Source organism: Armigeres subalbatus, chromosome 2, assembly GCF_024139115.2.
Source record: "Armigeres subalbatus isolate Guangzhou_Male chromosome 2, GZ_Asu_2, whole genome shotgun sequence".
In the NCBI taxonomy this organism is placed as follows: Eukaryota; Metazoa; Arthropoda; class Insecta; order Diptera; family Culicidae; genus Armigeres; species Armigeres subalbatus.
The window spans coordinates 393,693,563-393,765,651 of record NC_085140.1 but is presented as its reverse complement, the minus strand read 5'-3'; the positions used below and the strand labels follow the sequence as shown (position 1 = coordinate 393,765,651).

At 39.6% G+C, this 72,089-nt stretch overlaps 4 protein-coding genes across 4 annotated transcripts; all 4 read left to right on the top strand.

Moving 5' to 3' along the window:
- The first annotated feature begins 25,297 nt into the window (after window positions 1–25,297).
- LOC134217412 (uncharacterized) lies at window positions 25,298–32,287 on the top strand. Its single transcript, XM_062696153.1, has 4 exons — window positions 25,298–25,532; window positions 30,347–30,431; window positions 31,067–31,336; window positions 31,561–32,287. Exons 1-4 carry the CDS (start codon window positions 25,519–25,521, stop codon window positions 31,561–31,563), a joined length of 372 nt encoding a protein of 123 aa, XP_062552137.1. The 5' UTR covers window positions 25,298–25,518; the 3' UTR covers window positions 31,564–32,287.
- A 19,592-nt stretch (window positions 32,288–51,879) lies between these two features.
- Window positions 51,880–56,332, top strand: LOC134217413 (uncharacterized). The gene is made up of 5 exons (XM_062696154.1): window positions 51,880–52,005; window positions 52,275–52,399; window positions 52,767–52,922; window positions 54,930–55,031; window positions 55,568–56,332. The coding sequence occupies exons 1-5, from the start codon at window positions 51,912–51,914 to the stop codon at window positions 55,679–55,681; spliced, it is 591 nt and encodes a 196-aa protein (XP_062552138.1). The 5' UTR covers window positions 51,880–51,911; the 3' UTR covers window positions 55,682–56,332.
- Window positions 55,940–68,797, top strand: LOC134210214 (uncharacterized). The gene is made up of 6 exons (XM_062686256.1): window positions 55,940–56,641; window positions 57,254–57,727; window positions 66,780–67,115; window positions 68,238–68,391; window positions 68,458–68,712; window positions 68,784–68,797. The coding sequence occupies exons 1-6, from the start codon at window positions 55,940–55,942 to the stop codon at window positions 68,795–68,797; spliced, it is 1,935 nt and encodes a 644-aa protein (XP_062542240.1).
- Window positions 68,740–70,673, top strand: LOC134217411 (uncharacterized). Its single transcript, XM_062696152.1, has 2 exons — window positions 68,740–69,172; window positions 69,713–70,673. Exons 1-2 carry the CDS (start codon window positions 68,897–68,899, stop codon window positions 70,310–70,312), a joined length of 876 nt encoding a protein of 291 aa, XP_062552136.1. The 5' UTR covers window positions 68,740–68,896; the 3' UTR covers window positions 70,313–70,673.
- The last annotated feature ends 1,416 nt before the right edge of the window (window positions 70,674–72,089 follow it).

Here is a 72,089-nt window from a genome sequence, read left to right as displayed (position 1 = left end):
TGAATATGCTTCCTGAAGCATCTCCAAGAAAAATCTTGAAGTTTGATACCCATATTGATAGGGTTCAGAACGTTTTTCAAATTGGCCACTTCCCCCGGGGCACCTGGAACCTTCCACAGAGTGGTCAGGGCAACTGATCGTCCTGCATATGCTTCCTGAAGCATCTCCATGAAAAATCTTGAAGTTTGATATCAATATTGATATGGTACCGGATAATATATACGTGATTGGAAGGATATACATAATTGACCATAGTATCCGGAACCAGGTTCACTGAAATGGCCATATCTCGGATATTTTTCAACGGATCTTAGCGCAACAGCCCGCATTCAATTTTCAATAAGATCTAGTTTCTAGGAAAATAGTGTTTATCGATGTAACTTTAAACCACACAAAAATACGAGCGGCAAAAAAATGTGTTTTTGACATGGCCTCCGAAAATCCGGAACATCTCCGGTGTCCGGTGGCCAGTATTCGTGACCGCACATGTTCCTAAATCTTGACTAAATTTGCCGTCGAATGCTTCCGGTTTTGTCCAATTTCATCAATTTTTCAAAAAGTTATAAGGATTTGAATTTGGGCCAAATTTTGCCTATCTCAATCATTTTGCCTAACCCCTGTATTACCAGACTAAGGCCGGAGGGGCCTGTGCAATACATAAAAGTCTTCTCCATTCGTTTTCGTTTTCGTGCATTAGCTGCCATAGCTGGTCCCGATCGATTGTATCATATGCGGCTTTGAAGTCGATAAATAGATGATGTGTGGGCACGTTGTATTCGCGGCATTTCTGCAATACCTGACGTATGGCGAACACCTGGTCTGCACCCATAAATCCCGCCTGGTACTGCCCCACGAACTCCCTTGCAATTGGTGTTAGTCGGCGGCATGAAATTTGGGAGAGTACCTTGTATGCGGCGTTCAGCAATGTGATTGCGCGGTAGTTGCCACAATCCAGCTTAGCGCCCTTTCTGTAGATGGGACACACGACACCATCCACTCCTGCGGCAGAGCCTCATCCTCCCAAACCTTGGTAATCACCCAGTGCAGCGCTCTAGCCAGTGCTTCACCACCGTGTTTAAACAGCTCTCCTGGTAGTTGGTCAACTCCAGGGGTTTTGTTGTTTTTCAGCCGGCCGATAGCTTCCTGGATTTCCAGGAGATTCGGAGCCGGAAGTCGCATGTCCTATGCGCGTGCTCCTAGGTTCATTACCATACCGCCACCGTTGTCTGCAATATCGCCATTCAGGTGCTCTTCGTAGTGCTGCCGCCACCTTTGGATTACCTCACGCTCGTTTGTAAGAAGATTCCCGTTTATGTCCTCACACATATCGGGCAGTGGCACTTGGCCCTTACGTGAACGGTTCAACTTCTCATAGAACTTTCGTGCGTTTTTAGCGCGGTAAGCTGCTTTGAAATCAATGAAGTTGTACTCCTGGAATTTATCAAGGATCATCCGGAGGCTAAACATCTGATCGTCGTTGATCAACCCTCACGAACCTCACCGACAAAGGACTCCTCAAGCGGTCTCAGTCCTTCCAATCAGCTTTACTGTTTTTCAGCTCGTTTAGAGCCTTCTTTATCTCCTCCAGCGTTGGTGGTTCCACAGCTTGGCCGTCGCCGATTATGTCCATCCTGCTCCTTAATACATCTTCATTTTTACCGTTCAACAAATCTTCGAAGTGCTCCTTCCAGCTGGCTGCCACCATAGTCTTGTCTCTCAGCAAATTCCCATCTCGGTCATTGCATTTGGCACTGGCGCAGTCTTATGCCGCGTGGCATTGATAGTTGCCTATTGTAATCCGAGTCAATGTTCGGACCTATGAAAGACCTTACATTCATCACATCCTAAAAATGTTCCTTCGATCAGCACGTGGTCTATCTGTGAGCAAGTGTCTCCACTCGGATGTTGCCAGGTGTGTTTGCGGATATTCTCACGTGCGAAGTAGGTACTGCTGGTTGCCATCCCTCTAGCAGCAGCAAAGATTACAAGTCGCAGACCATTATCGTTGGTAGCGGAATAAGGCTTTCTGTACCAATGACAGGGCGAAAGAAACTTTCTCTTCCGTTCTGCGCATTTGCATCCCGATGACAATCTTTACATCGTGTGTTGGGCACTCTCACTAGGCCGAGGTGCTACTGCTCCTCCGATTTGGATTTGTTCCTACTTGTAAAGAGGATCAAAATGAAGACACAAAGACACAAAAATGGGAGAAAGCCTTTGACTCTAGTGCTGTCCTTTACCCAGTTTCTCCTGCTGTGGAAGATATTTTTTTTCGTGAAGTGAACACGGTGGTATGATCTGCAGAAGTCAAGACGAGGAGCCAAGCATGAGAATGTCTCGACGTTCGTTTACTCCAAGTCTATATTCATGGCATTTGTCACTTCTGGGACATTCCAGTACAGATGTCGGGATATTAGATGCAACTGGACTTTTTAAATTTTTTGCAACGATTTGGTAACTTGTTACCCTGGTAGGGCTCCCATACAAGGATCGGGTTCTGTGAGACTCCAAAGACTCCGGAAGATAAACTTAGGCACATGTCGTGTTCGGAGGAAACGGCTTCATCCGAATCAGCCGTCTCCAGCTGCTGCTCGATCCGCAGCAGCTCGGAAGCATTACTTCTTCCCGCGAAATACATCACAAAACTGAAGGTTAACTCATTATTTTGTTCTACTATTTAACTCAAGTTGCTGTTTTCCGCGAAATACATCACAAAACTGAAGGTTAACTCCGCTCATCTGTTACTCACACATCTGTCACTCATGTCCAATGTATAGGCCCTCTTATTCAGTTTATATTTATTTTATCATACCCGTCTCAATCGAGAAAGTGAAAATTTGTTTCTTGTCCAGTCGTGTTTCTCCAGTAAGCAGAGCTTCGGCCGGTCGTCGAAATTTAATTTTGCTTTGTGCGGAAAGCAAAACGATCGGCCGATCACCGAGATTTTGTTCTGCATTGTGCGGGTGAGTAAATTATTTGGAAAGTGAAAATTTAGTTCGCATCCAGTTGTGTTTTTGTTTCGATTGTTTTTGTTTCAAATCAAACTACACGCTATACACGGCAGACCGTTTACCAAAACGAACCCTGCCACACTTCCTGCCCTATATATCCAACATCCCAGTGATTTCTCGTGGAAGTGCAGATGACTCGTCGGCTTCTATCAAAGCGAGTATCACGTCAACAATTCCCTATCTATTTCTCAATTGACCTGCATTCGGACAAGTCCGGCGCTAGTATTGCTTATAGATAACGGAGTAGCAACCGTGAGCGGTCAATCATGCTCATGCTCATTCTGATGCTCATTTTATCATACCCGTCTCAATCCCTACAGCACCCAACAAGGAAAGTTATCTTCCATCCTTGGTAAACGAATCTTAGCTACATACCTTTCCTTCCTCGTGCATGCTTATCAATCAATGTGCCATAACATTTTCCGAACAGACGCATCGGGAGCTTTCCGTCCTTATCTAATTATTGTAATGTATGAATAGATATATATTAGAAAGATTATTTTGCTGTGCTTGTAATATTCAAACTATCTTGAAGATTCTGTTGGTCCGCCTGTGCTTTGAATATTTGATCTGTTATATGTCTATCCGAAACAACTGAAAACTGACCGTAGAATAGTAACTCCATAAGCTAATCGATAGGCTTTTCGGGAGATTTTATGTTCGCTAGTAACAAATATCCTCACTGGGCAACAAACTTGTAAAGCCTGCAGGGAGAGGATGATAACCGGATTTTTCTTGTTAGTTAAAGAGACCCAGAATACTCACGGGCTGATTTAAAGAGCGACATGACGTTTATCATTTAGTTTTGCATATTTATGGAAGCTACGTTGCGCTTCTACGTGTTGATATATAAGCAATGATGCGCCTCCACGCGTTGCTGTGAATAGATAGTTCGACCGCCATCCGTTGGAGCGCTTTCGTCGGGTTCGCCTGTTTTAAGCTAGAGTGAACTATATCGTTAATATATAATCTGCCGTAATCTGAAAAAGAGACGTATGCGCCATTTTACAACATACATATTTGCTATTTTTCTGTTAAAGAGTACGATGAGTACTACTCGTTAACTCCAATTTTGGAAAATGTCGTATACGTCGCTTTGTCAGATTACGGCAGGCGGAGACGAGCCAGCCTCGGGCTGAAAGTCTCCTTAATAAAGACACAAAAAAAAAAAAAGATTACGGCAGTAATATTTGCTTACATGCTCTCTAAATTTGTTCTCAACCTGAAAATTCAAATATCTGATGCATGCAAACAATATTCGCGACACATGAAAATTATCATTGGTGTAACTAGCCCCGATGCCTAGAGGTGGAGGTGGTTATAGCCCCTCCAATTATTTTCTCTATTTTGAGCTTCTTTTCAAAACTTCTCGAACATCTTTACACACTTATTTTAACGAATAAATCAATTTGAAGTTCAAGCCAAGTAGATATTTTATGTTGCATTTTTGTTCACCAGGCTCATGTGCTATAATGAATAACGGAACTAAATTTCTTTATTTTTCCCGCTTTCGTTTTGATAAACGCCTATTGTTCGTCGGGTTGATGAAAACCGCTTCTGTAGTTGAGCTCGATGCTGATGCTTTATCTTTTACAATAAATATTCGCTAAATCGTTTCCTAAAGACGTTTTATTAATTGAATTAAAACCCAGTAGTTGGTTTGAGGCCGTGCTTCAATTACCGAACGATCGTTGTACTTCATCGTCAGCGTTATTATGATCTGCTTCAGCAACTTGGCATGGCGTAGATTGATTGAAAATAGTACCGTCAACTGGGGAGAAGATGATCATTTTTAAGACAAAACATGCAACAACAATGTGTGTTTACATTTTAAATCGAAACAAATATTTTCAAAACATGTACTGCTATACGTTGCAATAATCAACAACTTTAGTTTGCTGAAATGCGTTCGCATTTATTAAAATAAATTAAATTATCACACATTTTTTGAGTAATCTGGTTTGGGGTCAGAGATGCCAGATTTGAAGACATGTCTTCAATTTGAAGACATTTGAATCTCCGTGAAGACATATATTTAGTGAAGACATTTTGAAGACTTTTCAAAATATTTGAAGACTTTTCAAAATATTTGAAGACTTGTATACTTATTTGAAGATACTTGAAGACAATCAATAAGCCAGCGAATAGAAAATACAATTTTATTACTTATAAATTCTGCTACCTCTATATGTAAACTTAATAAGTTATAATAGTCTTTGTCTCGGGCTTAGAATCTCAAATATAAAAATACATTCACATTAGCCGAGTGATAACTGTAACGCATTTTAGACCTCATGGCGGCGGCGTCGTTTTTGGCGTGTCTGTGAAAAGGTATTTCGATCATTAAGTACAACGGAACGCAATGGCCGCTCTAATATACGGCAAACATAGACAGAATTCTCCTATGACTAGATTTAATGTATTCAACCGTTGAGCTAGAACCAGATTTTTTTTTTCTAAATTCCTTCTGAATTCATCTGATCCTTCTGGAGTTTCCATTCCATCATTCCACATTCCTCTAAATATCCGTTGGGAAACTCTTTGAATTTCCCGTGGATTTTTAAAAGAATTTTCAGTGAAAATTTAATAGAATTTTTTACACAAAAAATAAGAAGAATTTCCGATGAGCTCCCACAAAAAAATCCTTTTTAATTTCCACAAGAATTTTGTCTCAATTAATTTCCATAGAAAATTCTAACGAATGTCGACAAGAAATTGAAATTGTTTTGGTGTTAAAAAGATATTTCTCAGAACTTCCATGGTAAATTACTACAGGAAAATGTTCTTAAAACAAATCCCGAGGAAACTTGATACACGCTTTCGCAAAATTCTTCCTTGAATTCCTTTGGTAATTCTTCTATAAATATCTTTGGTCATTCTTCCATTATTTTCTCTGAGAAAAATCGTTCTGGTATTCTTTCTGAATTTTTTCCTAAATTTCCTCCACGAATTTGTCCGGAAGTTTCAGGGATTTCTCCAAAAAAATCTCCAGGAATTCCTTTGGAATTTCCTCTAAGAGCTCCTCCGTAAGATCGTCCAAGATATCATTCGGAAGATCCTCCAGAATTCCTCCGGTAGTTCCTTCATGAACTCCTCCAGCAGTTTTTTTTAGGAATTCCTCGGGAAGTTCTTCCAGAAATTCTTTCGAAAGTTCCCCCATAAATTCCCGCGGAAGCTTCTTTAGGGATCTCTCCGGAAGTTTCTCCAGGAATTATTCTGGAAGATTCTCCAAGAATGTTTCCGAAAGATTCTCCAAGAATGCCTCCGGAAGTATACTTTGTAATTCCTCTGGTACTTCCTCCAGAATTTCTTTCGGAAATTTCTGCAGCAATATCTCAGATCCTCTAAGAATTCATTCAGAGGTTTGTTTAGAAATTTCTAAACAAGAAGGAACTTCAGGGTAGATTCCAGAGGAATTTTCTGGTGAAATTCCTGAAGGATTTTCTTGATGAATATCTGAAGGATATTCTTAGGAATTGCTGAAGGAATTTCCGGTGGAATTCCTGAACACCGGGAAATTCTTCAGTAATTCCTAAGGAATATCCTTCAGAAATTCATCAGGAGAATCCTTCAGGAATTTCTCCAGCAAATCCTTCCGAAATTTATTCTGAAGTTCCTACAAGAATTCCGTCTTAAGTTTCTTCAAGAATTCCTCCTGAAAATCCTCCAGCAATTCCTCCGGAAGTTCCTTCAAGAAATCCTTTGGATGTTCCAACAGGAAATCTTCGGGAAATTTCGTCAGGAGTTTTAGAAGTAATTAGAAGCTCCATCCAGAAGAAATTAGTATAAGTAATAAGAAGCTCCATCAAGGATTTATCCGGAAGTTGCTCCAGAAATTTATTCGGAAGTTCCTACAAAAAATCTCATGGTAAACTTTGAATCCGTACAGGACATTCTTAAAAAATAATTTGGAAGAGTTCCACGTAGAAGTTCAGTAAAAATAGCCAGTGGAATTTTAACCAGACTAAATAAAAAAATCCAGCGAAACTCGTTATACACTATCTCGTGAAAATTTTAAATTAAATATAAATATTCAAAAAATATTTAAACTATATTTAAAAACTCAGATTAATCCACCTAGCGGTGATGATGCCTTTCTCGCTCTTTATAAAATGTGTCGAGAAAAATTCTTTAGAGAGGACAAATAGAACAAATATAAAGCAATTAATGGTTTTGACTCGTGGAGAAACCATATCAAAACCGTCATAAAATCGGTTGTAGACGAAATCAGGGGCAGAAAAATTTTAACATGCTAAAAATCGAGTCATCGCTGTATCTTGTACATATTCATTCATGTGATGATGCTATGGCAGTTTCATTGCAAAGAAGAAAATAGTAGTTTGTGCAACTAGTTGCAAAAAGATAATTTTTTCAGCACGAGTATGATAAATCTGTACCAAAATGGTACAATCTTATTTACTTCACATGATCAATCTCGCCAAAAAATCATGTTGCTGCAGAAAACAAATAGATTCCATGTAATCGTGCCACATTAGGTGCTCGACAGACCATAGAGCGATAAATAAACTGCCTTTGGAGAATTTGATGTCATGCTCACCAAATTATTTTATTTATTACGTGACACAGAGAATACACTGTTTGAACACCCACCCAAGCCAATTGAGCCAAATGTGGCCATGTAACTATTGTTCTAATGCTGGTTTTCCATTATAGCACCCAAATGAGTGCTATTTGGAAAACCAGCATTTGCTATAATGGAAAATAATGGATTTTATGCAACCCATTTGAGTTGCATAATGTTCATTAAAGCACCCATACATGTCATTGGTATAGAAAAGTAGACCGTTTCATCACTCAAATGTTAACTGTAAACCAGGTATTATGATCAGAAATTGCAAAATATTTTTTATGAAGTTAAATTGTAAACAAATAATCAATCAAAAGCCTGAATGCGTCCATTTTTGAAAGAATTAAAACCAAAAATAGAGAACTATTCAAATCACACATATTGAGAATGTAGCTAAAACCATTTTGAGAGCCTATTCCGACTACATGCTTTACCAGGATAAAGCAATAAAGAGGCTCTTGATGTCAAAGTTGTCGTGTAACATCTCGTAATCTACACAAACTATAAGCGTCACCTTTTAGAAAACCAAGAATGTTCAAACGTATGTAGCAAGGATTTTTGACAAACTACATCCTATTTACATTATTATTAGGACGTACCTTATCATTATCGGATAATAGTAAAAGAGTAAAAAATTGATTACCTGATAACTTTCCCTCAAAACCACAAACGCTCATTAATAATGAAATTTATTTGTTTAACGATAATTCAAACTACGGACAAAATTAGCTCAAATCCTATTCTCGGTTGCGCATGAAATGCTTGTGGTAGATAGAAGTGGGTTACGCCGGAAACTAACTGGAAGACTTGATACTTTGAATTTCCCTGATTAAAGCAGAATTCGCCATCTCCTAACTCACAAACCAATTGAGCAGCTTACTCCGATATATGTGTAATTAGTCCTACAAAGGGTTTCAAAATTCCATCAACCGAGCTAGCGATTTTTGGATTTCAAGTTCTTAATTATATCCACGGAAATCAAATAGAACATGAGTTATGAGTATTAATCGAATGATTTAAGATAAACGCAATGAATCGCCTGCTTTGAGTGTGTTTACAGCGGCACACTAAGAGTTAACTATCTGAAATCAGTATGGCGAAAGGCATCTAAGGTTCGATTTCTCAAAATCAGGCACCTTCATCGAAAAAATATTTGGTAAGCGTAGTAGCGGGCACCATCATTCATAACCGGTACTAAATTGTTTTTCATGAAAAGTTTCTAACTTTGAGAAAAGCCGCGTTAGATGTCTTTCGCCATACAAATTTCAGGCGGTTAACTCTTGCTGGCTATTTGGGCATATACGATAGCGCCTGGATGTGGAAGCGGCGGGTAGAAAATCAGCCACTGCCAAAAATTCATTGAAAAACGCTCATTTCTATGAACATTGAAGTTACTCCCCCTCTCTTTATGGAATATTTCTGTTCCAAAAAAAGCGTGACTTGAGACAATTTTTAATCTGTATTTGTCGATGCCAATTCAATAGCTACGAAGTCACATACATTTTTTAATGTTCATATAAAACAAACCTGACAGCAGAATAGAACTGCTATCGACTACGCGGCTTTTTCTACTCAGATCTCTCTTTGAACGTGCTCGAAACGAAAAGTAAGTTAGTTCTTAATACCTAATATTCTGGCTAAATTTTTTATGGTCAACTTAATACAAAACAATGGGCAGAAAATAAATGAAAACATGAAACAGGATTCGCCGTCCTATACAACTTGTGAGTAAACAAATTAACACCAAGTGTCCCAAAACTAAGTGAATTTTTTAAATGCATTTTACGAATAAAAAATTAGTTCTTGGGCTTCTTCTAAAAAAAGATTTTTTTTTGGAAAAAAATATAGGGGAAAATACCTATTCTTGGCAGTCTAAGACATTCGCCAAATAGAATGATAAAAATAATGAATAAATACACTAAAACACAGGTATAGTTCAACTGGTATACATTTGTATGCTCTTTCTTTGATGATTGGTGTTCACTAAATATAACAGCTTTTACCACAAACTCAGTAAATTTAATATAAAGTAACAGGTCAACTTTTCTTCTATTGGCATAGCAATTTCTATTATCAGCAATGAGTTTGCTCTCTTTAGCAACTAGACATGGAAGTAGAAAACTGGTAATGTATTGGTGCCAAATGCTGGTTGTTTATATCCTCCAGTAGTAAAATTCATTCATAACTATCGACCGCACGCTCATCTCGCTTTACTCAATTTTGGAACAAACTTTATTGTTTATCAAATTGGCTTAAAACAAAACATGGATTTTTAGCCTTGGCATCAATTTTATGTGATGTAGACATAAAGGCAAAAGCATTTAAACACATTGTAAAACAAATTTAACCCTTATGCGGCCAACAAAAAATAGACGTGAATGGCAGATAGGGTACCCGTGTACCCAGATATTGATATTATCATAACTTTTACCATTTTCGACCTATTTGAATAATGTTGGCCATTTTGGAGAAGGGAACTTAAATGCTTTTTGTCCGCTGCCAAGATTTACATCTTTTGTCTTTTGTAATGCGAAAGTAAAGTCGTAAGCAAAAGTCTATCAACCAGTTTCAAGTATACAACTTGCTCTTTGCGGTCCTTACATGATATGTTTGTTTCATAAAAAAAAATCATGGTGGTTGTGTACAAGACGTAAACTACGTAAAACCAAATCTATACACATAAGAATGAATTTTTGTCTGTCTGCCCTTATAGACTAGAAAACGGCATGAACATTTGTATGTAGAGGTTTTTGGGAACGATGAAGGTTCTTATGATGGTATTACACCCCTCCTCTTCTGGAAGGGGGGCTCCCATACAAATGAAATGCAAATTTCTGCTTTAATCGAAAATTTATCCAAAAAATGGAATCAAAATTTGCAAATTTCGAATACTTAATCGTTTTTTAAATAATGTAAAAAATATATAATTAATCAATGTTAGGTGAAACGAAGCTCGTCGGTTCTGGTTGTATAGTATTGGCGAACAAACGTTGCATGAAGAAGAAGAAGCATAAAGATGATATTCGAAAAATATTGCACGGGGAAGCATACGAAGAAAAATTTGAAACTCTTTTTTAAAATTCTATAAGCAATTCAATTAAAAACGGCTAGCAGTGCGGGGTCGGAAATTTCTTTTCTGCTTCTTCTTCTTCATGCAACATTAGACTGCCAATATTAACAATATATTTCATCTCTTGAGTCTTCATATATGAATAATGGGCAGCACTGTCCTATCCAGCCGCTGGAGCCACCCCATTCTTACACTACGTTTCACAGTTGGATAATAGATAAAACCCTAAAAGTAGGCAATTATTTATGGTTGAAATGCGCTATGTAGGAACGGGAATGGTTAAGATTGTTTTTAAGAGCTTGGAAAGTATTGAAGTTGCAAATGGAAAACGGTTCTGTCAGCCACATAAGGGTTAAAATACTGTGGTGTGGCTATCACTTTTGATATAATTCATGGTCTGCGTACAAATCTGAAGAAGCATTTGTATTTTAACATTTTTTTTTAAATAAATGCCATCGCCGGATATTTTGTTCGTATTTTTGCTTAAATAAAATCACATAGAATTGTGCGTGGTATCTTTTTGGCGTGTGTTTGATATGCTCACAAACACATTCTCTCGCTCTATTCCGAAGTGTGCTGCTGTCAAAGAAAACGAACAGTCCCGATTTTATTTAGTGAAACATAGAGCAAATATTGCATAAATTTGCTCTTTGTGGTGATAATCAAGTGTTGATAAAGTGTAAAAAGTAGTTTACGTACTTAATTTGTCGTGTCATACGCAATAAAGAGGAGTAACAGGCGATCCAAAAAAGTAAGTAACAGTTTGCTTTTCGTGCGCTGCTTTCTTTGGCAATGCAATAATAGCAAGGATTTCGTACGTGCAAATTTGTTTCGGTGATTAACACATCAGATCTTGCTACTTTTACACAAACAACTTAGTCAAATGAAAGCTTAGACATGAAATTGTGTGATTGAATCATAATTATGTTCATAAATAGTGTATGTTTGCTGGAAAACGCAAATATTGTTGAGGGTGCCAACAACCGTCGCACCCTGCCAATGCCGTATTCTACCCTATTTTAATTTTTTTTTTTTTTTTTACTTTGTATACGAGAAAGGCAAAAAATATATTGGCTAAAAGGTGAGCTAGATTTTTTCACTCGTCTTCGTCAAAAGATAAAGTATTTTGACCTTAACTTCTGAGCCCATAGTCCGACCCGGACAATTTTCAATAGGAAACAATGGGACAGGATTCTGCGTCGAATGCAACTTGTTGCGAGTAAATCGGTTAAGAGTAAGTGCCTGAAAAATGGACTAGACTTTTCCACTCGTTGTTGTCTAAAAAAAGTATTTTGACCATAACTTCTGAGCCCATAGTCCGATCCAGCCAATTTTCAATAGGAAACAATGGGACAGGATTCTGCGTCGAATGCATTTCGTTGCGAGCAAATCGGTCAAGGGTAAGTGCCTAAAAAATGGGCTAGACTTTTCCATTCGTTGTTGTCTAAAAAAAAATATTTTGACCATAACTTCTGAGCCCATAATCCGATCCGGCCAATTTTCAATAGGAAACAATGGGATAGGATTCTGCGTCGAATGAAACTTGTTGCGAGCAAATCGGTTAAGGGTAAGTGCCCGAAAAGTGGGCTAGATTTCATGCGCACATACACACACATACACACACACACACATACACACGCACACACATACACACACACAGACATCACCTCGATTCGTCAAGCTGAGTCGATTGGTATATAACACTATGGGTCTCCGAGCCTTATATAAAAAGTTTGTTTTTGGAGCGAACATATAGCCTTTACGTATACTTTGTATACGAGAAAGGCAAAAATATTCTCTTAAATTCTTACAATTCAAGTATTAAAAAAATAAACATTATTCCACATCATTATTGTCGGCGTAGCACCAACTTAGAATTCGGTTTTATCTGTCAAACTAATTGATGCGTTGTTTAGCGCATCTTTAGGCGAATCCAGCGCACTACTTCCGAAGTTGGAAAAGTTGCCTGTTGTTGCCTGTATCTGGAGAAAAATTCAACTTCGGTACAAAAAGCGTTCTAACTTTGTTCCGGATAGACAATAAAATAAGGACTTGATTGAATTTACAGACCTATTGGATTTTGAAATTTCTCGCTGATATTCATAATATTAATATTAATAAGACATTTTTAAACGACTGTGAAGACATTTGAAAATATCATCTGGCATCCCTGTTTGGGGTGAAGTTGATCAAGACAGCTCTACTAGAATCATTATGACCTAGTAGTCAAAATACACTAGGTTATTTGTATGAATGTTGAATTTACTACGTAAAGAAGTCTACAAAGTCAATATTTGAAACGAAAATAGCGTCATTTATGACTATCTCTATCTTTCTTCCACAAAATACATTTTCATGATTATAATCGAAAAACTCGGATTTCTACCTACCGGTAACATTACTTGAACTGAGAGTATTGTTGACTACCGCTTCATAAAAAAATTTGGCACTTTTGACTAACACATCAAATGATCATCTTCCCCCCATTTGACGGCACCTCTTTTTTACCGAAAGCCCTAACGTAATGAGTCTGTGGCCCTTATCACTGGTTCCAGAGCCTGTGCTGGTATTAGTCCTCGTAGGAAATACCTATTGGCAGCTTACTGAGTTGTGCAGCGTTGCTGATTGTAGTTTGTGTCACCAGTATTGTCCTCCTCTCTGTGTAGAGTCTGTGCAACAAATATTGCTCTATTAGCTCCGAAAAAATCCCTCTATTAGTTGCACTTACCTAGTTTATAAGGAGTAAAACCAAAGAACAGAATTTTTGCACAGAGTGTAGGACACTGTCACACCTAAAACATGTTCGAAAAATTGAGTATTTTTTTTATTGACCCTTAGTTTGGTTCAGCGGTATTCCGACCACTTCAGCCTTTTTATGCACGACAAAAAATCTATAAGTATAATTGTGTATTGCGCTCAAAATACCATGATAAATGCACAAACAACAAATGGTATTCCCATGGGTCTGTTGTAAATTATCACTTATATCTCCGTATTGTGAGCTGAGCCGTACCTCCATGCGAAGATCCTTCATATCCTAATGGTTTCTGTATAACCGAATTATTCGGTAGGATGTAGATTTACGTACTTTGCAGCAAACAATACACCAGAGTCCGCGTAAGCTCCAGTGTCGTAAATCATTGCTCTCGTTGAACCTGGGTTCCGCAACTGCGACGACAGATGACCGTGTTTACAGATTACTGGGTTCGGATTTCACCAGAGCTTCCAACAGTCATGCAGAAGGCGCAACGGCGTCGCTTCGCTGTTGCTACTGGCGATGATGAGTATGGCAGCGTAAAGCCATATCACAAACAATAAATGGCACCGTTGTCGTTGTTGTTATTGTTGTTGATGCGCCCTGCTGCATATGCAATCCAATATGCAGCAGCAACACCAATGCACCAATTTGGGATTTTGTCCAACAATCAATACCCCAGCGATAGACGACGCCTTTTTGTTGTTTTTTCTACTACTCTGCCTTTGCAACAATCGCCCCATAATAAAATACGAAAATACGAACTAATAAATGGAGCAATAATATATCGACGAAAATATGTATCAATTATTACTGATCAGTCTGTGGTGCAAAAATATGATTTTCAAACATTCCTGTGGTAAACTTTTAGACCTTGAGGTATAAAACAAATCCATATTTTCAAATAAAAGAATTTAATCTAGCCCCAAACATATCAGTTTTTCTTTTTAAATATTTTAGAGGCACATGTGTTTTAGTTCATTTTGCGCCAAAAACAAGAGGGAACGAATCGCGGCAAGGCTCCAATTTTCGTCCCGAAAAGCGAAACGATAATCAGTAAACATCGTAAATATGATTATTTTCATACCCGAGACGAGCATGTCGACATTTCGAGGCCAGGATACGCGGTTTGTGTAGCGAACGGGGTTCGATGGATGGGAAATTTATGGTTCGCATGGGGCAGCTGAGTCAATCGGAGAAAAAACATGTTCCAGCGCTCAAAGGAGATATATTGGCAAAGTGGAATAGTAGTGAGTTATTTATTGCCCAGGGCTCAAGGTTCAGTTGATTGCTGTTTCTGTTGACTGGCAGCGTACGAGAAAAGTTTATTCAATATGCTGCTTTCATTGCTATGATCGATGCATGTATGAGACTATGGTAATGCAGAAAATAATTATGTGATTTGTTAATTAGATTTGATTTTCAAGTAGCGAAGCTGTAAACAAGGAATATAAACGGGCTCCATAATATTTAGTCTTATAAACTCATGAAAAACACCTCCTTGAAGTTGTCGGCACACTTTCGAATATAGTTTTCGCAAATCTATCTTTTCTGGGCTCTTGATACAGCTCGTCGTGATCCACATGTATGTGTCACAGACAGTTGGCAAGTTTTCGAGCTTTCATTCAAATGTGGAAAATCTCAGTGTTCTATCTATGTTTTGATACTCTTTTCATCCGACTTACATAATTGAAAACCTCAACTCAACCACGAAAAATACGTAAGCATTCAAGAGATTTTTCTCAACATTTGGAAAATGTTAACAACATTTACACTGGATTCTGTTTTTACACGATTTACATTTTCTCAATTTTCCACTCATCCTAAATGTTTAACGCATTTTAATTACCATGTGATTTTTCTTTGAATTATTTAGGATTTTTTGAAACATGTTGCAAAGACTTTGGTGGCAAATTGAAGTCAAACGATCAAAATTACGAGCGCAAAAAAATCGAGTAAAAACAGAATCCTGTGTATGAGGTTTAACGACACATTTCTATACAATGTTATATAAACATGTCTAGGCTGACAAATGTATCACGGTTTTGAGAATAATAAAATGAAGCAGCAAAACCTCCTATTTAAAATGAATGAAAATACACCCGATTCTGTTTTTACACGGATTTTTTGTACACGTCCGTGCAGAAAATATCAGCAAAGTCGCTCCAATTCGCATGTTTCGTAAAATTGACATGTAAAAATGCCGTCACCCTCTCACACTGCATTTCCATTGAATTTGAAATGTGCGAATGCCAAGAAGTAGCGAATATTCCACTGAAGATGTCATACTTTGTTCTTTTCGGGTTCAATCATAATGTCATAAGGCACTTCGGAGCAGCAAAAGCTGCATTTTGTCGTCATTGTCTGTCTCTTTTTTTGATGAACCTCCGCACTGTTGTCTGCCAGCAGTAGGACACCATCGCCTGCCTGCTTGAACACATCTCATCTATGTATTTGGGTGATTACCGTAGTTCGAGGCTTAGAATCGTCCTTGTTCGAAATAAAAACTCAGGTTAATGCGAATATCATCAAAAACGTTTTCATAAAATCAGTAAGCAGCCGATGTAAATAAATCTGCATATTGTAATTAATAATCAATAATACATTACTCAAAAAAATCTGGCTAATCTTCTTCAAATTGTTTGTAAGAATAAGTGACTTACCATAGGTATATACTGCCGCTAACCGCAAGTCGAGCACATCCCAGCCAACACAAAGTCGCATATGCCAGCGAATAAGTATACATGGTGTAGGCGATATAGGCGCATTTGACTGCATGCAAAATGTGCCTATATGGCCTCCACCCTGTACACTTATTCGATATGATATACGATCTTGTGTTTGCTGGGATCTGTATATGGACGCCCATATACAGATGTGCTCGACTTGCGGTTAGCGGCAGTATACTGAATGATTAAAATTTTGATATAGTTACAGTTACAGCGCTTTAAACAACAAACTGTTAGACAGAGTTGTGCAAAAATCATCGCGTTTGCAATTTAAAACTTGGCTTTTGAAATAAGTTATTGACAAACTACTAAATGATCGAACCCTAATTACTAATTGGTCAAAACCATCACTGAATGTAGGACTACTAATATTCATACAACTTGATACTGGAATGATCAGTTTCCCCACATTACGGTATCTCAAATGTACGCAAGGAATGCCCCACAGATAGCACCTACAATGGAAAATGGAGCAGAATCGTTCGAATGACTTAGTCTTTTTATTTTGTCGACTCCATTCACCGAGCAGTGGATTCCTCCTACGATACACATCAGTCGATGATGTGTGACACTTGGTTTGAAATTTCTGTTCTCCAGCATTTCATCTTCCGGCGACGTGTTCGAACGAACAAACGCATATTCCCGGTGATATGAGCAATTTCGGGGGGAGACAAGTAATGTGTGGAGGCGGGCGTATCTCGGATATAAAGCCAATCATATATCAAAAAGTCGTCGGAAATGCATCATCCTCTAGGAGTATGTGTAGGAAGGTAGATTCCAATCTACCAGTTCTAAAAGCGAGCATGTTAGAGCTCAAGTGATTTTTTGTGTGTGTTGTTCTCCATTCTTCCGGAGCTCGTTCTAGGGGGATTCGAAGAGATCAATCATCTCAATCTATCATCTATTGCCGAACCGATGAGTACAATCATTGGGCCAACACAAAATGGAACGGAAATGTTCAGGCAAATTGAGTGTTTTGTATTCCCTAGAGAAGCGACAAGGGATGAGAATTTTAGTGAGTTCATAGCATACGATGCGATATTATATACAAACATACCTGATTCTGCTGGTAGGACTAGAGAAGGTTTTTTATGGTATGCAAAATTTTCAACATTACAGTACAACATTATAGTAAGGTCACAGAGAAACAGACGTTACGTTTACAACAAAAGTGTAATTGAAATCATCGTCACAAGCGGCTACTATACGGCAGTACTCAGTAGTGCATAATCTACAGAGGTGTAACCGGTTCCTTATCGATCCACCATTAAAAGGTGAGTGATGAAACATAATATCAAATTACCAAATATGTAAAAATATATGTTCTTTCATTTTGCAACACCCAAACGGTTATATGATGATTCAGTGAGTGCAACTAATCCAGTTTCGATATTCCAAATGTCAGTTCAACCTGTAAAAAATTAAAACACCACGAGTCAGAGACATATGGATCAGCATAATTTGTAGAACTCTGTCGGCGAGCTCATTTGATATACTGGTGTTACATCGCTTCGCGGAAACACTCCTTGGCCTATGCCGGGTCCGATCTTTTCGATTTTATGACGCTGCTTGTCCATTGCCGGACTGTCTAAGGCTGCTTCAATAACTTCACAACCCAGGATGTCGTTAAAGGGTGCACTACCAGCTATTTACTGATGCATCTATAGATTGGTTTTGCTTTTTGGTAGAATGTGCCGACCTACAGAAAAGATGCATTTTATTCTTAATGTTGCCAACACTGTAACAAGTACCTTTTGTATGTAACCGGTAGTTTCGTCATTCTCACACAGTTCGTTCTAGAGTTAAGATCAGAGAATAAAGTTACTGTTTTAACATGCGTATCCTGTTTTATTTCGATGTATACAACATGGTGTTAGAAGTTGTCGTGGACTTCTAAATATGGTTTTTCGTTGTCAATCTTCTGGAGAAACAATCGACGAGTATGCCACTCGTTTGAAAATACTGGCCAAAAATGCTAAATTGAGAACGTTGGAAGCGGAGTTAGTTACATTTAAAATTGTAACTGCCAACAAGTGGCCGCACCTGCGTAGAAAGATGCTTACTATCACTGACATAGATCTGACAAAAGCAGTTGATATGCATCAAGCGGAGGAAATTGCTGCGAAACGATTTGTAGAACTGTCGATTGCTGCAGGATCCGATATTAAGAAGGTTATCAAGATGAATCATCATGAGTTTTCAAAGGGTCCAGCACTCGGAAATCGATGCCACCGTTGCAAGGGAAAGAATCATTTTGAAAAGGTTTGCAAACAAGGCCGCAAACAGTTTTCATGAAAGCTACTACGGCGAGCAAAAGAAATCAAAGATAAAAGTGATTCCGAAGAATCATCATCACACAACGATGCATCGTCCGAAGAAAGTGAAAGCGAATACGAAATAGGGAAGATCTATGACAACACAGACATGGGAGGAAATGTATTAGCAAAGTTGGACTTGAATTTCTCCAATGAATGGAAATCTGTGAAGTATGAATTGGACACAGGGACTAATACCAGTTTGATTGGGTATAGATGTTAAGCTAAGCTATGTAATCAAGTGAATCCTAACATGCATTCGTCAAAACTTCATCTACAAAGCTTTGAGGGTAATCCGATGAAGGTAGTAGGAGGAGTGAAGATTCCTTGCCGGAGGAAAGGTCGAAAATATTTGCTTGTGCTTCAAGTGGCGGATGGCGACCATTGTCCGCTACTCTCAGCTTAAGTGTCCCGGATCCTAGGTTTTGTGAAATTCTGCAAGACTATATCTTTCAAACCATCTAAATCATCAGAGTCTTGGCAAAAGCTTCTAAACGTTTATCGAATCAAACTTACTTACTTACTTATGGATCCTGTACACCTCTGGTGGTGCAAAGGGCCGACTTGAAAGATCTCCATCCTGAGCGTTGCCCGGCTATCGCTTTAACCTGTTGCCAGGTTAGATTTCGGTCGACTTCTTTTATTTCTTTGTTGAGGCTTCGCCGCCATGAGCCTCTGGGTCTGCCTCTGCTGCGATGTCCCGCTGGGTTCCAGTCTAATGCTTGTTTACAGATTTCGTTTCCGCCCCTACGTAGAGTGTGGCCGACCCAACCCCACTTCCGATCCCGAATTTCTGTTGCTATCGGCCTCTGGTGACAACGACGATGGAGCTCGTTGTTTGAGATCCAGTTGTGAGGCCACCAGGCTCGAATTATATACCGCAGGCATCTGTTAATGAACACCTGCAGCCGTTGAGTGTTCTCCACTGATACACACCATGTTTCGCTAGCGTATAACAGCATAGATTTCACGTTAGAGTTGAAAATTCGTATTTTGGTGCGTTCACTTATCTTCCAGATATTTCTAAAACTCGCAAAGGCAGCCCTTGCTTTCTTGATCCGTGCGCCTATGTCGATCTTGGTACCGCCGTCTGACGCCATTTGGCTACCAAGATATTGGAAGCTTTCAACATTCTCCACTGGTTGCCCGGCTACTGTGAAACTGGAAGGGGTCACCGTGTTTACATCCAACGATTTGGTTTTGTTGACGTTGATGACTGAACCTGCCGAGGAGGAGCGCTCGGTAAGGTCGTTGAGCTTACTCTGCATATCAGAGCGCCGTTGCGCGAGGAGTGCAACGTCATCAGCCAATTCTAAGTCGTTTAGGTGCTTCATGGTTATAGGCTGCCATAACAGCCCGCGGTTTGGTTCACGGTCAATCGCATCTACCAGAATCTCATCGATTACGATGAGGAACAGTAACGGCGATAGAATACATCCTTGCCTCACACCAGCTACGACTCGGATAGGGTCAGACAGGACCCCATTGTGCAGCACTCTACACGAAAAGGCCTCGTACTGTGCGATGATTTTCTCAGGAACTCCCTTGCGTCTCAGGGCGCCCCACATATTCTCCTGATTGAGACGGTCGAAAGCTTTTTCGTAGTCAATGAATATCAAGTAAAGGGACTCTTGGAACTCGTTGACCTGCTCCAGAATTATGCGGAGCGTGACAATATGGTCCACACAGGATCTTCCGGCACGGAATCCGGCTTGCTGCCGCCGGAGAGTCGCATCGATCTTCTCCTGAATCCGGGCTAGGATAATTTTGCATAGAACTTTGAGAACGGTGCACAGCAACATAATGCCTCACCAGTTATCGCATACAGTCAGGTCACCCTTTTTGGGCACCTTCACTAAGATACCTTGCATCCAGTCGACCGGGAAAGTTGCGGTGTCCCAGATATTACGAAATAAACGATGCAGTAGTTGAGCGGATGTCATGGGGTCAGCTTTGAGCCTCTCGGCTGATATGCGGTCGACCCCTGGGGCTTTATTCGATTTCATGCTTTGGATGGCTATTGTAATCTCTAGCAGTGATGGAGCTTCGGTATTGACGCGTGTTATACGTCGGATCCTAGGCAGATCATGCCGAGGTGGTGATGGCCTGGCTGGCACTTGAAAAAGTTGTTCGAAGTGCTCAAACCAGCGTTTCAGCTGGTCAGTTGGGTCGGTCAATAACTGATCATTCGCGTCTTTCACAGGCATCGTTGCATTCATCTTCGCCCCGCTTAAGCGTCGTGAGATATCTTAGAGGAGGCGAATGTCCCCGGTTGCGGCGGCTCTCTTTTCTTCGTCGGCCAGAGAGTCTGCCCACGCTCGCTTGTCCCGTCGACATGAGCGTTTTACTTCCTTCTCAAGAGCCGCGTATCGTTGACGGGCTAAGACTTTGGCTCCTCTGGTTTTCGATCGCTCTATCGCGGCTTTGGCTTCTCTTCGCTCCTCTATCTTCCTCCAGGTCTTATCGGTGATCCATTGTTTTCTCTGGGTGCGTAGTTCGCCCAGATTGTTCTCGCTGGTGGCGATGAAGGCATTCTTGATGGCGGTCCATTGGTCTTCCACGCTGCCACCTTCCGGAATATCTGCAGCACGCGTCTCCAGTTCTTCAACGAAGGACCGTTTCACCGTGGCATCTTCCAGTCGGCGTGTGTTGAATCGTCGTCCAACTCTTTCCTCCTGCCGACGAATTCTCGCAATGCGCAGGCGTATTTCGCCGATGAGGAGGTGATGAGCAGACGCAATATCGGCACTACGTTTATTCCGTACATCATTTTCGGCTGATGCAGATGTGGTCGATTTGTTTTTCTGAAAAGCCGTCACGGGAGACCCACGTGACCTTGTGAACCGGTCGATGAGGGAAGAGCGATCCCCCGATCACCATGCCGTTATTGCCACAAAATTCTGCGAACAGCTCTCCGTTTTCGCTCATTTCTCCGAGACCATGGCGTCCCATAATGCACTCATGGTTCGAGTTGTCGGATCCGATCTTCGCATTGAAGTAGCCCAAACAGATCTTGATATCACCCTTCGGAATTCTATCAACGACGGCATTGAGTTGACTGTAGAAGTTCTCTTTGTCTTGCAGATCGGCAGCATCGGTTGGCGCTTAACATTGGATTATAGTAAGGTTTCGGACCCGTGTTCTAAATCTGGCAACGATTATCCTTTCACTTATAGGTTCCCACTTCATAAGCGCAGAGTGTGCCTGAGCGCCTAATAGGAAGCCAACTCCGCGATGCCGGGGAGCGTGTTCACCTCGTAAACCAGAGTATAGCAGAACTTGTCCCGACGGCGTTCTGTGTTCTCCAAAGTTTGGCCAACGGACTTCACTCAGTCCCAGGATCTCAAGCTTCATGCGGCGTGCCTCATTGGCAAGTTGTGCCAATTTACCCTGCTGGGCTAGGGTTAAAACGTTCCATGTTCCTATTCGTGTCCGTTGTTTCGCGCTAAAAGTCGTCGCCGTAAAATCAGTCCGCATTCTTTCATTATCGGATTCTCGAACAAATTGATGTTTCGGGAACAGTAGGTTGTTGGCCCAAGGTTCCCTATCCACCGGGATGGGGCTGCCATCTTAGGTATAGCTTCCGGGGAATAGCATTTCATACTCAGCCGCTGGATGCCAGAACAGACGCTGTTGGAGCCGCACCTCCTTGGTGAACAGACGCTCGTTGTTCGTCGTTCTGGCACGTTGTTCTAGACGAATCCAGAAGCAAATTTACGACTTTTTGGACGCCTTTCGGTCGTTATTGCTGGACCCGTTTACCATTCGGAATAGCACCGGCGCCAGAAATTTTCCAAATGCGTATGCAAAAGGTCATTGAAGGACTCAAGGGTGTCGAGAGTATTGCCGATGATGTATTGATCCTTGGAGTTGGTGACAACATAGAAGAAGTATTACAAGATCATAATCGATGTTTTAAAAAGCTTTTGATTCGGCTAAAACAGCACAACTTGAAGTTAAATAGGTCAAAGTTGAAACTGTGTCAAACGTCTATTAAATTGTATGGCCATATTTTAACTGATCAAGGCATTCAACCCGACGAAATCATGGTAGCAACAATCCGTGGTTTTCCGGCACCGTTTTGTTGGAATGGTGAATTACCTCAGTCGTTTTCTAAAAAATCACAGTACTAATTTGGCAAATCTTCGGAAGCTGATAGCAGAAACAACGCCTTGGCAGTGAACTTTAGTCGAAGAAGAGGGAATCAACTTAGTAAAGAGATTAGTAACTGACACAGGCACACTTCAATACTACAATGCCAATCAACCTCTGATCATCGAGTGCGATACTAGCTGTTTCGGATTGAGCGTCGTTGTCTTCCAACCGGATGGAGTTATTGGATACGCTTCGAGAACACTAACGCCGACCGAACGCAATTACGCTCAAATAGAGTAGGAGTTATTAGCGATTCTCTTCGCATGCGTTCGATTTGACCAGCTCATTGTTGGGAACCAGAAGACCATTGTCAAAACAGATCACAAACCACTTGTTAGTCTGTTTCAAAAGCCACTTCTATTAGCACAACGTCGACTTCAGCACATGCTTCTCAATGTGTAAAGGTATCGATTGCGTATCGATTTTGTAACAGGAAAAGACAACGTAGTAGCGGATGCTCTGTCCCGAGCCCCACTGGACGAGAAGCTGACAAGTTCAAAAAGTTGAACATCTTCAGAGTTTTTAAGGCTTGCAACTAATTGTTAGCTATACGCAGCATGATTGGCCTTCAACACCCAACCAAGTACCTGATACAGTTAAAATATATTACAATTATCGCAATGAAATTTCTACGCAAGATGGTTTGGTATTGAGTGGAGATCGCATCATCCTTCCGCACTCTCTTCGTCGAAAGCTGGTAGATAGCTACCACGTGAGCGTGAGAGATTGACTCTGCATTAAAGTTGGCCAGAGCCAATTTGTTCTGGCCTGGAATGTCTTCACAGATCACCGACAAATCCGATCGCAGTCAAATCCACCCATGATGAGGCACTGCATTCCAATCTACCCTTTTCAACTGATTTCAAATGATGTGTTCCAGGCTGATTACCGTGGTTCATAGCGTAAGTTTTTAGTCACGGTGGACCACTACTCAGATTTTTTGAAGTAGACGAATTGCGGAACTTAACGCCTGAGGCTGTCATCGATGTGTGTAAAATCAATTTTGCTCGTCACTGAAAGCCTCAAAGGGTGATTGTTTTTTTTTTCATATTTATTTTCTTGACAACTGATAGATAATGGGCTGCCTTCTCTTGGTGAGCCTACGCCTAATAAAGCATCATTCGCCAGCTGCATAAGCCATCGTGTACACAACTTGTTTTTTCATCGATTCTTTTTAGGATGTTTTACTACCTATTTTCCGCTATTTACTTACTCATACAAAGTCTATGAAACAAGTTTTCAGAACCTTTTAAAAATGTTGGAAAAAAGATACTGTAGCCGGAGATGTTAGAAGTTGAAGAATGCAATGATTTTTAGAAAGCTAAAAACTCTTTGGTTCTGATGCCTATATCTTGATAACCATCTGTCTTAAAGTGCTGATATTCTTGGGTTTAATGCTCCAAAGCATTAGCTTTTAGTAGGCCAACTTGAATTACGAATAGGAGGAAGTCGATTTTTGATTTTTGGCCACCTGATCCCCATAGTGCGATGTGCCCATTTTATAGCGAGAAAATCGGATCAGTATAAGCAACAACACATTATATTTACATAATACATTATAAAATTAGTATTGTGACGATAACCTCCGATCCCATAGTCCGATCCGGCTCATTTTCAATAGGAAATAATGAGGCAGGATTCTGCGTCGATTGCAACCTGTTGCAAGCAAATTGGTTATGAGAAAGCGCCTTAAGAATGGGAGAGACTTTTTTACGCGCTTCAGGCGTGAAAAATGTATTTTGGGTTTATAATCCAAATTTTGTCTCAAAATTGCAAGCGGCTTTAGTCAATAAACATTACAAATTTTGTAAACCATCACACTGTAGGGGAACAGGTGGTAAAATAAACACGTTAAGGACTCGGTTAAGGTCGTTTTCTTATTCTACTGAACCATTTTTTCGCCAATAAACATTGTTTTATATAGTTTTTCTTCGAATTTAAAACATCGAGATTTCATATGTACAAAAATGACTGGTGGTAATTTTTTTTAACTTTATTAAGGACACTCCTCACGGAATCCAGGTTTCAAAGTACTTGCGTTTCCAGGGGCACACCACTCGATACGGAGGCGGCGCACAACTGTCATTTTTGTTTATTTAGCTTTGCTGCGTGCGTCGCTTCCGTATCGAGTGAAACTTGGATTCCGTAAGGAGTTACCTTAATGTGTTTTTTTTTAACGTTACATCGCTTCTAAAACCCTATTGAAACATTTAATTTTGTTGTTCAGCTCTAACACTATATATATATATATATATATATATATATATATATATATATATATATATATATATATATATATATATATATATATATATATATATATATATATATATATATACGTTAGGATCAGAGTTGCCCACGTGCCATCCCATCAGAACGAGCCATCGACCGGCCCATCGATCGATGCAACGTAAAAGTGATGACCCAGGGAATTATCCAGCTGAGGTGGCAACGTGCGCAAAGACAAGCGAACGACAACGGATCGGACGACATCGATGCAGACTTTGACCGGGACCGTTTTGCTGAGTTGATAGATTTAGTTAATAAAAGGTTTAGCGGTAGGAAAATTCAATCAGTTTCGAGTGAGAAGTGAATGATACTTATTGTAACTTATAATTAGTGGAATAAAATTATTTTTATTGAACTCTGATCCTTCAGAGCATTTCTGGCGCAGTCGTGTAGTCAAATGGTAAAACTTAGTGTGAAGTGTTAGTGCAGAGCGAATATCGGCTATCATAATCAACGAGTTTTAAAAGAGGAGCAATTCTACGCGCAATCGAGGGCACCAGTAGTCCAGCATTCAGCTGTCGTGGAGCGGATATCCAGGATTTGAGGCTACCGGAGGATTGTTCCCGCCATTTGGAACCCGTATCTCAACTTCACTCGGACTCCCTGATGAAAATCATCTTGTAAGTACCAACTTTATTACCATTACAAAGCGATAAGTGTATCGAAACGTGTATTAGTGAAAATTCAATTTGTGGGGAGTGCGAATAACGAACCCAAATAATTTTTATCCCAACGATCATTAGAAAAGTGCATTAACGGAATTTCGTTTGAGGGGAGAGCGAATATTGAACCCAAATAATTTCTGTATTAGTGTTCTGTAATTATTGATCCAATTGATCATAAACTGTATTCGAATTCTATTTGAACTGCGAGTGAATATCGAGCTCAAATAATATTCAGTACTCACAACCAAAATTAGCGCAAACGCGAAAACAAAACGATCCGTGCTATTCAACGCGAATAGAAACGTAGAAATGGCCAACGAATTAACGAAGGAAGAGCTTATTGCTCATGTGCAAAAATTAACAGAAAACCAGGAATCGCTATTTGACATCTTAGCTAGATTGCAAAATAGGGCGGAAGATCCATTTTTAGCTTACAATACCCCCGATCCAATAAAAATTTTAAGCCCTTTCAGTGGCAACAAAAAAGAGACACAAGCTTGGATCGAGGACGTCGAAGATACGTTGAGTCTTTTCGATAAGCACAAACATACACCCACATATAATCAAATTATACGTGCGGTCAAAAGTAAAATTACTGGCAATGCAAAAGAAATTCTAATTGCAGCCGGAAACCCGAGCACCTGGGATGAAATTAAAGAAGTGTTACTTAACGCGTACGGGGACAGAAGGGACCTAGCCTCGCACTTCCAATCTCTTTTTTATATAAGCCAGGGAACAAAACCATCACGGAGTACTATAACTTAACTAAGGGCATTGATACGGCGATAAAATCAACCGCCGCAGTAATGGACGATTATAAATCCAGTACTAAAGCCATAAATAAATTGATCGGTCTTATGACCTTAACACGATTTATCGATGGTCTAGGGGAAAAATTGTCTATGCACGTCCGAAGCTATAGGCCTGAATCATTAGAAGAAGCTTACCACATAACTATGCAATATTCTAATGCGGCCTATAGGCAAAAATTAGAGCAGAAACCAAGTGTGCAACCACAACATTTTTCAAAGCGAACCTCTAACTATAATGCTCAATCCCATAGTTCTAAACCCAATCACAATAACACCAACAGTAATCAGAGCCAGAATCAGTCCGGCTCCGGCTATTTCAAAAACCATTCAGCCAAACAACCGATCGACGGCGACGTCTCTATGAGAACAGCCAGGTCTAAAATGCAATTGAATGCACACATAAACGGAAAACGTAACGATGCAAAGGAACACGAGCTGGATGAACAAGAATCTGATACCCAACCGGTCGATGACTCGGCGTTGGATTCTGATGATGACGAATTCTTTCTCGGAGAGGAGTTAAATTTTCTCGGGGCTCGAAACCTAGATCCAAACGAATGAATAATAACTTTCTTCCTTACATATCATTTATAACTAGCAAGGGCGAACTGAAATTCTTAATCGACACCGGCGCGAATAAGAATTACATTTCAGCCGATCGAGTTAATCTAGAATACTGTGACGTTGTAAAAGGAGTAAAGGTCTCGAATATTCAAGGGTCACACGAAATCACACATGCGGTTTCATTTGATCCATTTCAGATAAATAAGAAACTAAAGTTCTATGTTCTAAAATTTCACGAGTTTTTCGACAGGCTCATTGGCTATGAGTCATTGCGAGACCTTAACGCCAACTTAAACATTGCTAAGAACACATTAAAGATAGGACGGAAGGAATATAAATTGAAACAGAAGTTTATGAACGATCTTAAAATTAACGTTTCTGAACAAGAGTTCCAATATCTAACAATTAAAACCTTGAAAGACGGAGATTTCACAATCACCGACGAGAGGGATTTCGATAAATTTTCAATTTTACCGGGAATCTACAGAAGTTTAAATGGAAAGGCGACGGTAGCAATTCAAAACCATTCCAGAAAACCTCTAGAGATAAACATGAATCAAATTAACATTGGGCCAGATAAATGCGAAATTGCCGAAAAACCAAATTGTGAGTTGCCGGCAAAGAATGTCGATTATCACCTCAGGAACGAGCATATGAACGATGAAGAGAAAGATGCTCTTAATGAAGTGATCCGCAGAAACTTGGAAATTCTCTACGACGAAAGCGAAAAACTCACGTTTACGCATAAAATAAAACATAAAATACGAACAACTGACAATTTGCCGATTCATGTAAAGTCCTATAGATACCCACAAATTTTCGAACAAGAAATTCAAAAACAAGTGCCCCTGTATGGGTCGTACCCAAGAAGGCGGACGCTTCTGGGAAAAAGAAATTTCGTTTGGTTATCGATTACCGAAAACTAAATGAAAAGACAATCAATGATAAGTACCCAATACCTGATATAACCGACATATTAGATAAACTGGGTCGAGCCTGTTATTTTTCTACAATTGATTTAGTATCTGGTTTCCATCAGATACAACTTGATGAAGAGGACACGGAAAAAACCGCATTTTCTGTGAATTCAGGCAAATACGAATTCACAAAAAATCCCTTTGGGCTCCAAAAAGCTCCGGCAACATTCCAGCGCGTAATGGATTGTATGCTCAGAGATTTAATTGGAGTTTGTTGCTTCGTCTACATGGACGACATTATTATTTTTTCTGCTTCCCTCAAGGAACATCAACTACATCTCGAAACGATTATGAAACGGCTTAAAGAAGCAGGACTAAAGATTCAGCTTGATAAGTGTGAATTCTTTAGAAACGAAGTACAATTTTTAGGTCACACCGTCACCAAAGATGGAGTGCTACCCAATGAAGACAAAATTAAAGTTATTAGGTCATGGCCAGTACCTAAAAACGTTAAAGAAATTAGACAGTTTCTTGGAACGTTAGGTTACTACAGAAGATTTATCAAAGATTTCGCTAAACTAGTGAAACCTTTGACAAAGTTACTTCGTAAAGACGCCGAATTCGAAATCACTCCTGAAACGGAGGAGTGTTTCATAAAATGCAAAGAGATACTTGTAAGAGATCCCATACTCGCCTACCCGGACTATGAGAAGGAGTTCATTCTAACGACTGATGCGAGCGATTATGCCATTGGAGCGGTACTATCTCAAGGTACACTTGGGAAAGATCGGCCAGTAGCATTTGCATCAAGAACGCTAAACGTTACCGAAGAAAGATATAGCACCACGGAGAAAGAACTTTTGGCTGTAGTTTGGGCAGTGAAGCACTTCAAAACTTATTTACATGGTCGCAGATTTAAACTGGTAGCAGACCATAAACCTTTGATTTACTCAATGACTAACTCTAATGATAAAATCGTTAGATGGAAGTTGCAATTGAGCGGATTCAATTACGAATTCATCTACAAACCAGGTAAACAGAACGTCGTTGCGGACGCTTTATCCAGGATAAAGGTGAAAGATGAAATAAATGCAAATACAGCTGAAAGCGATGAAGATTTAGAGACTATTCATTCTGCGAATACTAGCGACGATTATTTTATAAACTGCACGGAAAGACCGATTGACACACAATAAATTTTAAAATTATTCGAATTAAAACAGATTTCCACCAAGCTGTTATATATAACAGTTACATAATTATATATAACAGATACATAATTGCCCAACCAGAGTACACCGAACCGGATGTGGTGAACGTTTTCAAAAGATGCCTGAATCCTAAAGGTATTAATTGCATCAAAGCTCCCGTATCCCTACTGCAGCTTATACAAGAAACATATAGAATACATTTTTCGGCTAATAAAATTTTCAAAGTTTTTATTTCAGAGAAACTCTTGGAGGACATCAGACTGGGCACCGATCAGGACGAGCTGATCGAAAGTACCCATGGATATGGACATCGAGGGTTAAAAGAAAACAAAAGACAGATTTTACAAAGATACTTTTTTCCCGAGCTAGAAAGAAAGCTCAAAATTTTCATAAATTCTTGCGATATTTGCAAACGTAGCAAATACGATCGCAAGCCTCCAAAATTAATCCAAAAAAGTACTTTTGGCGAAACTGTCTTTGATAGAATCCACATTGATGTATTTTTCATGAAGGGTCAGAAATGGCTCACTGTAGTCGATTCGTTTTCAAAGTTTGCAAACGTTATTCCGCTTCAAACAAGAACAATTGTCGATATGAAACACGCAATCACCGAGCACATAAGACAATTCGGTAGACCGAAGACTATAGTAAGCGACCAAGAACCTTCATTTAAATCCATTGATTTCGTCGGTTTTCTCAACGATTTAAACATCGAAATCCATAACGCGAGTAATTCTTGTTCTAACGGAATCGTAGAAAGATTCCACTCCACATTAATCGAACTCTATCGTACTCTCCATGCAAAATTCAAAGATTTGAGCCTTAACGGAATAATTAACGTTTTGGTTGACGTTTACAATAATACTTTTCATTCAGCAATCAATCAAAAACCACGGGAAGTAGTTTTCAACTCATCAAATTCAACCAATCAGGAGGAAATAGCAGAAAACTTTCGTAAAATTCAATCGGCCGTTAAAGTTGAGCTTAATAAAAGAAAACTAAATCACGAGAAAAAATTTTCAAATAATGAAAGCCCTAAACATCTAAATCAGAATGAAAAACTTTATATTAAAAATAGTCAAAGACTAAATAAAGATAGAGACCCGTATAAAATTTCAACAGTTAAAACTAATAACGAACTCACATACATAGATAGTAATGACATAAAAATACATAAAAATCGGATTAAAAAATAAAAACATATAACACCTTAAAGCCCTCAACAGAACAAAACATTAAACAAATGAAATATGTTCCTTTTTCAGATTAATCTTCATCCACCTGATAAATGCGACTACATATAAGGAAATATCGAATAACAATGGCATGGTGGCCATAAAAACAAAAACAGTACGGATAAGGATAGGATATGATAGGACACTACATAAGATTAGTTTGGAATCACTACAAGATAACATCAAATACATAGAAAAATCATACACTCATTTAAAACCGTTGAACACTTAGAGCAAACCCTACAGGAAAAGTTAACAATAGCTAAGGAAAAACTTTTTAGTTTAAGCCCAAGTAGAACAAAAAGAGCACTGATAAACGTCCTCGGAACAGCAATTAAATTCATTGCGGGTAATCCCGATAACGAGGATCTTGAGATCATACACGAAGGATTAGGAATATTGAAGAACCAGGAGAATAAGTTAGTACAAAACCAAATCAAGCAAATCCAAATTAACGAACTTTATAAAAACAAAATCAATAACATAACAGATTCCTTGAGGAAAATTAGTTCTACAATCTCTAGAGAATTCAACACAGTACAAAACCTTAGATCAGACTTGGAGTTCATTAATCTCATTTGGAATACAGATAGAATAATTCATATATTAGAATCTATAGAAGAACAAGTCGAGTTCTCCAGATTAGGTCTCATAAATAAGAACATCCTCTCGTTAGACGACAAGCAGGCAATCGCAGTGAAACTTAGGAAGCAAAACATCCACCTTAACTATCTTGACGAAATATTTCAGTATTGCTCAGCAACTACCGGCATCAATGGCGGACAAGCGATGGTACTTGTGAAGACCCCAGTACTAGACGACAAGGACTTCGACCTCCTGGAGCTCCACACGTTGAAGGTCAACAATTCGAGGATAAAAACCGACATAAACCTGGTGGCAAAGCACGGCAATCTGATCTACGCCCAAACGACAAAATGCGACATTTGTGAAGGTACCAAGCTGATCGAGGACGAATGCATCCATAATATCTTAACGCATCAAACACCAAAATGCACACTCGTAAGTACAATACAAGGATTCCAAGCCAAAGAGATCACAGACGGCGTAATCCTAATTGACACTACAGAAAACATCGAGGTAAACGACTCATGCGGGGATTCAAGAATCATTACCGAACCAACAATAATAGAAATCGGCAATTGCACAATCAGAGCACGTAACTTCACATTCTCTGGTAAAATAGATGTCTCAAGACAAGACAACTACTTGATCCCAATTTACAGTAAACCTCTTCAGAAGTCAAACTACACGTACAACGAGGAGCAAAACTTCATGCTGCGGATTCAAAACCTGGAAGAATTGAGCATGATCCAGCTTTCCTTTAACAGCACACATAAAAGGGTAACTTTTGGAGGGCTAGCCCTCCTGATTTTAACATTTTTCTGTTTCGTCATTGCTTTTCTTTACAAGAAAACTCACAAGAAGGATGCCAAAAAGAACCACGTCGAGGCACGGATGCTTAGAACAAAGAAGCTAGAAGAAGTAGAAGCAACCGATGGTTCGAACAGTCAAACAACAAGAAAGGACCCCGGACAGAAGCGTCTGAAACTCATCCCAGAACCAAGGTTCGAGCTCCTGAAACATCAAACGAGGACGCTTGATACTTGAGGGGGGAGGCGTTAGGATCAGAGTTGCCCACGTGCCATCCCATCAGAACGAGCCATCGACCGGCCCATCGATCGATGCAACGTAAAAGTGATGACCCAGGGAATTATCCAGCTGAGGTGGCAACGTGCGCAAAGCCAAGCGAACGACAACGGATCGGACGACATCGATGCAGACTTTGACCGGGACCGTTTTGCTGAGTTGATAGATTTAGTTAATAAAAGGTTTAGCGGTAGGAAAATTCAATCAGTTTCGAGTGAGAAGTGAATGATACTTATTGTAACTTATAATTAGTGGAATAAAATTATTTTTTTATTGAACTCTGATCCTTCAGAGCATTTCTTATATATATATATATATATATATATATATATATATATATATATATATATAACTAGAGTCTTTTGAGAAATCTGGTACATCTTTTGAAAAGCTCTTAATTATCAGAATAACAAAAAGAAGAAGAAACGTTTTGAAATATCAGGTATTTTTTTATTAAATTTACATATTCGAAGTTTTATCTTGGTATGGTTAGTTTCTTAAACTTCCGCATCACAATTGCACAACTTTTATCATACATTTGTGTAAGTTTGATACAAGTCTTGCTTAACATTTCAAAAGGACCTAGGTATTTTTTCCATTATTTAATTTGAATATTGCAATGAACAGACCAATGTGGAAGCTTTTGATTGCAGTGCTCAAACTAAATCATAAAAAAATGTTACTTAGATCCTTTTGAAAAGTTGTTGCCACTGTTCGATGCAAACCAATAATTTTACTATTTACCCCTGCAACATTTTTGTGAAGGTTGTCCTATTTGCAGCTGTAGTTTGAACAGGTTTGAATCAAAGTTATGATGAATTTATTAAAAGTTAAAGCTTGCGGAAAAATGGTTGAAAATTACATCAGACCCTATTTTTACGGCCTCGTTCGATATTTTGGATAGTAATAGCTATTCGTTCGGTCTCTTCCTTTACGCCGAAATTGCATTGGAAAGAGCTAAAATAAAATCTTTATCTTTCCGAGCTCGGGCCGATGATGGTTCGAAAAAAAATCCCGTTATCGCCCTGAAGTTGGAGAAAGCTTAAACTCTAACAGTCAACTACTCAGTGACTGAGTAAAATTGTATTGCCGTCTCTTTTTTTTCCTACGGAAATTTTACTCAGTGTCCGTCAAAAGCGGAAAAACTCATAGTTATGAGTAATCCTTCTTTTGGCGGAAGCTGAGTAAAATATCTGTGAGAAGAAAACGGCAATACAATTTTACTCAGTGACTGAGTAGTTAGAAGTTAGCTGATCCCTGATAGAAAAAAACGAGTGACTTGGCCGTTTTTTAGGGTAGACCTACACATATTTTAAAAATAACATGTTGTAGGCCCGAAAATAGATTTTTCCTAACTAATTTAATCGAAGATACGAATATTTTTTATACTTTTAGTAGCTATTAGAGGATGATATCGAAGGGTGTTAAAATTGAAGAAGTAAACAATTTTTATTTGTAGGCCCTTATGAATTGTTAAGCGAGACATTCTTTTGTTCCTATTTCAAATGAGTTATCGGACCTTTTGGGCAGCACCCCCTGTAACCGTCCACAACGATTACTACTCATGCGTATAACAACAAAGTTACATGGTTTTAAATACATGAATAGCATCTCCATGTATAGTGATGTACAAAAAATCAACCCATAAGGATGGATCGCGAGATATAAATGTTGCGGACGGGAATGGGGGTGCGGCCCACATTTCTATATGCTTGTCATAAGACGAGTTTATGCAATTCGATACAAGTACAAGACACTGAAGACGGCTTTACTGTTGAGGTCGAAATACGTATCTGTCAAAGGTACAATCAAGTTGTGGAATTAAATGGAATTGTACAAACTCGTCTTATAACAAGTAAAGACATTCCACTGAAAGCCAAAAGTCATTTTTTATCATTTATATGACCAGGGCCGGATTTAGCCTGAAGGGGGCCCCGAGGCCGACGGTATGTGGGGGCCCCAAAATGTACAAAAAAGGTTGGTTTTGGTACATAAGAATTGTGGTGGCCCGGGGCCACGGCCCCCCCCGGCCCCCCCATAAATACGGCCCTGTATATGACATACTTAAAATGGTTGTTTGGATGATCAATATTCTGACATGCCGATAGTAACTGATCCCACTAGTAACGGAATAAAGTACTTTTAGTGTCACTCTAGAGGATATCGCTTTCTGGTTAATTCCGGTTTTTAGGAAATTCTATAAAGTCCCATGAATAATCGCATCACTTCTTAGGCACAGTTCGTAGATGCCAGTTCGTCAAACCATCTATAGACACATTTCCTACTCCTCACAGTATTTACAACACCGGAAACATATATCTAATTTGCGACGCGATACGAAACACGACAATTCAAGTGTGCGTTTAACCACCATCGGAAGAGGTACGTGAAAATGAGGGTAAACACGATTCGAACATCCAAACGGTTCTACTCAGCGGTGTACTTCAGTGTCTCCGAAGGGCAAAGAAAATAACAATGAGGTCGCATTTTGTGCTTTTAATTTTTGGTCCAACAAAATTTATAAAAAACTTTTCAAATATAGAATCCGATATTTTTGAAATTTATCCCATGGATTCTCTCACTAATTCACTGGAATCGAATTTCGCCAAAAACAAATCAAGTAAAACGTTTAGTGCATCCGCATTTGTACAATAAACTACCATAAGGAACTTCAAAATAAACGATTCTTTTCAACATGGATACCATTATACTCCCTCAATTGAATCCTAATACACCCCTGCTGAATCCCCATTCAATTACAACACAACAAAAAACACCCACAGAAGCATCCGATAAAATTCGATGGCAGCACCTGCCCCCTCCAGAAGTTGACGTGAGGCGAAATAATACACGATAACCTGAGCTACCCCTGCTGGCTGTTGCTGTGGTGGCCATCACGCGAAAGGAAATGAAAGCAAATGGAAATTAATTGAAAATGAAAATGAGTTTTCTTCGCTCAGGATTCGGAACCGGTAAGTGCGGTTGGATGGCAACTGACGCTCAGCCCGAAGCGAATGATCGGTTCGATTAAATGACATCGATAGCTCTGGATATCATTTCCCGGCTGTGTGCACGGAATGGAACCGATTTGATTTCTTCATTTTAAATTTTCCAATCGCCTCGGAACTCTTTCCGCCTGTGTTTTACCTGCGGCAACAGATATCATTTTACGGCAATGGTTTCCTATTGAACCCATTCAGCAAGGGTCGGATACCACCAGCTCATGGAACGGACCTAGCGCTACCTCAACGAGTTTTTCGTTATCTCTATTGAACCCTCTTCTGTTCGGCATCGCCATGTCCAATACACAAAACGACCGCAGAACTCACTGCTGCTTTCCATAGGCGACGGTGGATGGGACCAGGACATTAACCGAGTCGGAAAGCCGGTCAAACAACCGCAGAAAGGAGTATTTTCCTCGTTTATCTAATTTCAATTTCAACTTCTGGTATTTAACGTTTTATCGTCAAGTGATTAGATAAGATAAATTATGGTTGATGGAAGGGTGAAGTGGTTGTGGTTACTCGCACCTGCCTATAGACAGGTTTGCTTCTTGCTGTGGTACGGAAAACAAATGATGAGAACTGTTCGTCGTAATATATCAACAGAATAGTGAAAGAACAATTATTCATTCAATCAATAACTGGGCTCGCTACTGTCATTCATGTCAATAAAGATTACAAAAAATGTGCTAACGTTTTTCTGTTTTAATGAATACTAATTTTGAAAAATCAATACATTTTGTGCAAGTTTCTCATGGTGATGATCAATTCATTATATTATTTGCATTCTTCTTTTAAACAGTATTTACCCGTAAGCTTGAGAGGAAGCAAAAAAGCCCTAAATAAAAAATAAGTTGCCGCCTGTCACAAGAGTTTAGTACTAGAAGAGTAACTTTGATTTCCTTACATTTAAGGCCGAAAAACCCATATCTATAAGGATTAAAACGTGGTGGAATCAATTGGAATAGTACTAAACTCGTCTCATGACAGTTAAAGATATTTCACTATAAGAGCTTAATAATTTTCTTAAATTGCCGGTGTGAAATAAATAGATTTTGAAATATATCCAACAGTTCATCTGGCTAGAATGATTATGTCGAAAATCATTGCGAATTCTGTAAATAATTATGCCAATTTCCACCCTTACTCAAAAAGCAATAGAACTCAGCTTCCTTTATCAGCAGCAACTCCGCTAACAAGGACCAAATTAAGTTTGTTTAAAAGATTTTCCGCTTGGTGATATCAAAGTTTCCCTACCGGTACGCCGACTTCATTTCACCCGAACCCAGTTCCTAGCTTGGATTCCCTTAGTTCAAAACTTCTCCCTTCGGATTTTTTCCTCGCTTCGTTGGCTCAATCTGCCTAGCACCGACACCGGTGCCTGTTTCATTTTTCATTGGTTAAACTACTTCCACCAGTTGCTCGATAAAATATCGCAAGTAAATTTGACGCTAGTTAGTCTCTGTGATTTCCCCAGTGAACTGCCAGCAAGGTGAGGTACCTCAAGTTCTCCCGAGCACCCGGTTGACAAGCGAGAGTTGAAAATGAATTTTGTAGTTCAGCTTTCAAAGCGACCAATTTTGAAGTGTGCTTCTTCATAAAGTTCCCCTATCGACATACTACTCCGAACAACGAACGCAAACGTTCGACGAGAGAGGATATCAAATTCAAATCAATTTCGTACTAGCAATTAAGGTACATGAAAGTTTCCGAAACTTATAACTTATCCTCATCGTGCTTCATCGAACGGTTTCTCAATTTATTATGATATTGCATCGCCTCACTGCTGGGATGGGACCCGTGCTGTTCAAACAGCTTCAATTATCGTTATCGATAATAATAAATTTTCTGCCAAAGTAGCTATTAAAAGTCGATCTAAATGATTCCCTTCAGAGCGTCGAATGCGATTCATAGAATATAAAAATAACATTATTTTATACTTTATACTTCACACGTTCCAGCTCTCGTTCTATCACCACAATTTTTACGATCGCAATTGGTGTGTGGTGGGCGATAGCGACAGCACCGCTGCCAATTGGCAAGTATCGTTAAACTATTAGACTGGCGATGTGGCCGTAATGCCATGATCTACGACGTGCCTTCGGAGAAGGAAACCCAATTTCGGAAACGCCCTGCCAGAATATGAATAAGGATATTTTTCTCAAATTGCCGCTACGTCATTAGTCATACGAATCGATAAAGGGAATTTGGGCTCTCATATAAAAATGGGTTGCAAGGAAATAATTTAGACAAGCAAAATCTCTTCGCTTGGCCTGATTTTTGATACCGCAAGTGGACAAATTCGTAAACAAATCTCTGCCATTAGCTCGGTAGTATTCAAACATGATATTAAAGTGTTAGGCATTAGGGGAACTGTTCCATTTTCCATCTCACTGTACATATATTCATCTCATCGCAAAACAAACAAATACAGCACCAAACTCGTCGCTTCGTTTTGCTAACACGCGTGCTCACTGGTAAAAAAAATCACAAAAATAAGAAACAAACCAAATTCCTTGTCATTGCTTTGTTTCTGATGGGATGGAAATAGGAGCTATGGGATGAAGGGCCGAACCGTTCCCCTACTTTACCTTTTATAGGGAGAAAGAAATCTATGACAAAAGGTCGAAGGACAAAAGGTCGAAAAGACAAAGCGAGGAAAGGGACACAAGGTCAAAAGTTCAAAAAGTTTAAATGAAAAAAAGGGAATAAAGGAGGAAAAGAACGAAGCAGGCAGAAGGAAGAAGGAAAAGAAATCCCAGATCGATTCCCCTAGCGTTGTTGGTACCTTTCTCGCGCATTATAAAAATAAGAAAAGCACATAAGATAGGTCAAAATACCAATGTGACACATGGGTGACACATTTTTTTATTTCCATTAACTCATCGGTCATTTGAATGCAATGCAGCAGTTCATGATTTTTTTTTTAATTGAAAAAAAAATTTAAGGGGGATCCTTGTTTTTTCATAACTCTGGAACGCAATGGCTGATCGAGCAAATTTTCAATAAGAAATAACTAGATCGTATTCCGTGTCGATTGCAACTCGTTGCGAGGAAATCGGGTAATACTTAATTCCAAAAAATGTGTTTCACATTTTTGAACACATCTACTCACACACATACAGACATCATCTCAATTTGGCGAGCCTATTCGATTGGTATATAACACTATGAGTGTGGCACGGCAAATGCTGGGTAAAGCGTACCATTGGTACTTCGCGTACCTGAAGGAATAAAATAGACCCCATCTCGCGGTCCTTAGCCTCTTACCCAGCAACTCCTATCCCTACCTCCCCGCGGTGCTGGCCGGGATACGAGCAACCTTAGGGAAGATCGGGTAACCAACCCCGGTGGGAACTATGGTCGTATGCTGACAGGGAAGGGGGGGTTTGCTCCTCTCCGGAGGTGCAAATCTTATTGAGCGTCTGTTCTCCATGCCAGGATCGGCTCACAACAGCGTCTGTTCTCCATGTTAGGGGCGGCTGATCATCGTCCGAGTGCCAGCGAGGGACTCTAAGTGAAACTGTGCACCATGGTCCACCGGAAATAAGGAGGAATGGTCCTCCGGAAATTTAGGGGGTTTGGTGTCAGGCCCTGCAAGCCAGCCTTTAAAAAATCATAAGCAACGAACAATCAACAAGAGAGTACGGACCGGAACCATCGGCGAAGACCACTGCGACGAAAAGGGACTAGCGATTGGAAACTCGGTTCGTGGAACTGCAAATCTCTCAACTTCATCGGGAGCACACGCATACTCGCCGATGTGCTCAAGGACCGTGGATTCGGCATCGTAGCGCTGCAGGAGGTTTGTTGGAAGGGATCAATGGTGCGAACGTTTAGAGGTAATCAGACCATCTACCAGAGCTGCGGCAACACACATGAGCTGGGAACAGCTTTCATAGTGATGGGCGATATGCAAAGGCGCGTGATCGGGTGGTGGCCAATCAATGAAAGAATGTGCAGGTTGAGGATCAAAGGCCGGTTCTTCAACTCCAGCATAATCAACGTCCATAGCCCACACTCTGGAAGCACTGATGATGATAAGGACGCATTCTACGCGCAGCTGGAACGTGAGTACGACAGCTGCCCAAGCCATGACGTCAAAATCATCATAGGAGATTTGAACGCTCAGGTTGGCCAAGAGGAGGAGTTTAGACCGACTATTGGAAAGTTCAGCGCTCACCGGCTGACGAACGAAAACGGCCTACGACTAATTGATTTCGCCGCCTCCAAGAATATGGCCATTCGTAGCACCTACTTCCAACACAGCCTCCCGAATCAGTACACCTGGAGATCACCACTGCAGACAGAATCACAAATCGACCACGTTTTGATTGATGGACGGCACTTCTCCGACATTATCGACGTCAGTACATATCGTGGCGCTAACATCGACTCTGACCACTATCTGGTGATCGTTAAACTGCGCCCAAAACTATCCGTCATCAACAATGTTCGGTACCGACGACCGCCGCGGTACGACCTAGAGCGACTGAAGCAACCTGATGTCGCCACTGCATACGCGCAGCATCTCGAGGCAGCGTTGCCGGAAGAGGGTGAGCTCGATGGGGCCCCTCTTGAGGACTGCTGGAATACAGTCAAAGCAGCCATTAACGACGCAGCGGAGTACAACGTCGGGTATATGGGTCGAAGTCGACGGAACGATTGGTTCGACGAAGAGTGCAGACAGATTCTGGAGGAGAAGGACGCAGCGCGGGCGGTCGCGCTGCAGCAAGGTACCCGGCAGAACGTGGAACGTTATAGACGGAAGCGGAGACAGCAGACCCGCCTTTTTCAGGAGAAGAAACGCCGCCTGGAAGAAGCGGAGTGTGAGGAGATGGAACAGCTGTGCCGTTCTCAAGATACACGCAAGTTCTATCAGAAGCTCAACGCATCCCGCAAAGGCTTCGTGCCGCGAGCCGAAATGTGCCGGGATAAGGATAGGAGCATCTTGACGGACGAACGTGTGGTGATCGAAAGGTGGAAGCAGCACTACGAGGAACATCTGAATGGCGCTGAGAGTACAGGCAGTGAAAGTCAAGGCAGCGGAGGAGATGACTACGTCAGTTCAGCGGATGATGGCCGCCTGCACAAACTGATAGTCAGAATCTGGGAAACCGAACAGCTACCGGAGGAGTGGAAGGAAGGGGTTATATGCCCCATCTACAAGAAAGGCGACAAACTGGAGTGTGAGAACTTTCGAGCGATCACCATCCTTAATGCCGCCTACAAAGTGATATCCCTGATCATCTTCCGTCGTCTGTCACCATTAGTGAATGAGTTCGTGGGAAGTTATCAAGCCGGCTTCGTTGACGGCCGCTCGACAACGGACCAGATCTTTACTGTACGGCAAATCCTTCAAAAATGCCGTGAATACCAAGTCTCAACGCACCATCTGTTCGTTGATTTCAAGGCGGCATACGACAGTATAGACCGCGTAGAGCTATGGAAAATTATGGACGAGAACAGCTTCCCTGGGAAGCTTACCAGACTGATCAAAGCAACGGTGGATGGTGTGCAAAACTGTGTGAAGATTTCGGGCGAACACTCCAGTTCGTTCGAATCGCGCCGGGGACTAAGACAAGGTGATGGACTTTCGTGCCTGTTGTTCAACATTGTGCTAGAAGGTGTCATGCGGAGAGCCGGGTGTAACAGCCTGGGTACGATTTTCAACAGATCCAGTCAATTTATTTGCTTCGCGGATGACATGGACATTGTCGGCCGAACATTTGCAAAGGTGGCAGAACTGTACACCCGCCTGAAACGTGAAACAACAAAAGTTGGACTGGTGGTGAATGCGTCAAAGACAAAGTACATGCTTGTGGACGGAACCGAGCGCGACAGGGCCCGCCTGGGAAGCAGTGTTACGGTAGACGGTTATACCTTCGAGGTAGTCGATGAATTCGTCTACCTCGGATCCTTGCTAACGGCTGACAACAACGTTAGTCGTGAAATACGAAGGCGCATCATCTGTGGAAGTCGGGCCTACTTCAGGCTCCAGAAGAAACTGCGGTCGAAAAGTATTCGCCACCGCACCAAATGTGTCATGTACAAGACGCTTATAAGACCGGTTGTCCTCTACGGACATGAAACATGGACAATGCTCGAGGAGGACTTGCAAGCACTCGGAGTATTCGAGAGACGGGTGCTTAGGACCATCTTTGGCGGTGTGCAAGAAGACGGTGTGTGGCGGCGAAGAATGAACCATGAGCTCGGCCAACTCTACGGCGAACCCAGTATCCAGAATGTAGCTAAGGGTACGATGGGCAGGACATGTTGCAAGAATGCCGGACAGCAACCCTGCAAAGATGGTGTTCGCTTCCGATCCGGCAGGTACGAGACGGCGTGGAGCGCAGCGAGCGAGATGGGCAGACCAGGTGCAGAACGACTTGGCGAGCGTGGGGCGTATCCGAGGATGGAGAGATGCGGCCTCGAACCGTGCATTGTGGCGTCAAATTGTTGATTCAGTGTTATCTGTTTAGATGTTAACTAAATAAATGAATGAACACTATGAGTCTCTGAGCCTTCTATCAGAAGTTTGGTTTTGGAGTAATCCTATAGTCGTAAATTATACGTAAATAAAGGAAGAAAGAAGAAGGAGAAGGAAGAAGAAAGAAGGAAAAGGGAGAAAGAATGAAAAGAAGAAAAGGAAGGAGAGAGAAGGAAAAAAGAAGAATGAGAAAGAAGAAGCATGAAAAAGGAAGGAATAAGCAATCGGGAAGAAGGAAGAAAGGGAGAAGGAAGAAGGGCAAAAGAAGAAAGAAGAAGAAAAGAAAAAGGAAGAAAGAATGAAGAATTGAGAAGAGAGAAGGGAAAGGAAGAATAAAGATGGAAAAAGGAAGAAAGAAGAAGGAATGAAGAATAAGGAAGATGGATGAACAATTTGAAAACCCCTGATTGATCCACCTAGTGGTTGTGGTGCTTTTCTCGTGCATTAGATTAACCAAAAAATCTTGAGTGAATTTTTCTAGCGTGTCTGTTGATAAAAATCGTCTTGCCAACTTTTAATAGGAAACAATGTGGCATGATTCCCCGTCGTATGAAACTTGAGCGAGTTTTTTGTGCTCGTACATACATACACACATACACACACGGACATCAATTCGTAGAACTGAATCGGTTGGTATATAACACTATGGGTCTCCGGACCTCTTATAAAAGTTTATTTTGGTACAAACATATAGCCTTTACGTATACTTAGTACACGACAAAATAAAACATGAACTTTTTAAATTCTTTTTCAAAATTTCCCATCATGGAAAAAGTTCGTAAAAAATAACCAAAAAAAACTATGCTCAAACTCGTGGCAAATTTTCAGTAAATTTTTGAAGAGAGTATATTAAAAACTCTAATCTCTGAAATTTTCGGGATGTAATTTATTTTCGTAAATGAGTTGTGATCAATTTTGCAAAAAAAATCCGGTTTTGCCATATTTTTAGAAAATTATAACTCAAGAACAGATTTTTTAGAAATTAAGAGATTTACTACGAAAGTATTGCGCATTTTGCACTTTACAGGAGTTTTGCTAAAATCTTTTTCTAAAAGTCATCTTTTTCTCACACTCAGTACACTAAAAAAATGGTTTTACGTGTATATTATTTGTGTGTGAGTGCTCAATCTTAAAACAAATAGACGTCAAATCATATCGGAAATCGATTTAGTATACACAGATAGAAAAATCCATTGAAATTTACGCTAAAGATCATGCACATAAATGGAACGCCATTAGGCCGATACAAATATTAAAATTATTTTATGTTCGACAGCTCTTGGAATGTACGAGGGAGGGGTGAATAAAAAAAATAACAAGGAAACGAAAAAAAGTCCGAAATGCAATTATTTCATGGAAAATTTTAAATTTCAATGAAAGATGATAGCAATGAATGTTTAGAAAAAGCATCTTCTTCTTCTTCTTCTTCTGTGGTGGCCACTTATAAAAACACATGAAACCAAATCCAAACCAAATCGAAACAATAATGGATTTAAAAATGCGTGATTTATTGCTCATCAGATATTTTTAAATAAAGTGAGAAAAATATTAACGAACTTAGTATTCAGAAAGAATATAAAATCGGCTATAACAATTATTATAAAAATCCTGGATTCTTCCATAAGTTTATGAAAACTAGAACCATACATCTGAATTTCTTAACAAATTCTCTCTGAAATAGTATTTATTATAAAATAGGCAGAAAAATCAATATGCAAGCTTTCTCCAGGAATTCCTTCGACAATTGCTTCTGGCATTCTATCCGAAATTCTATCACGGATTCTTTAAGAATGCCTCCAGCAACTTCTTCGCCAGTGTCTTCAGGAATTCCACCATAAATTTTGCCGGGAATTGATCCGAAAATTTCACCATTATTTACTCTAAGAAAATCTTCACGAACTTCTTTATAAGCTCTGCAGAATTCCCTGCAATAATTCAAATAATTTCGTGCTGTTTCCCATAATATTCCGTGGAAATTCCGGAGAATTGCCAGTAAACATTCCTGAGAATTTCATGAAAAATCTTTGAATTTTATGTGTAAATTCCATAAAATTTTCCGTGAATTGTTTCGAATAATTTCTTGTGAAAATTTCAAAGAGTTTCTCCAGGAATTCCACCTGAAATTTATACAGAAATTATACCGAAAATGAAATCAACAATGGAATTTTCGGAGGAATTCCTAGATTAATTCCCAAAGAAATCCTAAAAGAATTCTGGTGGAAACTTCAAGATTTTTTTCGAGTTTCTCCGAAAATTTCTCCTGGAATTCTTCCAAGAGTTCCACCGGCATTTCCAATTTCTCTAGGATTTCCTTCGAGAATTATTCCGGTAGTTCTATCGGCAGTTCCTCTGAAAATTCTTCCGGGAATTTCGGCAGAATTGGAATTTATTTAGGCTTCTTCAGGAATTTATATATATTTTCCACCAGAACCTCCTGTGAGAATTTCTCTGCTCCTCAGGGAATTCTCCGGGAGGTCCTCTGATGATGATGATGGTCCAGCTACAAACCCCAACAAAGGTTTCAGCTAGACGATATTTGTCTATAAGATGAATTCTCTTGTTTCCGAGAATGCTTCTGGTAGATTCCCCGGGGTTCCTTTGAAAATTCTCCCGGGAGTTTCTTCAGAAAGAAAATTCCTTCGAGAGTTCATCCGGGAATTCCACCAGCAATTTATCCGGGAGTTTCTCCGAAAATTCCTCCGGGAGTTCCAACAGGAGCTATTACAGGAAATTACTCTGGCTTTTTTCAGGAAATCATTTAGGCTTTCTTCAGAAATTAAGCTGGAAATTCCTCCAGAAGTTCTTCCGATAGTTTCTCTGGGAGCTCATCCGGGAGGTCCTCTAGGAATTCTTCTAGGAGTTCCTCCTGAAATTCCTCCGGGAGTTCTTACGGGAGATCTTACGGGAGCTCCTCCGGCAGTTCCTTCGGGAATTCCTCCGGGAGTTTCATCGGCAGTTTCTCCGGGTGTTTCTCTGAAAAGAAACTCCCGGAGGAACTCCCAGAGTAATTTCCGGAGGAACTCCCGGAGGATTTTCTATAGGAATTTCCGGAGAAATTATCAGAGGAATTCTCGGAGGAGCTTCTGGAGGAATTTATGGAAGAACTACAGGAAGAATTTCCGAAGGAAATCCTGGAGGAACTTTCGTAAGAATTCTAGGATGAACTTCCGTAAGAATTCCAGGAGGAACTCCTGGAAGAATTCTTAAAAGAACCTCCCGGAAGAATTCCCGTAAGAACTCCCAGAGAAACTCTCCGAGGAACTTCTTGAGGAATTTGTAGATAAATGCCTAAAGAAATGCTAAATGAACTCCTGGAAGAAAGCCTGATTGAATTCCCGAAGGAACTACTGGTGGAACTTCAGAGGAACATCCGGTGGAATACCCTAGAGGAAGAGAACAAATATTTCTGAAAGAACTTCCGAAGTCCCATTTTCCGTGAAATTCCTGCCAAATATCGTCCAGGAATTCCCTGTGAAGTTTCTGGAGGTATTACCGGAGAATTTCTAGGAAAAACTCCTGGAAGAACTCCCGGAGGAACTCCCACAAGCACTTCCGGAGGAATTCCCACATGGAAGTTTTGAAATAATTCTTAGAGAAGTTCCTAAAGGAATTTCCGTAAAAATACCAGAAGGAATTAATGCAGAAATTCCCAGATGAAATCCTGAAAGTATTCCCAGATGAATTGCTGAAGAAAATCCCTGCGGATTGTTCCGAAGAAATTTCTGGAAGAACTCTTCGCTATCCGAGTAAATTCCGAGTGAAGTCCGGAAGGAATTCTAGTACACTTCCGCGGAAAATCTCCCGGGAAAATTCCTGAAGGAATTCCTGGAGAAGTACCTGAAGAAACTCCCGAAAAAATACCTGTAAGAATTCCTGGGGAAATACTTGGACGAATTCCAGGAGAAATTCATGAAGATATTTCTAGAGGATTTCTTGAAGGATATTCTGAAGTAATTGCGAAAAGAATTCCAGATTGGAATGCCAGATGATTTCGCTATTGAATGTTTGGAGGTATTCCCAGAAAATTTCCTGGAAGTAATCCCGGAGGAATTAAAGGAAGAGTTCCGAGAGGAATGCCCGGAGAAGTTCCTAGAAGAATTTCCGAAGGAATTTCTAATAGATTTACAAGTGAAATTATGGAGTTAAATCGAAGGATTTCCGTCATAAACTTTTGAAGAAACTTCTGGTAGAATTTTGGGAAGAAATTCCGTATGTATTCTTGACGGAACTCTAGAATGCATGCCTGAAGGAAATGCCGGATTCTTCCTGAAGAGAGAATAGCCGAAGAAATATCTAGAAGTAAATCTTGGAGAGAAGAAAAGAAATCTTCAAGGAATTTCCTCGTGAATTTCCTAAAAAAAATTTAGTGGGGGGTTTCTAGATAAGGAGGAATTACAATTACATGAGAAGGATTTTCGAACGATTTTCAGAGGAATTTGTGGATAACTTTCCGGAGGAATTCCCAGGGGAGCTTCTAGAAGGATTTCAAGGAGAATTTTTGAGTCCGAAATGTTTCGAGTTGTTTTGAACTTTCATATATTATGGATCCTAGATGCCCTAATAAGTTTTGGGAATCTTTTGAATTTCAACCACCTATTTCTGTATATGATTGGATCGTAAAGTGCACATGTTTGAGGGAATTCATTTCAGTACCCGTTCAATCTTTCCACAATTTAGGGGGGGGGGGCGACGGCCCTTGGAATAAACGACCTAGACCAAAGCGCAAGCTATGCAATTGAGAACGACACATATGGAAGTCATTAACCACCAAGTTACATCATTCTACCGTCTCTCTCTCTTCCTTCACTGGTGAGGTCCGGAGGCGATAGCATGTAGTTCGAAGGTGTCAAATGACCAGCCAAGGCAAAGTGCATAATAATAATCGATATGGCTGATGGCGCAAAGATGTTTTGGCATTTTTGTTACTCCAGTTGTCTCACTTCCAAATCACATTACTCTTTCTTTCATGTATGTTTTACAGTAAAAACTGAGACCTTGAAATGTATAAATAATAGATGAACCCCAATAAAGAGAGATTCTGATTCTAGAGCTCGACCCGACTGGTTTACCCCAGTTGGCTATCGACAACTTTAGTTCTTCAGTTGTTATTATTGAGACCCTAACTGGAACACTCCAGTTAAACAATCTCGAGTGTAAATAAAGTGTCCAAGAGTACGATATGATATTATAACAAATATTTTAGTAAAAAACGCCATACGATTTGTAATCAAATAAATCTACTAGACGAAAGCTTGGCCTGAAAAATTAGTATTTTTTTATGACATTTGGTACGATTTGGCAGAACCCCGACCCCTTCACACTTCATATTTCTCATTTTTCGCTTCTTACTTTTAGATTGTTACTTCTAACTCTCATTTCTCATTACTTCCCATTCCCAATTCTCACTTCTTATTACTCAATACGCACTTGCTCACAATACACTACGGACTTCGTACTTCTAACTTCTCATTTCTTACTTCTTACTTTTCACTTCTCAAGTTTCACTTCTCACATCACATTTTTCATGTCACACCTCAAACTTCTCACATCTCACTTTTCTCTTCTCAGTCATAAAATGTTGAAATTTGACACGAGGCGCCTCGAATAAGACGAAACTTTGAGAATAACGTATGTGTTATCTATATCAATGTCTTCGAAATACTATGACTCGAAAACCGTTCGTTTTAGAGAAAAAGTGTCTCAAAAAAATTGGCGGCAAGTGAGTTTTGTGAAAAAAAATGTTCTGAATAAAAGTGTGATACTCGTATTTATCGTAATGAAATCTTCAATCTAAGACTCTTAAAAAGGATTTTTTTTTATGTTTTTATTTTTAGAATTTTGCAGCTAAAACTGCAATTAAAAGGCTGATGTCGTGTCGTGAGTCGTGACAACCTGGTCAAAGAATTATAGAAAAAGTTCTCCTAAGAGCAGCTTTTGATGGATTTTTGAAAAATCGATTTATGTTATTCAAAATTTCTTTTCAATGCCAGAATATGCATCAAATTTTGAATCGAAATAGTAGCCGTTTTCGAGGTATTTTGAATTGTATTTTATAAGTGATAAAAAATTAAGAAAATACGCTATTTTTATAAGTGATTCGAAATGCTCCAACAAATACTTAACAAAAATATGTTTGACTCAATATACATTGGTATCCGTACAACTTTTTATCTGACATTCAAATAACTGAAGCTTTAAAGTTATAGGAAGATTGAAAGTATAAGCAATCCGGCTCAAATTTCTCTGCAGAGTCATATTAGAGTATTGAAAAGAATTTTTGAATAACATAAATTGAATTTGCAAAATTCCATCCCAAGTAGCCCTTAGGAATACTTTTCAATATTTTTAAAGTAGAAAACTTCTTTGTTTTCAATATAATGCAGGGCTACAGTTTTAAAATTTGAAAAATGGGAGTGTTTTGAAAAAAAAAAATATTTTTATCATCCTTTTCAAATGTTGGTCTAAAAATAATATACATCACCAGGGTTTTTTTTTATCATCAGTACTCACGTGGCTTCAGAATCAGATGATGCTCAGGTCTGGCATATCTTGATGTTTGATCAGACCACCATGCTCGAATAAAGTAAAAAACAGGTTCAATAGTGGAAACCAGAGAACCGTAATTTGTTGAATTTCAGAAAAAAATCAAGACAATCGTGTTGTTTCACTCTATATTTTTGTTAAAACTCTAGAATGAGAAAATAATATTAAAATATAATGGAAATATTTACTTAGAAACCTAGTGTAATGGATTTTACGATTGATGTTACTGCTCATGAAAGTTTAATTGTCACATATGTTTATGAAATCCACACCAATATGCCATAAATATGCTTAAAACGGCAGTTTATGTATTGTTATGTGTATAATGTAAAGAAGCCCTACAAATCATTCTTATAAATCATTTATGCTGATTACCATCCTTTTAGATAAACGTAGCAGTGAAGTACATACATAACACCAAAATGTAAGGCACTCTTTCGGATTGCAAATAGAAATAGAGACCAACCACCAAAACTCTATATGTACCATGGTGCCGAATAACCGGCAGGGTGCAGTGTGGTAATTGAAATTGAATAATTAATCGGGAGAAATTATAACCGCCTCTTCCGCGAACATCGGCCCCTTACCTGTCACTCGATAATAGCTGTGGTAGCGGCATTTTTCTGTTTTATATCGGTTTTAAGGGTTATGTTTCCGATTTTATTTTATTCGATTCGAAAGTGGTGGCCATTGCCATGCACCGCCAACTGTATCCTTTACAGGAGATATCGTTATTTGTGGATGGGGTGGAAACTCTTCTCCCATAACAAAAACAATCGACGATCATTTATTCATGAGATAGCTCGAAAGGTGAGCAAGAGAAGAAAAGTTCCCCTAGCCATGTTTTCCATCCAATGCGAATTTTCCCCTGAAGCAATGTTCGCCATCACATCGTTGCCATTTATCAAGAATACCGCATGGACGAGCTTATACTGCCATCATAGCTCCATCAGGAGAGATTCATTTGTTTTTCCCGCAACCGACTCATATAATAGAAAAACGATAAAACTTCATTTATGATAAAAATCGCCCGTACGTGAATGTAATTCTGCATGTGATGTAAAATTGTGATTTGATTCATATTCCGGGTAGGAATCGATCCCATTGTGTGAAACGAGCTCAGTATCATGGCGTATCGTCGTTTGAGTACAGTTGGAATAGAAGCCCAACCGATACCGTAATTGTTGTTACTATCGAAGACTGTCCTCAAACGGTATGGCTCCCATTCATAAGAAAAACTTTCCAACTAACGACTTTTCCGTAGCAGCGGTTTCACTACCGGCTGTGCGAACCATTAGACAAACGAAGAACGAATCGGTTTCGAAATGGGACAAAAACTCAATCTTCCTCCGTGTGTACCATCAACAGCCTGGAGAAAATTGTATCTTCGTACTATTGTTGCAATCTTGGTCTCACTCACTATTTGCTGTACATATCACTGTTTGCCGTTCGGTGATAAACCTCCAGCGGGAAAGAAACGCAACAACTGCACCGTAACGGGTTGATACTTCTTGGAAGAGTGCTTTCATATATGGGAGGAGACGAGAAGTACAAATATGAGAAATAGTTTTCTCCTTCCTGCGACAACGTCTCCGATATTGCAGTGGGATCGAATGCGAGAAAACTGAACAATGGCAGCAGAAACCAATTTCCAGACGAAGCTCTTGCTTTGGGGTTCTGTACAAATCTGAGCGTTTGTAAGCCTGAAAGTTATTGAAGAAGGTACTTGTGTTTTTCTATCCAGTTATTATGGCGAAGCAATGAACCAAAAATGTGATCTAATGAGACGACGATGGATAATTGGGATGTGCAGTGTATAGAAATGATATGAGATTTCATAATGAAAAAAACAGATTCAACAATTTTAGAGAAGTAAGGAGCAAAATCGACAAAACAAGGAGAAATAAAAAGTGAAATTAGTTAAACAAAAAGAACAAAGGACGGAATAAAAGAGGAAGACGAAGAAGAATGATGAAGGAATAAAATAGAAGGGTAATAAATATAGTAAGAAAAATATAATCTATACTGATTCCAGAAACTTTATAAAGTATCATGATGTGGCTCTTGGGAAAAAAAATTAAGTCGTTTTATTTTTCAGTCATGTTGTGGAATTTTACTATGTGAAACATTGACAAAGGCGGGTCCCAATGATATCAACAAACCATCGTTTAATTCGAACATCTCTACTAGAGCAGTAAAAGAAAAATAGCAATGCTCCCATATATCTCTTTCACGTCACATGACCTCCCGAGAAATGGGAAAAAATATTGAGGTCATCATGCATCAGTAGCTCGAATGGATACCAATCCTAAATCGGAGAGCAGACAGATGATATGGCATCCATCATCCAACTCTCCATTATTGGTTGCATCCAACGAAGAAAAGACCTTTCAGAGCAAATAAGCTCAAATCGTTATTGGTTTGATACATTTGCTAACTATTATTTACGTTCGTTTCATATCCCTCACAATTTGCCTGGATCTGACGTACAGTGGTTGATTGCTTTTGGAAGGGAAGGCAATTCTTCTGTTTGTTCGAACAATAACAAAATTGATAGCATTCGTTTGACATTGGTCGGTAAACAGCTTAAAAGTAAACAACAGGCGCTCGGTAACAGTCGATTCCACAATACATATTTCGAAACGAAATAAACAACACCATCATCTAATTCAATTCTCGTTGGCACGAGTTGGCGCTTTCTGGGTACCAGATGTAAGCAACAATAACAAAATTATTACTCACAACTGAGCGTGGTGTACATACCTGGCCGTGTGCTTCAGTGTGCACAGTGGCCGCAATCCTCAACCAGAAGTTGCAAAGGGTTGAGAAGCTAACATAAAAACAAACGTCGAATTTTTATTATTATTTTATTTTTCAACCATGGACATAAGTCCTGGCAAGGCGGCATGCCGTTGAACAAACAATCAACCCTGAGGAATGTAATCAAAAATGCAGGACTGAAAAATCGGCAAAGGACACAGCAATGTTCAATAGAAACTGATTGGAAATTCGGTACTTGGTACGTTAGAGCCCTGTTGGAGCCAGCACGAGCTGTCCTTTTTGCTCGAGAGCTGCAAAAGGTGAAGATGAAAGCTGTAACGCTTTAGGAGGTCCTATGGCGAGTAACAGGAGAACGGCATCTCCACTTAGTTGAACCGATCGCGGTTGCTTCACATTTACTACAGTGGTGGCGAGAAGCTGGTACATGGACTTTTGGTTTCGTAGTGCTAGGTAAGTAGTAGCGTCGAATCATTAAGTTATCGCGTCTGCGTGTTGAGAATTAAGGACAAGTTCTTCAACTACAGTTTGATTAAAGCATACACGTGTACACGTGTGCACGAGCTCCAAGAGTCAAATCTACGTCAAATGCCCGAAACAAGACGTGAGAATCACTGGTGATGCAAATTCACAGATTGGAAAGGAAGTGTTCTTTCGCCCAGTCATTGGAAAGGAGAGCTTCTATGCAACTACACTGAACAGAAACATCCTCCTTGATTCGTAAGATTTGTACGACCGTCCTCATCAAAATCTGAAAATCTTATTTCAGTGTGACGATCAGACGACAACCGTATGACCACAAACTGGATGACAATCTTTTTATGTTTGGATGAACTTTTATACAAACACTGAATGAATGTCGGTATGAAAAATGAATTCTCCCACATTCCGTAACCGAATGACTTGTAATGCAAATGATTTATATAATGAATTGAAATGCTTATGATCATAGCTGGGCCCCTTTACGAAAATCATTCAAAATGAATATGTCAAATATATTAACTGTTTATTCCACAACTCATGCCGTGTCGAGCCCGTAGCCGCGCCATTTGCAATTGATAGCTCGTGCTTTATGAAGTGAAAAAAAGTGCAAGTTTAATTAAAATGGTAAAATATGGACGTTAGAGTAGTCGATCAAAACTTTCAGTACCTAATTCGTGTGGCTACAACTATAAACCTCCCGCAAAATGTGGTTGTAGCATTAATGGGTAAGTTTCTAAAAATATCCAAACCCCGAACAACATGAAACAAACATATAGCATGAAAACAATGTTGGTAGATTTATTTCTATGTTAACACCAAGGTTATCATTGACATTTTATTTTTCAATGGTCACTGGAAAAGGCATGCCAAGTTAAGATGTTTTAGAAAACAGTTCTGCCGGTTATTTATAGGAGCATTTTTTCCAAAGCCACTATTTTCATCACGATATTTATCCAAGTCACTGTTATATTGAATCATTCATTATTTCCCACAGATCAACAGCTTCCCGCGGAATCGTTCGGTTCCCTTTCCGTGGAAGAGTGGAGGTGGGTTCTAGATGGGTCCACGATAGACGCCACTTCCGTACATCAAGCTATATCGAAATGGAAACGGCAAATGGTAAGCATTCAAGACCTTGTAACGAACTTTGAAATTAAACCTATTCAAACTAGTTTACTTTCGAGTTTTAATGAGAGAGAGGAATTCATTCATTTGATAAAAATAATTATATCTCGGATACTTATTCAAAAGGACGTATGTGATTTTGTAAACAAAGATTCAAACGTCGATTTGCCCACTCTGATGACACTCCCACGCAAACCATCACCACAGACAGGCAGGGGAAGCCTTCGGCTACCTGTTGGTGGTGTTGGTTTGTGTGGGAGTGTCATCAGATTGGACAAATCGACGTTTGAATCTTTGTTTACAAAATCACATACGTCCTTTTGAATAAGTACCCGAGATATATATTTTATTTACTTTTCAGGGGATTGGCGAAAAACAACCGTGCATTCCTGCATTGGAAGCGTCATGTGTACTGATGCAAGTACACAAAACACAGCCAGCTGATGGAATAATGTGTACGGCAAAAGCTTGTCGCGATCATAATACTTATGAAGATCCTCCGGGGGTGATCGAACCGGTGAGTAAATACACTTATACCATGATAAGGCGATTAGAAAATAATTCCTGGATATTATTTTCGTTAATGTACAAAGTAATACAACTTTTCTCTACTTTTATAAATACAAAAGAAAACTTTTCTCTTCGCTTCATCCCACACTCATTTACATTACTATTGCAGTTGAAAGTTACGTAGTACGTAACTAGTTAATAGTTCGTAATTTTATAAAAGAAAATTATTGTAGCGTTATTATAAACTGCTGGTACACTTACACTTCTAGTGATCAATCATAATCAGTGCAGTTTAGTTCAGTATTATTTATTGAGTCCTCGTTAAACAATGCATTTTCTCCGTAATTCTTTAAAAAATTAGAAATGCTTATGTCCTATTTTGAATGTTCACACTTAATTTAGTTTAACGGGCTCGGTAATCAAATTACCGATTTCTCAACAGCTGAGCTCTCGGTAGTCCCCTCGGTAAAAAAGTTTTACAATTTACCGAGTACTCGGTTTGCACTCTCGATGATGAGATGTCAAATATTACTGAGTTAATCTGTAAAAACTACTGAGAGCTCAGTAAAAAAATACTGAATAATTTGTAAAAAGAATACAGACCTCTGTTATGAATATTACCGAGCAAAATGTATTTTATTATTTCAGCATTTCAAGGATAGAAAAATAAAAGAAAAAACATTTTAATTCGATATATGTTTATTTTTAGAAATTGTTATTTTCGCAACGATTTTAAACAAATCCGATTGAATCGATGAAAATGATTTTCGATAGTTCCTTAAAATCCTGATCCTAATGAAACGGAACGGCGATAGTAACGCCAAGATATGCGATTCAGCCCATAAATATTTCATGCCGAATCCTACCGTTTCGATCCATTGTCATTCTTTGCTTGATCCGACGGGTACAAAAATCAGGAGGAGGATCGGTTGCTGATCTTCCGTAGACTGCGTAGCTGGCGACGCGCAGCTTTGAACCGAGCAACATATTGGCTTCCTCCGTCCTTGGTATGCGCACGGAACAAACGCAACGGATGCAGTTATTTTCCTGAAAATTGCAAATAATGGATAGGTATGTGGTTTTATATTTTATTTTAGTAGGCTGCAAGTTGGTTTGCTTCTACTTACCAAAATATCAATAAAAAATATTTATTCGGATGGAATGACATCCAACTAATCGCACTAACTTCAAAACCCTAAAAGACCGAAAAGAAAATATGGCGCCACATCGAGCGTCCTGTGAGTCCGCTGGAACATGAACTCGGTAAAGGTGTTTGCCGTAAGCTCAGCAAAACATATTATTTTTGCTGATTGCCCGGTATTTTTATTTGACAATTACAACCAGAGATTGTTAAACAGATCAGCCCGGTATTCAATTTTACCGATGTACTGTAAATTGTTTTACATTGCTGAGAAGTCGGTATAATTTATTACAAAAATCAGTAAATTCTTCAAAATCAACTGAACTCTCGGTTCAAAATCAAGATTACCGGATAAAATCCGCAAAAAATATTACCGAGGCGGATTTCTCGATTTAAGTGTGTTACTCTTGCTTGAAACCTTGTAAAGTATCATGAGGGTGAAACGCCTGTCATCCGCGGTACAATGGCACTCTACCCAACATCGTGTTTTATCCTTTGTTTTTGGTACCCAGTTTCTGTCGAAAACTTGCATTAAGTCGAGGTACATCGAGCCTTTTGTGTTTCTATGGCTTCATCTTTATGTCGAAAAATAGATCATCGATACTTCCAAAGTTTTGTTATTATGAATAAAACGAAATTAAAATAAAAACATTGTATGCCATATTGAATGAATGGTGGGTACGCGTATTAGCCTTCTCCTCAGTCACCTGGAAAGTATAATCTGTTGAGTTCACTCAGTGTTCACGCATTGTGATAATTTTGACAGGTCGTTGTTTATTTTCTTCCAATATAGACATCGTTATTTTTCTGCTACGTTTTAAAAATCGCTCAAATAGTTTTTTTTATTGTTTATTATTTGTTATTTAATTATAGCGAACATTTGTGACTAGTGCGAAGAAATGTACAGATCAAGCGGAGTTTTCCGGTGGAGCATCGGATAGCTGTTTAACAGAACGCGACCCGGGAGAGGATCAGGTAACTAAACTTAGGCAATCTTTTGACTACAAATGAGTTTTAACGCTGATGTGCGGTCAAAAAGAAAAATTCTGATATGTGACAGCAGAGAATATATTCGGAATTATTTTTCAATAAGGTTTGCTGACGTTTACTCATCTTTCTCTTGCACGCGAACGGAGGGGATGGAGTTTGTTTTCATCGGGAAACGATTCCGAAGCGATTCCGATGGTGCGAAACAAGCTCCATCCCTGCCGTGCGCGTGCAAGGGAAAGATGATTAAATGTCAGCAATCCTTATTTGGGCGTGCGTTATTTTCTAAACAAACAGTGTTCTATCGATTCCGTGGAATGTAAGCGTTTTTTCAAAACTTATTCCCTTTCTGATAGAGGAAAGCTCCTCTTGCTGGATACAATAGATATTTGCTGGTTTTTCTAAAAAACACGCTTGCTACAACAGGAATTTGCTGTACAATGTTTTTTTTACAAAATCATGTTCGCCATAATCGCAAAAGGGTCTTGATCTAGTACTAATTCATGTCTTTTTCTGGTTCATAGCAATCATTGGCGGAAGCATATTCGTTAGAACGAGCTCCATCATTCTCGGAGATTCTTCTAAAAAAATCCGTTCCGTGCGAAAGAAGTAGACCTGTAGCACAGAGCCTACGGTAAACCGGAGGCCAACCTGAGCAGCCGCCTGAGGATTGTCTTCTTCCCGAGATCGGATCATCCGTTGCATTTGCACGTACACCTGTATTAGAGGGATCGCAGCCTATGCCACCGAATGAAACTGAATTTGCTGTAGGCTCGGCTGTAGGTGTATTATCCAAATCGAGTGCACCTGATGTAAGCTACATTCGCCAACATATCAGAACAGACCCGTCTTACGGAAACTCAACACGAAGTGCATTGTTCAAACTGACTGAATGCATGGCATCCAGCATTACTAGATGTGAGAGGTCTTTACTAGCACCTGACAAATTGCTGGAGAAACCCGTATCGTTTAAAAGTGTCGATCTCGGAACGTGTAGTGCTGTGAGCAACCCGCATCATCAGAGTAGTTTGCCTCGTCAGGCACAACCTACACTTGAACTGTCGCTTAAGGAGACCAGCTGTGCAGTGACACATATTACTACTCCCGGAAAATTTCTACCTCAACCTGCGTGCTTGCCAAATGCAACCGTTCTTTTTGAGGATGTTCCGCATAATGCAAGTGGATTTAATCAACAAAACAATCTATCTGTTGAGCAACAATCAGGAACGAATGCGACCGCAGCTTCAAATGAGCTGCCTACCGGTGCGGCTGTTCCACCAACCGGAGCAACTGAGCTGTTTGATTTTTCTGGAGGTACATCCAGTTCATCACGATGCGCGACAGTAACCCACATTTCTACACTTGATTGCTCGCCGAAAGAGTCTGAAGCATACGACGGCATCGATACAAGTGCACCTATGAGGAAAACAATCCAACTAAATACGATTGTCCGACAGGTTGAAGTTATACCTGAGTTATTGCCGAAAAATCCCACAATATTCGGTAGTGCATCGTCGGAATCGATTGCTACCGTGGAGAACAATAATAATAATAAGCATATCGGAACTCAGTCATCTACAAAAGGCATAGATTATCAGGTGAGGAAACTTGTAAGGTTTGTGACAAAATCATAACGAGTCTAATAATTTTAAGGTTCTTGTTGATTAAATGATGTCCAATAATAATATGATTGAAACCCTCCTTAGCCTAGCAGTAAGATGCGCGGCTACAAAGCAAGACCATGTTGCGGATGGTTGGGTTCGATTCCCGGTTCGGTCTAGAAAATCTTCGGTTGGTTTCGTGTCTCAACTTCCCCGGGCATAAAAGTTTCATCGTGTTGCCCTCTTGCTATACGAATGCATAAATGATAACTTGGCTTAGATACCTTGCAGTGATTAACTGTGGAAGTACTTAATGACCACTAAGCTGCGAGGCGGTAATGTTCCAGTGGGGGATGTAATGCCAACAAAGAGAAGATAAAGAATAATATGATTTCTAAGCATTGATCTTTCATTAATATTACATACCTATTCTAATACTTTTGTTGTTGATGAAGTTTATCTGATGACACTTATAATTGAAGTTCCCAAAAATGAGTTTCTTGTATTACAATTATAATTCATTACTGAAGTGGCCTATTTTATGAATAACACAAACTCGTTTTCTAATTCATCTATATATGCTGTAACGATTCTTATACTTTTTTTCAGCATCCATCAACGTCCAAGAAGCAACATGGTACAGCAAAAAAAGAAAGCTTGTCCGCATCAAATAAAGTGACAGTACTTTCCAGCGAAAATTCCCAAGTTGATCAGCATGTCAACCATGTGCGTAAGGATGCAGTAGTACCAGAAAAGAAACGAACCACTTCATTATCATCGGGGGTGGAAGAAGATGACACAGTGGTCGGTGACTTGGAGAATGTTGCACCAAGTATTTTTTTCACACCGAATGGGCTCACGGAACTTCTAAAGCAAACAGACATCGGCAAACGTTTACTAGAAAATTCCAAAAACATCTTGTCCACTGACAGTAAAAAAGAGCTCTCTTCCATCATTGCTGCCTACCACCTTGATAGTTCCCGGAGTCACCCAGATTCCAACAAACGGAAGCTTTCAAAAATTATGCTGGAGAATTATGTCAATTGCATAAAACTACGCTTCCCCAAAGAATCAGCTGACATGGTAAGAAGTTGTAATGTTAAATGTATAAAGCTCATAAATATCTCAACCATATTTGTCGGGGTTCTGCCAAATCGAAATAAGCGGCATTTTGACTATGATATTTTATTCATAAAAGAAAATCGGAAATCATTTCATATCAATTCATACGTACATTTTTGTTGTAGGATATCCTCAGATAGGGGGTGCAGGCCTAGGTTGAGGGATATTGTGATCAATTAAATCTGCTAAACGAAAGCTTGGGCTGAAAAAAAAAGTTTGTTTAAGGCGCATGGTGCGATTTGGCAGAACCCTGTCCATTTAAATATCGTATAAATACTTCCCGCATGCCCTCTGTTGTTACCTATAGGAAAGATTATTAACTTTTTGTATTATTAACTTAACTTAACTTTTATAACTTTTTGTATTATTAATTTGGTATTCAAAGAAAATACTTTATACAATAAAAGATGTTTGGTATATCATGGTTAAATATACCCTAGTTCTAGTGCATAATTATTATATACTACCTAGTCACCGGACAGACAAACAGGGCTATTATATATATGATTATTATTATTATTATTATTATTATATATTATTACAATTGTACTAGTATGATACAAAATGACACACTCGTGATAGCTTGTACCATGGTATGTATAATGTGTTCGATTTTCAATTTAATTGTAATAACACCGTCATTCAACACAACACGGTTAGTACAATACAAAACAAATGTGAATATTTGGTAACAACTTTGTATCAGAAAATAACGTCCACAGCAAAATAATTACGCGAATTTTATGCTGGAGCCAGAAGCATAGCTGTGTGTCATCCGGCTGATACCACTAATATCTTCTATATATCTTCTATATCTTCTATATATTTAAAACAAAGTTGGCATTTGTACGACCGCGCATCACTCAAGAATAAACAACCCAATTTTTGCTAATTTACATCCCTTTTTCTTCTTCTATTTACGAGGAAAATTGTTAAGATGAAATGGAATACTTTGCAGATCAATGCCCAATATTTTCGTTGAAATAGTTTTTCGTACTATTTTGCATGATTTTTTTTCAATTTTGATCATCTATATATATATAAAACAAAGTTGGCATTTGTACGACCGCACATGACTCAAGAATAGACAGCTCAATTTTTGCTAATTTATATCCCTTTCTTTTTTTATTTACGATGAAGTTGAAAAAAATTGACAATCGAAATAAAATTTCTCCGATGAAATGGATTGTCGTGCATTTTGTATGATAATTTCAAATCATGTCATCTAAGTTGACATTACCATTTGATAACGGAAAGATCGATTTTTGTTAATTAATTTTGGTTTGGCTACTAAATTAATTCGAAAAGTGTCATGATAAAATAATGTCGAAAAAAGGAAAAAATATTTTAAAAAACCGGTTTGTTTTTTAGATAAATTGTGTACGTAAAAAAATATATCAGCAAATTGATCAGTTTTGAGCGAGACAAAGTTCGCCGGGTCAGCTAGTTAGGTATAGTTTTTGCTCATTTACTTCTTATGCAACTATGTAAGGCCATTCAACACCTAATTTTTGGAACAAACTTTGAGTATACTAGAAGCTGGTAATCAATTTATTATTTATTTATTCAGACTAAGGCCGAAGTGGCCTGTGCGGTATATAAGAGTCTTCTCCATTCGGCTCAGTCCATGGCTACGCGTCGCCAACCACGCAGTCTGCGGAGGGTCCGAAAGTCATCTTCCACCTGATCGATCCACCTTGCCCGCTGCGCACCTCACCTTCTTGTGCCCGTCGGATCGTTGTCGAGAACCATTTTCACCGGATTACTGTTAGACATTCTGGCTACGTGCACGGCCCACCGCAGTCGTCCGATTTTCGCGGTGTGAACGATGGTTCTCCCAGCAGCACATGCAACTCGTGGTTCATTCGCCTCCTCCACGTACCGTCCGCCATCTGCACCCCATCATAAATGGTACGCAGCACTTTCCTTTCGAAAACTCCAAATGCGCGTCGGTCCTCTAGTCCGATCCACTTAGCTAGACTAGTCCGATCAGCTTAGCTTCACTCTTTAGTCTGATGTAGGCTTCCTCCATCTTCGTAAAGTTATGTGCCATAATATACATGTCGTCGGCGAAGCCAAATAGCTGGACGGACTTATTGAAAATTGTACCACTCGTGTTAATCCCTGCTCTTCGTATATCCCCTTCCAAAGCGATGTTGAGTAGCAGACACGAAAGACCATCACCTTGCCGTAACCCTCTGCGGGTTTCGAAGGGACTCGAGAATGACGCTGAAACTCGAACTAAGCACATCACCCGATCCATCGTCGCTTCAATCAACCGTGTCAGTTTATTCGGAAATCCGTTTTCGTGCATTAGCTGCCATAGCTGGTCCCGATCGATTGTATCATATGCGGCTTTGAAGTCGATGAATAGATGATGTATGGGCACGTTGTATTTGCTGCATTTCTGCAGTACTTGGCGAATGGCGAACACCTGGTCCGTGGTGGAGCGTTCGCCCATAAAACCCGCCTGGTACTGGCCCACGAACTGCCTTGCAATTGGTGCTAGTTGTCAGCATAAAATTTGGGAGAGTACCTTGTAGGCGGCGTTCAGCAATGTGATTGCGCGGTAGTTGCCACAATCCAGCTTCTCGCCCTTTTTGTAGATGGGACACACGACACCTTCCATCCACTCCTGCGGCAAAACTTCCTCCTCCCAAATCTTGGTAATGACCCAGCGTAGCGCTTTAGCCAGTGCCTCACCACCGTGTTTAAATAGCTCTCCTGGTAGTTGGTCAACCCCAGGGGCTTTGTTGTTCTTCAGCCGGCCAATCTCCTCCTGGATTTCCTGGAGATCCGGAGCCGGTAAAATTATGACCTGCGCGCGTTCTCCCAGGTCCATCACCATACCGCCATCTTTGTCTGCCACATTACCATTCACGTGTTCCTCGTAGTGCTGCTGCCACCTTTGGATCACCTCACGCTCGTTCGTAAGAAGGTTCCCGTTTATGTCCTTTTACATACCAGGCTGTAGCACTTGTAGTACTTATCATAGAACTTTCGTGTGTTATTAGCGCGGTACAGTTGCTCTGTCTCATCACGGTCTCGATCTTCCTGCTGGCGCTTTTTCCTCCGGAAAATCGAGTTTTGTCTGTTCCGCGCCCGTTTATATCGTGCCTCGTTTGCCCTCGTGCGGTGTTGCAGCAATCTCGCCCATCATGCTGCATTCTTCCCTTGCACTAACTGCTCACATTCGCCGTAATACCAGTCGTTTCGATGATCCTGGGGCACCGTGCCTAGTGCTGCGGTTGCGGTGCTACCAATGGCATATCGAATATCTCTCCAGCCTAGCCTGTGCCTAGCTGCTCTTCCGTTGGCAGTGCCACTTCCAGCTGCTGCGCGTATTCTTGGGCTAGTCTACCGTCTTGTAGCCGCCCAATGTTAAGCCGCAGCGTCCGACTTCGACGCGTGTTGAACAACGTCGAGAGTTTTGAGCGCAGGCATACTGCAACGAGGTAGTGGTCGGATTCAATATTCACACTGCGATAAGTGCGGACGTTCGTGATGTCGGAGAAGAATTTACCGTCGATTAGAACGTGGTCGATTTGGTTTTCCATTTCTTGGTTAAGTGATCTCCATATGGCCTTGTGGATATTTTTGCGGGGAAAGAAGGTGCTTCGGACTACCATTCCGCGGGAGGCTGCGAAGTTTATGCACGAAGTTTGTGTTTTACTTCTGAAATATACAAGTTATCGCAGTTTGAAAAGTTCACAACAATTATCTCTCCATGTTTGTTGCAAATAAAATGGAACGCAACAATGTCTTTATCCTCTGCAGATGGGGACAAATCGTTATTCTCTTTTGTCGCTTGTTTTTTTTTGCATTTTTCAGCAACAATTACATTCCTTGATCGTTGGCCGTTGTCATTCGATACGGTGTGCAGACTATCCGGTCCGATGACCGGTCTATACATTTCCTATCTGTGCGTTCATGTCACCGATGACGATTTTGACGTCCCGCAGTGGGCATCCATCGTATGTCTGCTCCAGCTGTGTATAGAACGCTTCTTTCTCGTCTTCGGGTCTCCCTTCGTGTGGGCAGTGCACGTTGATGATGCTATAGTTGAAGAAAGGGCCTTTAATCCTCAGCTTGCATATCCTTGCGTTGAGCGACTTGCAGTTCCATGTTCCAAGCTTCCAATCGTGATTATTTATTCGTCGCCTAGGTTTTTGCCGATTATATCGAGTCACATTATCTCTTATATTGTTCGTAATTATCGGTTTTCCAGGGCCTGGGTTTTTATTGGGCCTGCGTAAACCTTCTGTCTCGTCGGAGGGCCGTCGTGCCAGGGCTGTTTAGCATCCCACCTAACACCAGGACTTGAGCTTGTGCGCTTTGAGCTCCACACGGTCGCTTTGGTGGGGCCTACTTGCGGATACATGCAGCTTTTTATAGTAATTTAACAGGGCCCACTGTCAAATCCCACCACATCCTAGGCAAGCCCCAACTCGCAGATGGCCTGGGGAGGGATCGTCAAGCCCTTGGACATAGTCCCTGCTGCCCTGCTGTTGGTAATTAAATAGTAGCTTATTTTAAATGATAACTTAATTAACCCTTATGCGGCCAACAAAAAAAAAACACGTGTGTGGCCGACAGGGTATCCATGTTCCCAAAAATTTTCATAACTTTAACAATTTTCAATTGATTTAGATAATTTTTGCAGTTTTGGAAACAGGAACTCATATACTTTTTGTTCACAGTCAAAGTTTTCAGTTTTTGTTCATGGTTATACAAAAAATCCTTAAAATAAGGCCTTAGAGTCTACAGGCGTAACCAAAGGTCTATCAACCAGTTTCAAATATGCTAGATGCTCTATGCGGTCCTTAGAATGGAAGGTGTTCACAGCGTGTGTTCTGGGTCATCCAAAAAATCCCTGGAGTGAGGCCTTAGTCATTCAAGAGGGGCCCTCCTTAGCCGTGCGGTAAGACGCGCGGCTACAAAGCAAGACCATGCTAAGGGTGGCTGGGTTCGATTCTTGGTGCCGGTCTAGGCAATTTTCGGATTGGAAATTGTCTCGACTTCCCTGGGCATAAAAGTATAATCGTGCTAGCCTTTGTGCTAGCCTCATGATATACGAATGCAAAAATGGTAACTTGGCTTAGAAACCTCGCAGTTAATAACTGTGGAAGTGCTTAATGAACACTAAGCTGCGAGGCGGCTCTGTCCCAGTGTGGGGATGTAATGCCAATAAGAAGAAGAAGAAGAAGTCATTCAAGAAATCTCTGGAGTAAGGCCTTAGAGTCTACACGCGTAACCAATAGTCTTTCGACTAGTTTCAAAAGGGGTACCCTTGGAATAGAAAGTGATCACAGCATATGTTCTGCACTATCGAAGAGATCTCTGGGATGAGGCCTTAGTCATATATGAAATCTCTGGAGATAAGTTTGTTTAAACGCAATACAACGGAACGACGACGGAAACGCAAAATTTGACAGTTAGCCCATATATTTTCTGTCAAATTTGCCGTTTCCGTCGCCGTTCCGTTGTATTGCGTTTGGGGCTTTAAGGTCTACACGCGTAACCAAAGGTGTATCGGCTAGTTACAAAAGTGGTACATGCTCTTTGTGGCCCTTAGAATAGAATGTGATCCTAACACATGTTCTGCGTTATCCAAGAAATCTCTCTGTAGTAAGACTTCAGTCAGTAACCAAAGGTGTATCGATTAGTTTCAAAAGTGGTACTTGCTCTTCGTGGTCCTTACAATAGACATATGTTCTGCGCTATCCAAAAAATCTCTGGAGTAAGGCTTCAGTCATACGAGGAATCCCTGGAGAAGGCCTTAGGATCTACACGCGTAACCAAAGGTCTATCGAATAGTTTCAAAAGTGGTACATGCTCTTTGAGACCTTTAGAATAGAATGTGATCACAGTATATGTTCTGAGCTATCCAAGAAATCTCTAGAGTGAGGCCTTAGAGTCTACAGGTATAATGAAAGACCAATCGACTAGTTTTAAAAGTAGTACATGCTCTTTGCGGTCCATTCTGCACTGTCCAAGCAATCTGTTGTGTAAGGCCTTGGTCATACAATAAACTCCTGGAAATAGAAATGGAAAAAATAGAGGGAATATAAATATTTCTAAGTTGATCTGGTACTCCTTGAATAGCATTTTTCAGGGACAAATCGTATTCAATGGAGGAACTGCCTTCGATGAAGTTAACTCGAGGTGAATCTGACGATATGTAGTTGAGATAAACTCTTATGAACCTTGTCCGACGAATCAGTTCAAGTATTTCATCGAAATTTTCTGTTACTTGTTCCACATTTGATTAGTATTGTAAGTGAGAGTTCCCAGTAACGGTGCTTTAATGGAGAGACTTCCAACCAGCTGAGTTTTTTTGCGGTGAAAACATTCGGCCGGTTGTTCAGCTGACTATGCATATCAATGGCTATTACGCTAATGGGCTAACATTATCAACAAAGTCGTTAAATGATCCATAGTAATAAGATACCAGGACAGCCCACTTTTTGGTACTCGGTCAATCTCATCCACCATGATCTTGTCGAATACGTTGAGGATCCGTAGCGAAGGTAGAATATATCCTTGCCTCACTCCAGCGACTACCCGGATAGGATCAGTTAAAGCCGAGGTCAAAGCTTCGTTGTACAGAACCCTGTACTTTTTTATTTATTCCTACTAGTTGATGCGGCAGACGTTGTCCTGCATGCCGAATTTAGTTCTATTTGTTCCCGAGCTATGCAGCAATTTCTATTTCATTTGTATAGGAGCCCTCCCCCCCCTTCCAGAGAGGGAGGGGTCTGAAACCTCCATAAGAACCTTCCCCGGTCCCAAAAACCCTTGCATACATTTTTTTACGCCAATCGGTTCAGTAGTTTCCGAGTCTATAAGGGTCAGGCATAGACAGAAATTCCGATCCGTTTAGCTACCTTCTTCAGGCTGATGTAGGCTTCCTCCATCTTCTCGAGGTTACGTACCATAATATCAATGTCGTCGGCGAAGCCAAATACAGTCGCGATTCGCTGGTTGGGCCACGACCTCGACCCAACTAACGAATTCGTTTTTTTTAGTTGGGCCAACTGACAGCCATTTGAACACGTGTATTTCGACTTAAACATCACAAATGATGTCCAGTGACACCCAATCCCGTTTTCCGCTTTTACATTGAATTTTGACGCATGGTTGCTTTTTAGTTGGGCCATGACCCAACCAGCGAAGGCCCAATTAAAAAGTGGCCCAAGTATTAAAATCCCAACCAGCGAATCCCGACTGTAACTGGACGGACTTCGTGAAAATCTTACCACCCGTGCCATTCACCGCTCTTCGTATTACCCCCTCCAAGACAATGTTGAATAGCAGGGATGAAAGATCGTCACCTTGCCGTAACCCTCTGTGCGTTTCAAAAGGACACGAGAATGCTCCTGAACCTCGAACTACGCACATCATCCGATACATTGACCAACCGTATCAGCACAGACAAACAGACATAACACTCGACAAATTTCCATCGTTCACTGATTTACTGGTCGATTCAAATAATCATTAATTGGCCAATCGATCACTCGTGGCGCGCGCATCGTTTTTGCTCGAGTTTGACGTTTGCTCACTACCGCCATCTGGTTCGTGATTTGCCCAACTAACTAAAATCAACAGATGTCGTTAGTGTTTGAACGACGATGAATTTGATGAGTAAACGTTCAATGTGTTATGTCTGTTTGTCTGTGGTATCAGTTTATCCGGAGATCCGTGTTCGTGCATTAGCTTTCATAGCCCGTCTTGAACGATTGTATCATATGCGGCTTTGAAGTCGATTAATAGAAGATGTGTGGGCACGTTGTACGCGGCAATACCTGGCGTAAAGGGTGTACGAAATCTAATTGCACCACTTTCTAAAGTCGATAACATTTCACCTACTAGGCTGATTACAACGAAATTTTGTGATAGACGGCTTCAGCATGTGTTATTCACACTGCGTGAATTTCATTAAGAAACTTCCAGTAGTTTCGAAAATACAGCCGAAGGAACAGGATGTGTGAAAATAAATCTTGCGCATTCACCTCCATATTCCACATCTTATAAAAAGATGTTAGTAATCCAATTTTTTGCCTTTGACCCCGATATCACCAGAATTGCGGCAGATTGAAAGATACTGGTCTGGAATGAAAACACGAGCTTCGGAAGCCTCCAAAATTGATTATTACGGAACATAAAATGTTAATTTGGCCTTTCGCGTCAACATTTCGTATTGGTTTCTAACTCCAACGTTAACATTTTCGTTTATCCGACTAAAGCAGGTAAACTTTTCAAAAAACTTTCTGTTTTGTCGCTTCTATAGTAAACAACCAAAATCAAAAAAAATAAGAAAAGCGCTGAAATCTAATTTTGGACTGATATTTGTCAGATTTTGAGAGAGCATCAATCTCATTGTTCAGGCCAGTTCACACTGCAGCACTTTTTTGATTTTTTTAATAGTTAGAAGCGTCAAAAATATGGTTTCTTTGGGAAAGTTGACTTTAATTAAGTTAAATAATCGACTGCGACAGTAAAATTAGTAAATTTTTTGTTGTGATAGATTGCAGGATGAAAAATGTTAGTCAGGGACATGTACAAAATCTTATGAGTTCATTTAAGAAAAAAGTTTCAGCATTTGGATGTATTTAAGAATTACAGTGAAACAGTGATACATAGTCAAAGCTTCTATATTGTATTTCAGTCCCTGAAAATTTCATGACAATCGGTTGATAGACTAATTTTTGGCGAGTAGTTCAAAGTGGTGCAATTTGATTCCGTACACCCTTTATGGCGAACACCTGGTCCGTGGTAGAGCGTTCGCTCATGTATCCCACCTGGTACTGCCTCACAAAGTCTACACTTAGAAGCCACATACTGCGTTTCGATGAGGCCAAACGGTTTCAGTTTATCCAGAGCTCCAGTTCACTGATGACTATAAGCACTCCAAATCAATAACAACTGACAACAAGATTTCAATACTATTAGCCGAAAATTTGGTGGACACATGAACAAAACTATGATAGATCATACTTCAAATTTTCAGGTCTACTATTACATACCAGCAGCACCACCAGAGCGAAGAAATCCCGGTGGAGCAATCCATCAAGCGTATAAACGACTGAGAACCGCATCAAGAGAACGCCAGAAACGTGAACAGATTCATCAGGAAAAGCTTGATCAAAATGATGGAAAATCTGAAGACGATGCCTCGGTATTAGAAGCAATTAAATGGCTTGATCTTAATGACGCGCCGTGGGATTTAGTGCTTCAAAAGTGGATTAAAACCTCGAAAAGACGATTCACTGACATTAAGCAGCTCAGAGGAAATGATATTTTTAAGAAATATCGTCATTATGCCACTAACTATGGATTTCAGTTGGTAAATTTTGAAAACTATGTTGTAGGATTTTGGCACACACTGAAACAGATATAATACATGAGACAACATCTCGTCACAAAAATACTAACAACACAGAGAACAAACATGAAAGTATTAAAATCTTATTTGGTATTCAGATTATGAGCTGTATCAGATATTATTTTTGAATTATTATTTATTTGTTCCATTATGAACAACAAGCTTCTAAGTCAATAATATTCGCAAAAAAGGTGATTCCGTCCTTATTTGCCTAGTGTTTTTTACTGATATCATGTGTGGTTTCTGAATAAATGACAAAAATAGTAACAAATCAATTTGCCTAGTCATACTTAATCTATTAGTTCATTAGTTACTATATTCACTAACTGTTAATAATAAGAGGATATCTATTGTAAATATCATTGTCCTAAAATGCGGCTCCATAAAGTGTTATTACACGCCTGAGCCTATCAAATGAACGCTATGAGAATAAATAATTTACATATTGGCCTGAAGTCTAGCCAAAAGAGGTTATAAACGACAGAGAAAGACTGTCGTTGTTGTCGCAGTCCGAAACATTTTTTTTTTGGCGGAATAGGGACGATGAAAAAGAAATTCATACGATTTGACAGTTTTGTACCCAACATGTTTCGGAACGCAGAACGAAGGGAACCAAAGCGACAATCTTCCTCTGTAGTTTATAACCTCTTTTATCTATAGTCCTGACGATGTTGAATAAATCTGCAATCTCTGAATAAACCGAATAAACTATGCAAATATTTGATCAATTGCATATTTTTAACACTGTGTGCACCCAAATATTTGACTATTTGACTGCAGGGTTAATCTTGATTATGGCAGGAATATAATGACATTCCTTAAAACGACCAGTACAACATAACATAGTTTCAAACAACAGTTATTTAGTAAATAAATATCGTCTACACAACAAAACAAACGTCTGTTCTCTGTGTTGCTAGTTGATTGCAAAAACCAATCTGACATGTGAATGCTTGGCCGATTATCCGAAATCTTCGATACACAAGTATACAATGTAATGTTATCGCATGTTGTGTCTGTGCCTAGTGTTCTAAATATTTTTCCTTTATTCTCATGATTTTTGTTTATTATATTTTTTTTCAGATCGACGAAGATTTTCGTTCTATGGGATTTCAGGAGGGCATACGTGGATGGCCTAAAATAATTTCAAAATTAAGACCAATCTTTGTACTAAAGGTGAAGGATCAATATTCACTTTCCGTGCTGGAACATATGATTCGCGCTGATACTTCTGAAGGTAGAGTGATGTGATGAATTCCAGGAATTTAGATCATGTTAATTGAAATATTGTTTTATTTTTCAGATATACAAATCTGCTGTTTCATGGTTTTACTAAATTGTTGTGTACAACCATGCAAAACGACAAAAACCTTCAAACCAGCTATTTTGACGGCACAACCAGACATATTGCTGTTTGCTCCCAATATCGATGAAGCAAAAGTAGTTATTCAAGACTTGTTTGAAGCATACCACGATCATAAAATTCCGCCTTATCCAAAAATTGTCATTATTGGGCGTGACTTCCAATCGTTTAGCAATAATTTTCACGTGGTTTATGGTACGTGGTATTACGTTAACGGTTTGGCTCGTGCAGTAGACATAGTGATTAAAATGTGCAACATATTTCAGATACCATTCTCTAAAATCACAAAGCTAGTGTGGTATAGTATACAGGAAATCTTGTACGACATTCGAAGTCCAGCGCAGTACAAAGACGTCGAAAATATTAAGAAAATCTGTCAATGATGATCAGATGTTTTCAACACAACTGTCAACAAGATTTCAATACTATCGATGAATATGTTGCACATCTCAAAGGCCACAACTTGAAGGATACCCGTGAATATAAATGTACTTATCGAAATTGCCCTCAATCACTATCTTCATTCTACAAATTACGACGACATCTTGAATGCCACTCGAACGATGGAATCCAACAGATGAACGACTGTCCAAGTTCTTCGAAAATGCTGAAGAGTGACGAGCACGAAGTTGGATCTGTGTTAGATCTTGAAAAGGTAATATTTTCATATATTTTAATTTAACAGTATTTTTCAATGAGGCCTCCAGTTAGCCTTTGCGAGCAAAAGCGTAGGAATAATTGCCAATCCAAAGATGGCGAGCTCGCTTCTCGGTTCGACCTGATGATTTTGGGTAGGAAACATTGCCCAATTGTACTTGCCGCAAGATACATGAACCTGGTTCTGCTAAATCGCACCAAGTACAAATAAAGATATTACTCATTTTATTGCCCAAATTTTTGGAGCAAATTACATTGATCACAAAACCTGTCGAATATCCCTCAACCACATAACTGAGGATATCCTTCAACAAACTTACGAATTAATTGATCTGATTGAATTTCCGTTTTCCTTTTACGAACAACATATCACAATGTCAATCGAAAGGCCGCTTGGTGCGGTTTCGCAGAACCCCGACAACATAATCGTGCAATTGGCGGGCATAGAAAAGCTTTCAATTAATAACTGTATAAATGCTAATGGAACAAGTTGAGAAGTAGGCCAAGAATTACTAATAGTTCATTTATTTACTTTTAGGACAAGAGCGCAGATGAAACAGCATGCCCCTCAACATCAAATGCAGACAAACTGCAGAGTTCCTTGAGTGATTTGGATCATCTTGCCATAAACTTCGTTATTGATCTTCATAGGAAGCGAAATTTCAACCGCAAAGATGTTACCGATATTCTCGGTGGCATTCGCTCAGTGTATTCTAATCTCGGCGATTTGATTGCGTCATCAGCTCCTGCATCACAAGATGGACAACAACAGTATACTTTCGATACATACGTTAAAAAAGTATCGAATATATTCGAGTTCGTTGATACAGAGTATAAACTGCTGAAGTATCTCGAGGAAACTGATTTATACAAGAGCCCTGATGTATACGTTGTCAATATCGATAAAGTAGAACTATGCAAAGAAGTCTCCGAAAAAAAAACACATCTAGTCATGACCAATCTGAAATTTCAAATTAGGAAATTTTTCGAAGTTGATAACATTTTAAGCGACACTTTAAAGAACATGGAAAATCTAAAACAAAATTCAAACCTACAAAATTTTGTAAATGGTGCACTTTATCGGTCTGTCGAGGAAAAATATGCAGGGAAAATAGTTATGCCTGTTTTTTTTATATAGCGACGAATTTGAGATCAATGACCCGTTAAGCGCCCACAATAAACGACATTCCATTTGTGCATTGTACTATAGTTTTCCAACCCTGCCAAATCAATATACTGCCAAATTATCTAATATCTTTATCGCCGGGGCAATCAAGAAAGTAGATATATCTGAACACGGAATTGACAAATTAATACAACATGTTGTAACTAGCTTCCAGGACATAGAATCTAATGGTATCGTAATACATACAAAGACGCAAGAGTATCATGTGTATTTTTCGCTTATGTTAGTACAAGGGGACAATTTAGGAATTCATCAAATGTTAAAATTCTCCGGGTCATTCGCTGCAAATTTGTATTGCAGATTTTGTACCAGAACAAAAAGATGCCCTGCGTTCAGATACAGTTGAGTACGAAGACAGTCTTCGGAATGTTAAAGATTATGAAAGAGATGTTCAGCTAAAACAATCCGAGTCGGGATTGACAGGAAAATCTTTGTTCAACTCTGTTAGATTCATTTCATACTATCAAAACTACTATGCAGATATAATGCATGATCTATATAGTTCTGGTGTTTGTTCATTTGGCTTCACAGAAGTGCTGAACTATTGCATATATAAAAAAGATTCTGTACACTAGATGATGTCAATAACAGAAGAAAATGTTAAATAACTATAAGTTGGAGCAAGGTCTGAGCCGTATGCCGGATATAGAAGGGACATTCTTGAAAACAAGTAAGGAAAGATCGGTCGTACTGCGTATGACAGCGAGCGAAATGGCAGTATTTTCAAACTTTTTCTGCTTCATAGTCGGACCTTTTGTCCCTTTGGATGATCCAGTATGAAAGTTCGCCACTATATTGATCAAACTACTCGACATAATCAATCTTCCATCATATTCATACCAAGACATAGATTTGCTAAAGCAATTAGTTACTGAGCATCATACTTTATATTTATCATTATTTGAAAAACATTTGAAGCCAAAACACCATTTCCTATTACATTATGCAAGAATAATAGAAAACAGTGGACCTCTTAGGAAAATGTATTGTTTCAGACACGAGGCTAGGCATAGAGATTTTAAACAATATTTCAATAGCACTTCCTCTAGGAAAAATGTATGTTTCACTATGTGTGTGAAAGCATCTCTCATGTTTTCGTATGACATCACAAATGAAGTATTTTTTAAATTGAATTGCAAAGGTCATTTTAATTTGAGTAGCTTGGACACTAAAGAATATTATAAAACTTTAGTAAACAAAAATTTGTTGAATGATCAAGTTGAAGTGTTGTTTAGCCAGAGCTTCAGTTATAGAAACAAAATGTATAGGACAGGAAACTTTCTCACCGTTTCTCTTGGTTCAAATATCGAAGTTTATCAAATCGTAGAAATCATTAAATATAAAGAAGATTTTTTTTTGATAGTTTCTCGATGGAAAATTAGGAGCTTCAGTGAGCATTATCAAGCTTACTGTGTAGGGGATAAATATAACGAGCACTATTTGTTAAATATTACTATATTTGATGGACCTCCGGTAGCCCTTGAAAATATTAATGATGTTTTAATGTTAAGGAGGAAGTTATTTGTTTATAACGATTTTGAATAAACGATCCATAAAAAAGTTAGAAAAGTAGAGAAAATGTCTACTTGGGCAGCAACCTTTATTCCCATCCAGGATTTTTTATCCTACTACAGATAATACCCGAGTATTAAAAACCAAACCATTCAGGTGGAACGCGTTAGACAAAAATGAGGGTGCTATTCAAATAGATATTTTTCCTAATCGAATT

Bases quoted from the DNA above. Each gene is read 5' to 3' on its own strand.
- LOC134217413 (XM_062696154.1), top strand. From the start codon at position 51,912: ATGGACGTTAGAGTAGTCGATCAAAACTTTCAGTACCTAATTCGTGTG. The intron at 52,923-54,929 runs GTGAGTAAATAC...ATTTAATTATAG, and splicing joins CTCCGGGGGTGATCGAACCG to CGAACATTTGTGACTAGTGC. The intron at 55,032-55,567 runs GTAACTAAACTT...TCTGGTTCATAG, and splicing joins GCGACCCGGGAGAGGATCAG to CAATCATTGGCGGAAGCATA.
- LOC134210214 (XM_062686256.1), top strand. From the start codon at position 55,940: ATGGCATCCAGCATTACTAGATGTGAGAGGTCTTTACTAGCACCTGAC. The intron at 56,642-57,253 runs GTGAGGAAACTT...ACTTTTTTTCAG, and splicing joins CAAAAGGCATAGATTATCAG to CATCCATCAACGTCCAAGAA. The intron at 68,392-68,457 runs GTAGAGTGATGT...TTTATTTTTCAG, and splicing joins TCGCGCTGATACTTCTGAAG to ATATACAAATCTGCTGTTTC.
- LOC134217411 (XM_062696152.1), top strand. From the start codon at position 68,897: ATGATGATCAGATGTTTTCAACACAACTGTCAACAAGATTTCAATACT. The intron at 69,173-69,712 runs GTAATATTTTCA...ATTTACTTTTAG, and splicing joins CTGTGTTAGATCTTGAAAAG to GACAAGAGCGCAGATGAAAC.
- LOC134217412 (XM_062696153.1), top strand. The intron at 30,432-31,066 runs GTACGGATAAGG...GAAATATTTCAG, and splicing joins TGGCCATAAAAACAAAAACA to TATTGCTCAGCAACTACCGG.